General features: G+C 48.2%; 2 protein-coding genes across 4 annotated transcripts in view; both read left to right on the top strand.

Annotated features, from left to right (window-relative positions):
• Cdh5 (cadherin 5) overlaps positions 1 to 1,828 on the top strand; it is a 35,720-nt gene extending 33,892 nt beyond the window's left edge. For all 3 annotated transcript variants that reach the window (XM_015488651.2, XM_015488650.2, XM_015488652.2), the window contains exon 12: positions 1 to 1,828. This exon is cut by the window's left edge and continues 288 nt beyond it. In XM_015488651.2, the coding sequence (XP_015344137.1) occupies positions 1 to 230 (230 nt within the window). In that variant the 3' untranslated portion in view covers positions 231 to 1,828.
• A 16,235-nt stretch (positions 1,829 to 18,063) lies between these two features.
• On the top strand, positions 18,064 to 67,267 carry Bean1 (brain expressed associated with NEDD4 1). Its single transcript, XM_015488649.2, has 5 exons — positions 18,064 to 18,192; positions 28,148 to 28,254; positions 57,349 to 57,612; positions 63,146 to 63,296; positions 65,087 to 67,267. The coding sequence occupies exons 2-5, from the start codon at positions 28,230 to 28,232 to the stop codon at positions 65,412 to 65,414; spliced, it is 768 nt and encodes a 255-aa protein (XP_015344135.1). The 5' UTR covers positions 18,064 to 18,192; positions 28,148 to 28,229; the 3' UTR covers positions 65,415 to 67,267.
• Positions 67,268 to 71,426: the final 4,159 nt, after the last annotated feature.

Raw genomic sequence — 71,426 nt, 5'->3', positions numbered from 1 at the left:
TCGAGGTGAAGAAGGACGAGGCAGACCAGGATGGAGGCGGGCCCCCCTACGACACACTGCACATCTATGGCTATGAGGGCTCCGAGTCCATCGCGGAGTCGCTCAGCTCCCTGGGCACTGATTCCTCTGACTCAGATATTGATTACGACTTCCTCAATGATTGGGGTCCCAGGTTCAAGATGCTGGCGGAGCTATACGGCTCCGACCCCCGGGAGGAGCTGGTGTATTAGAGGTCATAGCCCTCTGGTCCTGGGGACCCAAACCCACTGCAGCCCGGGCCGTTCAGACACCAGGCACCAAGCCTTCCAAGTGTGGCACTGACTTTCCAGTCCAGCACCCTCTCTGGTGGGCACCAAAGACCTCACCATCCCCAGGGTAGCAATCTCCAGGTCTCTGAAATATCTAGGAGCATATTTCAGTGATGGCTACCCCCAAATGCTGGGAAAGTCAGTTCTGGGCTTGGCACCCAGACCACACATCTAATCCAAAGACTTACTCTGGCTCTGCAAAGCTGCCAAGCAAAGCATATCGTGCTCAATAGCTGGGAGGTCTTCCCCAGAGGTCCCGGGGGAAGTGGGCTGGTGAGATCCTGGTGACTGTCTGCCTGGTGACAGGGATGGATGGCATGACCTGTGGGATAAGACTCTCTGCAGCCCTGTTCCAAAGGAGACTAAGCCTGTCCATCATGCCTGCCCTCACAGCCTGCCTGCTGTGACTCCCTCATGCCTTCTCAGTGCCCCACCATTCCCCAGCCCCTCCCCAAGCCTGACAAGAGGAAAGAAGGGGCCACCTGGCAGCTCCTGACCTTGGGTTGAGGTGACCTCACTGGCCTGCCACTCCAGTAACTGTGCTGTACAGAGCATTGACCCGGTCAGCCAAATTCAGGGAAGTGGCTTGTTGAACCTGAAGCAACTGTGAATTCATCCCGGAGAGACAGTGAAGACTAAGATTGACAGATCATAGGGTGAGGGCCACCTCCATTTACCCACCATCTCTGGAGGGCCTCTGGTGTAGGTGATACCCCAACTTGACACTCATCCACACCTACCCAGGCTTGCCTGTGAGAGGGCAGATGTTTCTGGAGCATATGAGCCCTCCCTGTCACTGCCTCAACAGGTCACTCGAGTTCCCCCTTTATTTTCTCCATCTACTTATCTCTTGATTTAGAGGCAACCAAGATGTGGCCCTCAACAAGTCTGGCCAATGTCCAAACCCAAATGTGAGTGTATGACAGAGCCATGCCATTTGCCTTTACGCTTCGTGGTTGCCACATCTCAGGGAACTGACCCCCAGGCACACCCTGCGGAAGGCGAGGCCCCTGCCCTGCCCAAGCTTGGCAGCACCTGTGCATGCCCACTTTAAGCTGCGTGTGGAACTTTTCACTTTCACTTCACTTGTGGAAGTGGCGTTCAGATGAGGAGAGGGACAAGGGAGGACACAAGCTCTCCTGCCCACCCTTCATCACAGATCAAGCCGCCTTCCCCTGCAAGGCCCCTCACACTGCCAGGCACTGTAGGTAACACTGATGTCTTTTTAAACCAATGATTAATTTTTCATAATTATTTTACTAATAATACTTACAAGTTCGTAGCCCTCACAAACATATAGAATAGGGTTGTTGCATAATAAGCAGGTCGCTATTTAGGTTAACAATTTTAATTCAGGATTTTTAGTTAAGTAAACAATTCTTGTAACCTTGTATTTTCTGTAATTGTAGTAATTGCTCTACAGATAATGACTATATATTGGCCACACTGGTGAATGAGACGTACTGTATTTTTTTTTATACCTAAATAAAGAAAAATCTTGAATTTCTTCTATTTCTAAAGCTGGGAGAGCTCATGTGAAACAAATACACGTGTGTATACACACACGTATATGAACACATGGACACATACATATACACGGGTACACATACAACTGCCACCGCCATTATCAAATGAACCCAGTGGGAAATGGAACATTCAAATCACCAAGAAAATGGATTGCAACAGAAAATAACAAGGGACACTGAGTCCAGCCTTCTCTCTGCCCAGCATCCTCCCATACTCCCTATGCACACCCCAGCCCTCCTGCTCACAGTCTACGCTGAAGGCAGGGCCTCAGGTACCTGGGGCTGCAACACCACTTGCAATTGGCAAATAGGGCAGGGCCTTTCCTTAGCACACACACAGTCCTACACATATATGGACTTCTAGAGTCCTGAGAATATGCCAAAGTTTTCAAAACCCTCCATGGACAGCTCATTCCTCAACTTTTCCTTTTAAATTTTTTGGTCAGCTCCTTGTTCGCCCAGCTGCTATCCCTGACTAGACATAGCCGCTTTGTTAGGCAGTTAGTACTGATTGTTTTCAACAAATGCCCAAAGAGAAGAGGCTGTTTGCATCAAGTGAGCTTCAAATCAGAAGCGCCCCGGCCCTAAGTCACCTCCGAATGAGACAGTGCCTGTCATTTCCAACCCTCCAGTGGGGCCTGCCTCTGAGTTCTTGGCCACTCCATCCATCTCCTCTGTTTGGCTCCTGTTTAACCAGAGGCAGGAGGAGAGATCCTCATGGAGGCTGAGGGCCCACCCTGAGTCTGGAGGCTTTAGCCAGCACCATGGCAGAGCCCAAACCCAGTGCTCTCTAGGATCTTCCGCACATGCATGCTCAAACCATTCCGGGGTTCCCAGGCTGATCAAAATGGGCAAAGAGGAATGGCAGCTAGAATCCTTCCCCACCCCAGGCCAAATCTATAAGGCAGACAGGACTTTTTCTATTTCACAGATGACCAAAATGAGATCCAGAGATGGGTGTGATGTGGCCAGAACCACCCAGTAAGTTAGAGTAGCGTTCGGGCTGGATCTGGCCTCCTGGCTTCCCCAGACCTGGGAGCTGGAGGCTGGACCAGTATTCACCCTCCGAACACGGCGCATTTATCATGGGGAAATGACCACTAGGGGGCGAGCTGTGTCCACAAATGCTCAACCCTGAACCACATCGCCAACCCTCCCCTTCCGCTCCAGAGTCACCTCCTACTCATCCCGCAGCAGCGTGCCGGGACATATTGACAGACTGCAGGCTCTAGGGGTCCTGGACATTGACAGACAACCCGGATCAGAGAGGTGGCCGCGGAGTCCAACAGCCCAACCCGCCTAGGCTCCGGTTCTTCTCCTCCTTGGTGCCAGGTTCTAACTGGGGAGAGACAGGCAGGACCTAGTCACCTATCCCTCTCCAGAGGATGGGGCACTGAGATCTCCTGCAGCTAACACGGAGAATTTCAAGTCACAGGAGTAACGGGCCCAGGACGCTGGGACCTTGGGCTTGTGATAGTCCCAGCCCACCCCCATCATCCCTCCCCGCCCCAGGGGCCCTTGCCTTGGTGTCCACATCCAACTCTACTGTTCTGTCCCTCTGGGATGTCCCAAGCCGGTCCTGGAGGATCGACTCTGGGCTAGAAACAGCTGAAGTCCCTACCTGTCTCAGTTCTAGGAACCTCCCAGGTCAAGAATCCTTATGTTAAATCCCACTGTCCTAGAGGTGACCCACTGAATTTCTGATCCTCACAACCCAATTCCAGGCTGCCTAGCAATCCCCCTTCTAAGGATTAGCCTCAGAGGCTAGCACAGGCTGTATCTGCCTCTATGCTAAGTTCAGTATTACTCACAAAGCAAAAAACTGGAAACAATGTCAATGTCCCACGATAAAAGATTAGTTAGGTAAATTATGGCAAATTCATAAAACAGTGCTGGGCAGCCATTAAACATCATGTTGTGACATGATCACCTTGAACTGAATTCAAGGTAAAGCAAAAAAAAAAAAAAAAGTGAAGCAAAACCTAATACATTATTTACAGTCAGATCCCAACAATTTTCTTTTTCTAGTAGATATGTACCTCTAGGATATGAAATTGTGAATAATTTTTCTTTTCCTTCTTATTTGCATTTCCAAGTTTTCTATGATCTGCATGTAATTTTATGATCAGAGAAGTTATTTTAACATCATGTTACAATTTGTATGTGAGGTGTCCCCCAAGAGCTCATGTGTGAAACAATGTAAGAAGGAGAAATGATTGGGTCATGGGAGCATTAACCTAATCAGTGAATCAATCACCTGAAGGGATTAACTGGATGGTGGGGTGTGCTTACTGAAGGCAGGTAGGGTGTGGCTGAAGGAGGAGAGTCATTATGGGCGTGCCTTTTAAGTATGTATTTTGTATCTGATATGTGGAGTCAGTATCTCTCTCTCTCTCTCTCTCTCTCTCTCTCTCTCTCTCTCTCTCTCTCTCCTGATCTCATGTGAGCTGCTTCCCTCCACCCCACTCTTCTACCAGGAAGTTTTGCCTCACCTTGAGCCCCAAGAAATGGAGCTGGATGGCTACGGACTGAGACTTCTGAAACCATGAGCCCCCAAATAAATTTTTGCTCCTTAAAGTTTTCAGGTTTTAGTCACAGTAGTGAAAAAGCTGACTAAAACACATTCATTTTAAGTATGCTTGCAATTGAAAAACAGTGAATTGATAAGCAAAGTTTGTCCCTAGTTTACATTTTTAATATTGAAAGTTTTGTCTTAAAATGTTTTGAGTTCACTGATAATGTAACAAAGCCTTTATTAAGTTAACTAAATTGTTTATGAAGTTGTTACTTTGGAACCAGAAAAACTGTTGATGGAGAGAACTTAGAACTTAAGAGAACTTAGTCTGTAGGATCAAAATCTCTTAGCCTTTGTATTTTAGGGGGTTGGTTGGTTGGTTTTTGAGACAGGATCTAGTTGAGTTGCTGAGTATGCCCTCGAACTCACAATCCTCCTGCCTCAGCTTCCCAAGTCACTAGGATTTCAGGCAAGCGCCACAGTGCCCAATCCCTTTAGAGTTCTTTAACCTCAAAATTTCCACTCATTTTCTGGATCTATGGGATCAGGGAAAGCTGGTTTTCCAGGCAGATGATCCCCCACAGATTCTGCAATGCATAGAAATGCCTAATGTTCCTCTGTCTCAAGGCCATAAGAGAAACAGCTAAGACCAATTTCTTTCAGCTCATCAGAGGTCATTTGGGATGTCTGGAAAATTTGGGAATCCACCAACACTCAGAGACTTGCAGGACTTTGCAGTGTGCTTTTATAGCTTTGAGTATAGGATGTGCAGTTTATTTATGATGTTCCTGAGTGATGGTTGCTGGGGGATGTTCAATGATGTTACACGGGAGCTGTGCTGAGCAAGGGGGCAGGAAGTGAATCTACCAAGCAAACCAAACTCTACTTCTGAACTCAAAGAACCAGAGAACACTCTTCCCGGCTGAGGAGAGAAAGAGCTATAGGCATGGGGCAGTGAGCAGGAACTAGTAGAGCCCTGCCTGGAGTACCACGTGATGCAGCCAACATTTTGCAGAGCATAGGGAAGCCGGCAAAGTGATCTGGGGCACTTGCTGACCAACACCATAACTTGGTGACAAGAGTGCTGAAGGGAAACATCAGCATACATTGGGCAGGACTTGAGCAAGGACAAGCCATCTGTAGCAGAACACTGCAGACACCATTATCTGGGCCTTACTGGGATAGCTCTGTAGGGTGGCAAACCCAGCCTGGCTTGCACAGGACTTTCCTGGGCTTAGCTAAAATCCTGAGTGCTGGAAAATCTCTCAGTCCCAGGCCAGGTTATGAGGCAGTTGTGAGCCAGAGCTCTAGAAGCTGGTAACCTACAGGAGTCAGAACCTGCCACTTACAGAGTCACATTTCTTAACCTCTCTGAGCCCCAGTTTCCTTCCCTTAAATAAAACAGGGTAATACAATGCCCACTCTCAGAGTTTTTGTGAAATTTAAAGGAAATAAATCTTGAAAAAGAGAAGAGTATCAAATATGGAACATAGTAATCATTCAGTGTTAACAGGAAGGAAAGGGAGGGATAGAAGGATGAAATGAAAATAAAAATTATGGAAAATTTTATCATATTTAAGAGAATTTTAGGCTTTAACTACAACCATTTTCTAACTCAAGTGTTGATATTTTCCCAGCAAAAAAAATACAGAGGAAAATGTATATATGTAGCTTCCTTATATTATATCTTTGATTTACACAGAGCAATTCTGTACAAATATTTCAGGCTCATTAGTTTTCCCAAAGATATCTCATAATCCTTTGATGATCAAAGTTTTCTCCCTTAAAGTCACTTTTTGTCATCTTCTTTGTCGAGTTTCTCTTTGTTGTTAATTCGCCCAACTCATCTGGACTTTCCTTTATCACTGGCTGTGTGGATTACAGTAATTCTCCAAAAACACTCTCATCAACCCCATGAAATCAGTTGTCCTTTGCAAGAGTTATAATTTCCCTTTGCAGTGAGCATTCTACAGTAAGAAAAGACTCACCAAGGAAGACATACTGGTGGCAAGTCAGGAGATGAAGTGTTAAGACTAGAGAGGTGCAAGTTCATGAGGTGATATTTCTGAGTTTTATAAACTAAGAAAATATGTGCAGGATCTGTATGTTGAAAAGCACAAAATACCGATGAAAATGTTGGAGAAGACATACATCAATAGAAGTATACCATGTTCATGATTGAAGACTCAAAATTATTAAAATGTAAATTCTGTCCAAGTTGATCTATAGATTCAACATGAACATTGATTGTGATTGTGTTGAGTCTAACAGGCCTTTTATAGAAAGAAAGATAGGTAGATAGACAGACAGACAAGCTGATTCTAACATCCATCCATATGGGAATCCAAAGAACCTAAAAGAGCCAAACAACCTTAAAAGAAGAAGAGGAGGAAGAGGAGGAGGAGGAGGAGGAGAAGGGAAGGACTCAAATCATCTGGTTCCAAGATTTTATAAAAAACTATGGCCATTAAGCCAGCATAGTATTGGCAGAGTGTGTGTGTGTGTGTGTGTGTGTAGATGATTCTCATGTATACCTATCTATGTATCTATATGGAACATAACAGAGAGTTCAGAAATAGATCCACACGTATGTGATCAACTGGATTTTGACAAAGGTGTAAAAGCAACACAATAGAAAAAGGATAGTATTTTCAGTAAATGGTGCTGAAACAATTGGACATCCATATGCAGGGACAAATTACCTGTGTGTTACATTGTATTTAGAAATTAATTGTAAAAGAGTCATAGACCTAAATGTAAAGCATATAAACCTTAAAATGGCTAGAAGGAAACATGGCAAGGTCTTCATGACCTGAGGTGAGGCAGAAATGGTAAATGGGATTTCATTAAAACTAAAAATATTTACTCTATGAAAGACACTATTAAGAGAATCAAAAGATAAGCTACCATGGGTCACATACTGACAAAGTACATCCAGAATATACAAAGGATTCTCCAAGAATTCTCCAAATAAGAAAATGAGCAACCCAATGTTAAAATGGGCAAAAGATGTAAAGAGACACTTCACCCAAAAATATACATGGATGGTAAATGAGCACAAGAGAAGATGCTCAGCATCATTAGTCATTGAGGAATGTACATTAAATCCACAATGAAGGCTAAGGTTGTGGCTCCGTGGTAGAACACTTGCCTAGCAGGTGGGAGGCACTGGGTTCAATTCTCAACACTGCATAAAAATAAATAAAATAAAATCCATTGACAACTTAAAAAATATTTTTCAAAAAACACAATAAGCTACTAGTACATACCTGTTAGAATGGGTAAAAAATACTGGTAAGTGTTGCTGAGGATACAGAGCAACTAAAACTCTCATGTGTTGTTGAGGAATGCAAAATGGTACAGTTTAGAAGTTTAGAAACAGTTTAGAAAACAGTTTCGAAGTTTCTTATGATGTTAGACACTTAACCACATGACCCAGCAATCCCAGTGAATACTCAAGCGAAATGACCTCTTTAGCACATAAACCTGAGTCAGGCACAGAGGTGCACACCTGTTATCCCAGCAACTCAGGAGGCTGAGGCAGGATGATCACAAGTTAAAGTAAGACCAGCCTCAGCAACTTAGTGAGATCCTGTCTCAAAATAAAAAATAAAAGGACTGCAGATGTAGCTCAGTGGTAAAGTACCCCTGAGTTTAATTCCCCCCCCCAAAAAAAATTACATAAACCTGAATTCATATGTTTATATCAGTTTAATTTATAGCACAAAAACTAGAAATAACTCAAATATTTCTCAGCTGATGAAAGATGCTATAGTCTGAATGTCCCTGTCCCCTGAAATTTGCATGCTGAAACCTGAAACCTAATATGAGGGTGTTTGGAGGTGGGGATTTGGGGAGGTAATTAAGTCATAAGGGCAGAGTCCTCATGAGTGGGATTGGTGCCTTCTAAAAGAGACCAGAGGATCCTCTTCCACAACATGAGGACACAGCTAGAAGGTGCCATCTATAAACCAGAAAGTGAGCCCTCATCAGACACCAAATCTGCCAGCACCTTGACCTTGGATTACCTGCCCCTATGTCCATGAGAAATAAATTCCTATTGTTTATACGCCTCCTACTCCATGGCATTTTATTATAGAGTCCAAATGGAAAATACAAATGCACAGACCAACTCTGGTAAAACCACATAATGAAATACTATTGAACAATAAAAAAGAAGAAAACATTGATACAAGAATTTAGGTGAATCTCAAATGCATTTTGCTATGCAAAGGACAGTAGACTCAAACGACTACATACGGTGTGAATGCATTCATACAACATTCTAAAAATGCAAAACTAGCAACAGAGAACAGATCAGGATTTCCAGGTATTGGGGGAAGACAGAGAATTTGACGAAAAAAAATGCATAAGACAATTTTGGGGTGATGGAACTATTTCATATCTTAATTATGGTTGTGGTTATACAAGTTTATACATTTGTCAACATCAGAGAATCATACTCCAAAACTGAATGTTCCTGTATGATTTTAATTTTTAAAATTGTCAACAAAAACTTTTTAAGAATGGAGAGAGATTTGATCAGGTCTAGCTTACTTTATAAATGATCAATTTATTGGTGACTTCATTGGTACACCAGGCTCAGGCACACTTTCTCACTTATTCTCATTCTAAAATATCTGTTGAGAGGCTGAGGTTGTGGCTCAGAGGTAGAGCACTTGCCTAGCATGTGCAAGGCCCTGGGTTCAATCCTCAGCACCACATAAAAATTTTAAAAAGTAAAATAAAATATCTGTTGAACAACGTGCCAACCAAACTCCCTTAATTCTATTCCTGACACCCCTTGAATCCTTCTTCTTCTCTCCTTCTCGACTTTTCTACCCTTAGTTTGGGCCCACTTCATTCTCTCTACTGTGATATATAGTCTATTTTCTGCTGCTATAACAAAATGCCCAAAGCTGAATAATGTATAAAGAAAAGAGTTTTACTTTTAGTTCGCAATTTGGGATGCTGCACTGATTGACGTTTTGTGCTCAGTCCACTGCTCCTGTCTCTAACCCCATGGAGCCCATGACCCCATCAGCAAATACATTGGGGCAACAGAAGTCAGCCCCACTTTCCAAATCCACTGCTCACTTCCTTCTGCAGGCCTGGCAGAGTGCCATGACTCCTAGGAAGTGGATGTACCCACTTACTAGACCTGGAGACCTACCCCTGCCAATCAGTTAGCAAAGAAAACCAACCCACAGGATGGGGAATTGGATGAAGATATGCAGAAAAAGACGTGGAACAGGGAGTCAGCATTAATCCCAAGGTCAATGTGCATAGTGAATCACAAAATCAACTGCACGTGGCATCAGGAACTCTAGCTACAAAAGGGAGAGGAACGTCCAAGGTCAAGAAACACGAATCACCTCCTTCTAATGTGTTTCTGTCTAACTGATTCTTGTTCCTGAAAAATCCCAAGGGAAGCAAGGAGGATGAGGGGAGGAAAGAAAAAGCAGCACTTATTCAGAGCTCAGCCTTAGGGCAAACTTCCAGAAACTTCAATTGTCTGGAAACCAACCAGGAATCGGAAATAAATAAAAAAGCTTCTATGGAACTGATCAATACTCACCAGAGGAGTCAAGGCCACAACAGCAAGAGAAGAAAAAGGAACCAGGAGACACAACTGCAAAGAGCAATGCACAATCCTGAGTCAAATTCTGAACAGAAAAATAGCATTAGAGAAAAACTAGTGCAACTTGCAAACGGCACAATATTTTGACCACTGTACTATGGTTAGCTAAATTGCTAGCATTGGGGGAAGCTGGATGAAGGGCATGTATGAATTCTCCATATTATTTTTGTAATTTTTCTATAAGTGTAAAATTTTAAAAATAAAATTAAAAGGGTGTTTTGTTTGTCTTTTAAAGAACTATGCAGCCAGCAACATCCTGGCAAGAATAAATTCCTTCCCACCAAACCTGTTTTTGCTTCACTGGACTCTTCATGAACATAGTATCTTTATTTCTCAATCATGCATATTGTTCTCTCAAGAAACCTAGGAGCTTAGAAGTCCCAAACAGACAGAGGAAGAGAGCTGGAAGGGACATAATTGCCCGGGGCAGGGATAGAGAAAGTAGTAGGAGGCAGTTCTGAGTTGACCTGTGCCCGGGCAGACTGGCCTGTCCACCTGGGGAGCCTTCAGGGCACCTTCTGTCTCATGCCCCACACCCTGTTCCAGCACAATCGCTGGTGTCTTTATGACCCAGCTCCAAATGTGCAACTGAGGATTATGGAGGCCTGGGCCACATAAAACTGGACTGAGGACACTGTGTTGAACCAGACTCAAATATTCACAAACTAAAAAAAAAAAAAAAAAAAAAAAAGCTTTCACAATTTCTATAATTTTGTCTAATTATAGAAAATTAACCTAAAGGGTGTTGTGGGTCCCCAGATGAAATAGCTGTTTGTTCAACCTGGGGAAAGGCCAGGCCAGAGAAGTCTCCAAAGGAGGGAGTGTTGGGATATCACAGGTGCAACTTGCATAAGGCACAGGGGTGCAGACTGGAAGACAGTGGCTGGGAGGGAACTAGAAATGGGCAAAGCCCAAGTCAGAAAGACACTCTCCTGCCCCAGGGCTGAGGGACTCCATCCTGCAGCAATGGGAAGCTCCTGAAGGGCTCCATCAAGGTCAGGGCTGGGCAGAAGGAAGCTCCCCAGGCTGCAAAGCAGGGAGGTGTCTTCCCTTCAAGTGTCTGAGTCTCAGAGAGGTGATATTGAGTATAGGGCAGCACATGTGTGACACTGCAAAGGACCAAGGAAATAATCCACACAGAAAAGCTGTCCTTAGCCATGAGGCCAAATTCAAGTCTTTGCTAACCACCAGGCTGCCCTGCCTCATCCCACCTGCAGCTCAGCTGCTTGGTCCAGGATGTAAATTGGTCACCCACTATACTGCAATCAGGTGACACCATTAAGGTTCTTCTAGGGAAAAACTTCCCTCGGTAACATTTCAAGTTTATTATGGTCAGTTCAAAATGAATGGTAATCACAACATCACAGGGTACCCTATACATATGCACAATTATCATGTGTCCATTAAAAATGAAAACGAGGGTTGGGGCTGTGGCTCAGTGTAGAGCACTTGCCTAGTGTGTGTGAGGGGCTGGGTTCCATCCTTAGCACCACATAAAAATAAATCAATATAGTAAAGGTATTGTGTTCATCTACAACTAAAAAAAAATAAGAAAAAAATGAATGGCAGACAGACTCAGGCAGTTCTCCTAGGAGTCTGTTGAAGAGGAAGCACGCCCCACCCCCCACCGCCGTCTCCTGTGTCACATTGGGTTCTGGGATTCCCTGTTCTGAATCATGGATGTGTGCAGGTGACAGTGTGACTCTCAGGCATTCCTCCAAAACTACCAGGAGCTCTGGGAGATAGGGCCAGGACACAAAGAAGAGGCAAGGCCAAAAGTCCCCTTCCCAGCAGCCACTCTAGCAGAGGGGGCCACAGTCTGAAGATGCTAGGAGGGGGGGTGGCGGGGACACTAGGTCCCAGCGGGTGCCTGAGTGAGACCTTTCGGCTGGATGGAAATTAGGAAAGGACAAGTGATGTGTCCCAGGACACAAACAAGTATGTGGCAGAGAGGAGATTTGAACTTAGGTATCCTGGCTCCAAACCCTGAGCTCCTGAGCCAGCCCTGAGAGCATATCTCTGTGCTTTCTGAATTTATCTCTCTGCTGGCCAATGCCTCACGAGGGTGGACACCATCTGTGTACCAGGCCAGCCTCTTCCCTTCCTGAATGTGACCCTATTCCATTTATGCTCTCAAATGAACCGTGGAGATGACTCTCTCACACCCACCCACACATAAGCTCTCTATGGATGTTTTCTGCACTGTTTTGTTTATTTATACACCATCTCCTTCCAAAAGAATCAAAGCCGCTTAAAAACACATGCACAGTACCATGTTTTCTCTAACCAGTGAGTAAATCTGGTCAAAGAAAATATACACATATCTCAATTAAAAAAAAAAAATCAGGAGTGAATCAGGACAAAGGAAACACACCCACTACAACTTTTTGAAAAATATAAGTGAGTGAATTGGGACAAAGGAAAAATAAGGATAGGAAATAAAAGAAAAAGCCCTAGATGACCCTGAAAGGCACAAGTCCCACACTTGCCAAAGGGTGGCCCCACAAATCCAACTTTAAGTAGCAGGGATTGCAGAAGGAGGTCCTTTGTTTTAAGAGTCACCATATTTGAGGAGTATTTTAAACAAAAAAGCAAACTGTTTTTCAGAAGAAATGAAACTATTTTTGTTAGTGAGCCTGGAAAGCAAGTTCTCCCACAGACTGAATAAATATCAATTCCTTTCCCTCTGGCCCTGTTTGAAATCCCAAATTCCTCTTCCACTTTCAAGCTGGGTGTCTAGCTCTCTTGCCTCAGGGGGCACATGCACAATGACTGAACATCCTTTTCTTCTTATTATCAAAGTAGAATCCACATACATTTAAATGTACATAGGGTGTTATTCAAAGAATTTGCACAAACAAAACACTCCTGTGTACCCGGCACCCAGATCAAAAAACAGCATCCCAGGGCGTCTGAAGCCCCCACTCTGCCACTCCATCACCCCCAGTGTAAACACTGCCCAGACTCCCAACATCATGCTTTGAGACTTGATATAAATGGAAGTAAACGGTGTCTGTCTACTGTCACTCCACCCTGTTTGTGAGTGGCCCGTGTCGTTGCCTGTAGCTGTAATAGGTTTGTTCTCATTGTATTGAGTATCCCATCATCCAACTCGTCCACACTTACTCTGCTGCAGTTGGGCAGGTCCATCCATTCTTGGATGGGAAAATAAATAGTATCATAGATTGCACGTGGTATTTTTATCTGAGTTAACTCTGAAAAAAAAATTTGTTTAAGTGCTTGAGTTCAGGAGATGCCAGTATTATTTCCTAAACTTTTAAATTAGATTCAAATGTAGCCTCTGGCAGCTGACAGTATTTTGAACACTGGAATCTATTTTTGTGACTAAAGAGCTCTCAGCCGTGTGGCGAGAAGAGCAAAAAAACAAATAGAAAAGCCATAAGAAAAAAAAATGTTTCTCTTTGCTCCTTCACAAGTAGACATTCAACATTTGTAGGCAATGTTCATTGAGACTTTACTAGGTGTCAAGAACTGTTGTTCTAAACCCTGGTGTGTGGTATTTCACTCCTCCCTCACAGCGATCCTGGGGGACACTTTGATTTTTATTACTCTCATTTTCCAACAGTTGTCTGTGCTGCCCAGTTCCTCATCAGGTTTCACTCTGAAAATGTTCTGTACTCTCTGCCTCCCCTATTCCAGAAAGGCATTTAGTTATAATTGACCCATCCCACTCATTTCCCTCCCTCTCTCCTGAGGTCCCAAAGCCCTCAGACCTCCAACAAAGGACCAATCTGTGATGGAAGATAGGCCCAAGATGAAATTTCAAGCTTACTACTGTCAAGGGATAAACTTTTTACAGGATACAATCATGAATGTCATACAATACATTCATGTCCAGGATTTGATTTAACTTACTAATGAGGGAACCAGTAAGATGTACACAATTCAAAGAGGACTCCGAAGAGCATGCACACGTGGACAATGGAAGCCCCACCTCTCCCCACAAGCTATCTATTGGCATATACCTGAAAAACTGCATTTGCATTTCAATGGACTATTTTGATAGTGTTATGACCAGTTTTCTAGAATGTACAGAATCATAACATAGCTCAGAGATCATGACTGGCACAAACCCCCACAGGAAAAAAAAAAAAAAAGATACCTAATATGCAGTTAAAAGGACACCTGGTAATCTCTTTGGCCTATTTTTAAAAGAATCCTAATCTTATACCTGGCACTACTTAGCCACTACATCTCTAGAGAGTCGCTTAAATCCTGAGGGATTTCTCATCATCTGTAACAGGGAAGCGAAAGCACAAATCCCTCCAAGCTCTCAGCCGACAGGAGGGCTTTAGGACTACTCATCTTTCTCTGTCCCAAGTATTTCCTCATTCTGCTTCAGCTCCTCCACTTTAGCTTGTGCCTGTTCCCCATCCTCGCCACCTCCCTCCAAGCAAGGTCTCTTCCACTTAGCACCACCAGGACATGCTCCAGGGCACCTTTGGTAAAAATCAGGTGGAAAGAGGAAAAATCGTCACAAAGCTGGTGGGGTAGACTTTCCTGCCTTCCTGTTCCCCACCCCCGAGGTCAAGGCAACCAAGAAGACCAGGTCTTTGGTAATGTAAATCAAGACTAGGAAGACAGTCACCATCCTCCTGTAAAAGGGACACACCTGCAAGGGGGATACATCTTCCCAAAAGGCCTTATGGATTCTTTAGACAGATATACCACCCAGAGGCCAGGCCACCCTGAAGTCCTTCCTCCTTCCCCTCACCCACCCCTACTGTGGAACAATCCCTAGCTCCAACGAAAATATTGTTAAGTCGGCCATCACTGGGACAAGGGGCAAGGCAGTCAAAGATGTCTGAAGGGAGGAAGGATGGTGGGAGATAAGCTGGACAGGCCCAGGAGGCTCAACAACTCCATCCCATGGATTCTGTTTGGGATGAATGACATCATGGACCCCTCATTTATTTACCAACAGAAAAGACATTCTTGGGGATTCCCTGTGAGTAACTGGAATAATACAAAGCACACTCTAGGCTGAGTCCCCACAGCCTAGCACTTGGGGCCTCTCAGGGCATCTCACCCCCGATTTGTCACCCATCTTAGTTTATTTTAAGCTACCATAAGAGAATGCAACAGATTTAGTGATTTATAATAAACAGAAAACGTATGTGGCTTATAGTTTTGGAGGCTGGGAAACCAAGATCAAGGGCAGTGCCTGGCGAGGGCCTTCCTGTTATATCATAACATGGTAGAAGAAGACACCCATGGGTGACAGAGTGAAATACCGAACTCATCCTGTTACAAGGAACCCACTCTGGCAACAAGCACTCCCTTGATAATGGCACTGATGGATCTCTGAGAGAGAGCCCTTATGGGCTACTCATCTCTTAAAGGTCTTACCTTTCAACATGTTTACAGTTGGAATTAAGTTTCCAACACATGAACTTTGGGGTACATATTCAAACCACAGCACTGCCATATGATTTCCTAAAGGGTCCCCTCTCTAGCCTCCCTAATTGACCCTTGAACAAGAAGATACTGGAAATCACTGAGCTTGTCTGGTACCCAGAGGATGCCCTTCCTTCAAATGGAAACCCATACAGAAGAACATCTCAATAATATATAAACATTGACATAAAGGATAATCAGGGACATGCAGAAACTTACCCATGAGGATGTCCACTGCAGTGTGTCTAGAAGCATGGAAAACAGAAACAAAATAGATGCCCAGCAATAGGGGATTAGTTAAATAAAACATAATAGAACCATCTGGTACAGTGCTAGATAGCCTCAAAATGTAATGTAAGGTAAGAGAGGGAATGTCGTAGTTAGCAAGACCGCTCCATTTAAGGATACTTATAGAATTGGAAAGAAAGGAAGAAAGGAAGGGGCTCAATGATAGCTGGATTCTATTTTCTTCTTTCTCCTTTGGAGTTTTCCAAGTGGCCTATACAATATATATTTGTGATGGATGGATAGTAGATAAAAGAAAGAAAAAGATTAATCTAGGTAGGTAGGCAGGCAAACAACCATAATCCAACTTCCAAGGCTAGACCCAGGGAAAACAGTTCTAGGTCTGAGGAACAGGCTGGCCCTGGCAGATCAGTGATACTAAAGCGCCCAGTGGAGGAGAATGAACTTTTTAGGGCTGATGTCTTCCCTAAGGACTCACTCTAAGTGAACCACTCCATACCACCCCCACTACAAACACACACACACACACACACACACACACAAAGGAATAATTAGAGTACCCATCCTGTGAGGATTAGTCTCTGCTCAAGGAGATCAAGGTCACCTTTGCAAATCGAGCAGAGACTTGGCCTAGGAGACTTATAGCCTCTAACCCTACCTCTGTGGCCTTGGCCTGTGCTCTTTTTTCTCTGATTTTTTTATTTGTAAATATACAAAATAAATGCATAGGTTGGACAAAAAGCCTCTCCACGCCCCTTTTCTGGGGACTCTGAGAGAAGCTTCCCTCCATTCTGGCCCCATCCCCTACACCTGGAGATGCCCCCCATGGCAGCCCCAGATGAGCTGGGATGCTCCAGACTGGGTCCTGGGAGGGGTGAGGGAAGCAGTGCTAGAGGCAGGGGCCAGAATGAAGAGCTTGCCAAAAGAGGCCCAGAGGGTCCTCACCACTGAGGCCCCAGACCACCCCGTTGCTCCTGCCTCCCCTGGGAAGCCCAAGCCGGGATGCCTGGCAGAGCTGGGGCAGAATGAGGTTTGTTTCTTCTGGAAGCCTGCTCTGCCCCCACCCTCCCTGCAGAGCCTGTGCATGGCTCACTTCCTTCCACAGCATCCCCAGGGCTCCTCTGCCTCCCCAGGGTTTAGCATCGACAGGCTCAGCTCTTTGGCCTGTTTTATTTTTGAGAAACACTTCCCAGCAGTGGCAGACCTCTGGGTTGTGAAACAAACCTGGCTTCCAATCCCCGGGCCTCTTTAAACTCCAGTTCCTTTATCAATAAAATGCGGGGTTAGGACAGGGCTGGCAACAATGTATCTCATCAATTCATTCATCAAATTTAGGAGGGCACCCTGTGTTCAGACCCCTGCAGCTCCACCCAGATGCTGCCCTTACGAGGCTCCCAGGCAAGTCGAGATTTAAAAGGATTCCATAAGTAACTATGAAGCACCCCAACATAGCAAGGATGCAATAAATGGGGTTAATGAAGAAAAGGAGTCCTGGGAGATGGGCTGGGATTTGTCCAAGGCTCCAAAGTAGGGCACCGGCAGAACAGTTGCTGGAGGCTCGGGGGACAGGCTTGCATCTGCCAGGGCTGACCTTCCAGGGCAGAGGGCATAGAGTGGATGGGCTGCGCAGGAAATAGGCCAGCCCATCACTCAGAGTGGAGGACTCGGCCTGGCCTAGGTGACGCCCTGACATCCCAGAACTCCCCTGCAGGCATCTGGGAACAGGATTCCTTCCTAGGGCCCCTCCCAATGGACAGGCCATGCTGTGTCCCTCCTGCCCCCTCACCCCTCCATTCTGCCCTTTGCTCTTCGCCTGTGACAGGGTTTCCCTGCCCAAGAGCCCAGCCTGTGCCTGGCTACGTTCTTCACTGGGGTATGGTTGGTCCACACTTTCCTGCACGTGTCTGTATATCTGTCCTCTGTCCCCGTCTCTAGGTCTGTCTAGGTCTGTTCTTCCCTTCTCACGTCTGGCTGGCGCGCCGGCCTCCCTGTATCTCCAGGCCTCCCAGGCGCCCTGCCCCGCCTGCCGCTGTGTGGGTGTCGGGCTGGCTGTGCGCAGAGGGGCGCGGCTCGGCCCTCCCCCCTCCCCCGCGTCCCCCATCTCAGGAATGACCCGGGCCGCGGCGCAGCGGTGCTGAGGCCCGCGAGCCGCGCCACCGCCGAGGGGGACTGGAGCGGGTGACGGTGGCGTGGGCGGCGGCGCGGGGACGACGGGCGGCCGGGCGGGGCTGCGGCAGGGCAGGGCCGGGACCGGGTCCTGGGCGGCCGCCGCCGCTTCCTGGGCCGGGATCGCGGGCGGCGGGTCAGCTCTGCTCGGCCCGACCCCGCGTCGCCTGGCCCGCCCCGCCCCTGCGCACCGAGCAGGCCGAGGAGGAGCGGCGCGCCCCCCGCGACGCCGGAGCCGGAGCCGGAGCCCGAGAGCGGCGGCATCCGAGTGGGAGCCGGAGCGGGAGCCGGAGCCAGAGCGGGAACCCGAGCTGGAGCCGAAGCTGGAGTCAGCACTGCGGCGCACCGAGCGCAGCGCGGCAGCCAAGCCGAGTAAGGGGCGTGGGGCCGGGGGCGGCGCTGGGGGGCGGGGAGGGGTCCCGGCCCGCTTCCCCCGCGCTCCGCCGCGGCACCGGCGAACGCACACACCCGGGGGCGCACCGCGCGGAGCCTCTGCTCGCCAGGCGGAGGGATGCGCGGTCCGGAGCGGAACCGCAGCGCGCTCGGAACGGAGCGGGATCCCGGGACTTCTGCGGACCCCCGCCCCGGCTCCCGCGCCCTCAGACAGGCCGACCCGAGACTGGCGCGGAGGCTGCCCCGAGCACGCCCTCGGGCGGCGGGGAAGGCGAGGTCTCCCTACCTGACCGAAACCCGGGACCATCATCCACCCGGGGGAGATAGTGTGGGGGGACCTAAGGCGTTCTCCCCGACCCCAAGTCCTAGGTTTGGGGGATCCATAAGCAACCCACCTAAGAAGGAAAACTAGGGCACACTCTTGGCGGGAGTAGGAAAGGAAGTTGGGTTTTGTGGAGTTTGAGCTTGAACCTTTCTCCCACTCCCTTGAGCCGGGAAGTTTGACCCTCCGACGGGCGAGTCACCCGGGCCATGCCCCTGCTTCGGTGCCAGCTGCTCTGGCCTATCTCAGCACCCATGGTGGGAGAGGGAGCTTCCTCGGCCGCACCTTCTCCCCTTTTAGGACAGACTTTACTGTGCGCCGCAAGAGGGACCGATTCTGAGACCCAGGAGGCAGATCCGCTGGCCGCGTGGTGCTGAGCGGCACAGCCACCTCTCCTGTCGCCTTCCAAAACCTTGTAGTGCCCACCCCACCCCCGGCTGAGTCGCGCGGCCTTCTTTCTCTCCTTGGGGCTCTGTGGTCTGGTGGCTGGCTGCGCAGTGAGGACCCAGGCTGCCCCCCGGTCTTCTAAGATGCCAACATAGGTGGCCAGGTCCAGAATGGGAAGAGGAGGTCCCAAGTGACAGGTGCGAGAAGCAATGGCTCCAAGGGCTTGGCCTGAATAGCAGAGTCTGGGTCTTGATCCATGTAGTCCCAGGGCACCTGCCAAGAGAATACCCCTCTGGACTCTCTCCTCAAACATCCCAACTGGAACCAGTGAATTCACCACCCTGTGCCTCAATTTCTCCTCTGAAAAGTAGACAGGATTCTATTATGAGCGAGGTATTTAAAGGCTTTGGAACCAGAGGGAGGTCTAGGTGACTTATTAGCTGTATGACCTTAAGCAAGACACTTAACCTCTCTGAGCCTCAGTTTCCCCTCCTGAAATTGGGGGACAGTGAATTGGGAGGATTAAATAAGATAATTCCCAGGGGTGCATGCCACACAGCTAATACCCAATTGCATTTGGCTACAGGTGTCATTTTATGAGATGACCAGCACCAGTAGATGCTGAGACAAAGTAAATATCCCTGAAATGATGAGCACTTTAACCCCCACCTCTCCGATTTTGAATCCCCTAAGGTCTGTTAGCATGTTATTGCAAAGCAAGACTTTCTACTTAGACTCACACTTTCTCAGGCACTCCCTTAGGGCTCTCTGCCCAGACCAGCTCTCCCCTTCCTGCCTACCATCCCCCTCCAGGTTGGAAAAGGCTCGCCTGACCATTAGAGGTACTTTTCCCTCTTTGTCTTAGGCTGATGTCTGCTGTTCCAGGCAGAGGGGCCCCACATATTGCTCATATTCTGTATAAGGGAATTTACACACCTCCCTCCACTCCAGAATTAGGGGCACAGGGGAGATTGCTTTCCCTGGATAGCAGTCTGGCTGTCAGATGGCTTTTGGATTTGCCATTGATGATGATTCAGACAGGCAGCAGGAAGTAACAGGGGGAGCCACCCAGGTAGGGAGACCCACCCAGGAGGGCTAAGGGGTGCCGGCCTGTACTCTTTTTGACTCTGATGTCTTCCTCCAGTTGGCTAGGTCCTGAGGCTCCCAGAAATGATGAGGAAAGAAATGGACCCAGGGACTGAAGGAGAGGTTAAGATTCAGAGTAGGATGGTCCCCAGGAAGGGATCTGCCCCAGTCTTGCAACTGGTACCTCTGACCCAAAGTAGAGTAGACAGATGTCCGGGGCTTAAGGAAGATTCTAGGGTCCTTGGGGTGACATGGATGGTGTAGGTTATCAGGAGCATTGATGTAAAGAAAGTAGAAGTCCAGTGTGTGGACACTCATATTGGTCCCTGGCCACCTATGGCCTGGCTGCCCAGAACAGGGGTGGAGAGTGATTTCAGATTAGGAAACATGCTCACTTGCTGCCAGGAAGGGACCTGGTGAGACCCACAGAATGGCTGCCTTCTCAGCACTCCTTCTGCACAGACTCCCCTCTCCTGTTCTTCCTCTGTGGCCCACCCCCTTCCCCATTAGGGTGTCACATCTCTGCATCTTCCATAATCCTCACTCCCCATCTTCCCAAAGGAGTTAATTAGAAGCTAATTAGGTTTGTGTCTCCTGGTTCACACCCGTACTTGGAACACAGCTGATAGGGAACATGATAAGGGCTAGGGTGTGATCGTCTGTCTGGAATAGTCAGCAGGACATCCTGAGAGGACTGTTACCTGAAGCTCTTGCCGTGGAAGTACCCAGAGCACAGAGTGAGGGGCGGACAGCAAAAAATCCGCTCAGCCTCCTAAAGGAGAAATTGAGGCCAAGAGGGCTTCAGGAGCCCCTCGGCCAGTGATCACAAGGCAGAGTTGTGGCCCAGAGCCCAGCTATTTGGAGCTGGACTTTCCGGGTTTACAGCATGTGATTCTGGATGGTGACTTAACTTTTCAGAGCCTCAGTGCCATCTTGAAACGGAGACTAAGTCTTACACAGTCTCCCAGGATAACTGTGAGGACTGAAGAAATAATGCATTGGAAGCTTGTCAAAATGTCCAGTGGCCCTCTGCCAGTGGCCCTGCCCTGTCTCCACTGTGAACACACATCGGGCACACACTGTTTCCTAAACATAAACATTTACTCATTGAATTCTGACAACAGTTCTTTGATGCGGTGGGGGTAGGGAAGGGAGTCCACAGGAATCCCGGGGTCCTCTAGCTGTCCCCATTCTGTCAGAGAGAACCCCGAGGTTGGAAAGGTTAAGGGCCATCTAGCTCTAGCTAAATGCAGAATACTCACACTTCACTGTGACTCATCATAATTTTATACGAGTTCTTAAAATTGAAAATTAACACACGTAACTTCGAGGACATGTAATTAGTTACTGAGATGATGCCTTAGTGGAGATCGTCAGCAGTTTTATGTCTGGGAACTGAAGAAGAATATATTCCTTGTCCACGGGGCTATAGAATTTTTAGAGACATCATTATTTTTTTATTCAAACAATAATCAAATTGATTTGATCAAATTAAAGAACAGTCTCCATTCATTCTACCCCTTCTCTGCATAGCCCTCAACATCCCTAATATGTATAGATCTATTCATATATTTGTTGTCTTGTTTTGCTAATATCACATGAGCAGGGACCTATGATCATCTTGTTCACTATGATGTCCCCAGAGCCTAGAATGAATGATAGTTAGCATTTGGTGTGCTTTGCAAATTATAAAGTGTCTTATAAACACAAAGTCTGTTATTGTTATTATTTTTGCCAAGCATATAGATCTATTGGAAACAAAACATTACAGTTTATGGGAGAAACCATTCTCTCAAATCTTTGGCAAATATGACTTGTTCAAGGACTGGGGGTAGCTTAAGTTTAAAAATGATGCAGACTATTTTTTTCTAATATTTTAACAAAACTGCTTATCATTAAATTTGAAGTCAAGTTCACTTTAAAAATCTCTTTAGTAACACATGATAAGTTCCAAGGCATTTAAATTTTTCAGTGAGTTAACTAACACTGACTTAATCACTTCATTACCTTTTACTTTGTTAGCACAAAAGATTTTATCCCAAATCTTCATTTTAATGATCTTTTAGACTATAAAAGTAATATGTGTTCACTATAGAAAACTGGGAATATTATAAAAATATGAAGAACATAAAAATCCTCCTTAATCTCACCACCACACAGAGAGCACAGTAACTGTGAATAGTATATTCTATTTCCTTTCTAATCTTTTGCAATGTATGAATATATTCTCTAGGGATTTTTCTTTCACAAAGTAAGGATCATGCTGTGTGCACAGTTCTATAATCTGTTTTTTAAGTATCCTGGGCTTTTTTTTTTCCTTTTAGAATTATTTTGAAAGTCTTTATGTTATTAAAAATCTTGAAAAACATGATTTCATGGCTATATAATAGTCCGTTATAAATGGGTGCCATCATTTGCTCAGTCTGCCATCTCTTATTGGTGGGCACATATTGGGGTTCCCTTTCATATTTCAATGTCATAAACTCTTATGTGTGTCTCTTTGGGTGTGTCTGAGCCCTGAATCAGGTTTCTCTAAACCCTTGATGACAGGAGCTACTTCCAGCTTGCAGTTGGGCAGGTTGATGGGTATAGATAGGAAACCAAGCCTTCTGTTTGGGCCACAGTGATGATAGGAAATTGGGTGGCATGGATGCAGTGGTGGTGTGGGCCATCTAGACCTGCAGTCTCCATCTCTACCATCTCCACCATCCACCAGTCACAGAATCGCTCTCACCTCTTCCTCTTCTCCCCCTCTCCCTGGAATCCATCTGCTCCGCAAGCCAACCCCGCACTCTCCTGGCTACTGGAGCTAAATGAAAGCAGCGTGGAGACCCAGTAACTTCTCAGCCATCCAGTGGGGCACATGTGTGGCCAGATGGTGCATGGAAACAGAGGGTCTCCTTGCTGCAGAGAGTCTCACACACCTGGATCCCTTTTCTAACATCAGGACCAAGTTACCTATTGACAAACTTCAGGGTGTCCCGCCCACCTCTCGCTCGCTGTTCTCACCCTCTTTTTGTACCCTCCTCCTGAATTCACTCACTCCCGCGTTCATTCAAGGACGCACATTGCATGATTTACCCACACTTGCCAGGGAATGCTCTTCTAATATTAGAAAAGAACGTAAAGAGCTTCCTATGACAGGAGAAAGGATCCCACTGCTCGGGAACCTGGCCTGTAGCCCCAGGAGTTAGCCCCTGCCCGGGTGCAGTGAATGCAGTTCTTTCAAAATTAGTGTGTCTGATCAAAGTCCCTGGAATTTCTGACTTCCTACTGGCCCTGGACAATCACATGCCCACCCACAGACCCATGGAACGCCTGCGAGATCACATCAGTCATTCCCTCAGCAAAGAGTCACTGAGCACTTCCTGTGTGCCAAGCGAGGTGCCAGGGATGCAGTGGTGGTGTGGGCCATCTAGACCTGCGGTCTCCATCTCTACCATCTCCACCATCCACAGTCACAGAATCACCCTCACCTCCTCCCCCTCTCCCCCTCTCCCTGGAATCCATCTGTCTCTCCAGCCCACCCAGCACTCGCCTGCACAGGGCCTTGGCACTCCACCTGGAATCTCTGTCCCCAGGTATCTGCCCAGATGGCTGACTTCCTCTGATTTCTGCTGACCTGTCGCCCTCCCTCCAGCCTCTAGGGCTACTATATCTAAGTGCATTTCCCACGGCACTTCCTTCCCCTGCTGCCATCTAACAAGCTCCACCTGTCATGGTGTCTCCCCTTGTAGCAGGAAGACTCTGTGAGGACAGGGACCACCAAAGTTTAGCCCACTACTCTATCCCCAGCACCCCAAACCTGGTACCCAGGGACCTTTAAGGACATTGGATCCAGCGACCTCGGCCCTCCCCCTCCTGTTGTCACTGCCCAGCTGCCTGCTGCCCACACCTGGTGCCACCCCCCAGGCACACAGGGAGGCTTTCCTGGAAGGGTGAAAGCAGACCCTGATGCTGCCTGCGTAAAATCCCCCAGGAGCCCTTGCGGGGCAGAGTTCACCACCCCACCTGGCCCCTTTATTCTTCTGCATCTCAGTGTTGTCTTCTATAAAATGGGGATTTGTTTTGAAGCTCCAGTGAGCTGACGGCATGTGACAGCAATCGGAGATGCTGTGTCCACAAGGGGACATCACTCGGCCTTGTTCACCAGGCCAGCCACTCCCTCAGCCCTTCTTGGTCCTCCATTGCCCCTGGCATGAGGCCCTCTGCAGGTCCTCACAGGTCCTCTGCAGACCCAGGGTCTGTTCCCTTAACCACAAATTCTCCTGCCCAAGTCAGAGTGTCCCCACAGGGCCTAGAGTAGAAGTATTCCAGGAGTGGGGACGTGAAGGAGAGCTCAAATGACGTGGACTTGCCACACACCATTCAGCCACTTCAAAGCCTGGAGTGCCTCCCGCCCACCCCCATGTTCCCAGCCAGACAATCCAGTCTGAGATGAGTCACCACCGGCAGGAACGAGCCTGATCCTGTGCTCAGAGAGAGGCTGACGGCTGACGGAGAAGTGACCTCGTGTGGGGGCCCATGCTCTGTCCCGGCAGCTGGGGGGGGGGGCCCACTCCTCCACACCCCCAGCAACTTCAGCCTCAGCCTGTCTGTGCCAGACCTGTCCTCTGGGCTCATCAGTGTGTCCTCGAGGCAGCCCTGGTCACGTGCCAGGGTCCAGGGTGGGCACTTGCTCTCGTGGACACTCCACATTCAGCTCCTTTGTCTGGAGGACTCCAGCTAAACTCCCCCTGAGCACAGGGTCTGTGGCCACGGGGAAATGGCTTTCTTTTGGGTCAAGCTGAAATCCTCCAGCGGGGCAGGGGCGGGGGAGTATGGAGGTTGAAGATCCAGCCTCTGCTTGAGGATCCACAAGCCCCTCTGTTTCCCAGGGTCCGTGGCCGCAGTTCAGTCACTTGGTAAATAATCGGTGACACGAGCCAGAGGGGTGCCGGGCAACTGCAAGCAGCGGCAGTGTGTGAGGTGTGGACTGCGCCACGCGATGGTTCAGGGAATGGTGGCCCAGACTGTTGGGGGCATTGCTGTCACCAGGGGTGGCAAGGTGTCTGGGGAGAATCTCAGCTCTTTACAGGGGCTGAGCACTGTTGGAAGGCAGTCGCAACACACCGCCACGCCTTAGGGTCGGGTCAGGGTTGTCTTATTCCAGCAAAGTCCCCTCAGTGCCCAGCCCCAAGCTAGTTTGCAGAGGTGACCCTGACCCCTCCGTGTCCCTGAGGAGCTGCTTGTCTACAATAATTTAGGACTCGAGTTGGCCTGGAAAGATGTCCAGGTGCTGCGGAAGCACAGCCAGTTCTGTATGGCAGTTCTGTCTCCAGCAGACAAGGAGGACCTCAGGGAGAAAGCCCTCGATCTGGGTGTTGACCGCTCTGTAGGAGTTTGCCAGGTGGAGGGAAGGGATGGTGTGCTGGGGACAGGGAAGGGCCTGAAAATAGGAGAAGCCTATTGTGTCCAGGAAGCGGGCCAGCCAGAGCGCCAGGGGCAACAGATCTCTGTGGGGTGTCCCTGGTATTAAGTAAGTGGCACTGGGGGTGACAGAGTTTCTCCCCACCCAGCTCTTCCTCCAACTCTTTACTGTGACCTTGTGCAGGTTACCATTCTAAGCCTCAGTTTTCTCATCTGTGAAATGGACATGATATTCCCCCTCCCCGCAAAAGGTCGGTTGCATTGACATTGATGACATTACCTGGCACGTGTAAGTGTTTGGTTCATGTGAGCCACACTTGAAGGCCCAGCTGCCCAGGAAGCCTCCTCAAAAGGGGATGTCTACTTAAATAGTGGCAAACCAGCTTATGCCCCTCACCAGTCTCTTGAGCCTCTTAAGGATACAGATATTGTTGTCTTCCAAATACCCAAACTGACCAAGGAAAATTATACGTAAGCTAGAGTCCTGCCCCTGAGAGGCCCATGTCTCACCTCCCCATCCCCCAGTAAGTGTCAGCCTTCATCTGAGTCACAGGGCACGGGGAGAAGAAAGGGTCCAAGGGGATTCTCTGGGAGAGGCAGAACCCTAAGGACAACCCCTTTAGGAGAGGATAGTCCCTCCCTAGCACCAGGTGCCACCATGAGCAGCTCTAGAGGAAATACATTCAGCCTGCATTTATTAAGCACCTATACTATACCAGTTCACTAGAGAGGTAGGGAGCACCCAGGGTTCTGATAAAAAGTTCAGGATATTTTCCTGAAGGCTCTGGCAAATGATGGAGGGGTTTTCAGCAAGGGAGTGACCCACTCTGCCTTTAAGAGAGAAAACTCTGCAAGCAGCAGAGGAGATGAACTGTCAGCCCACTTACGTCTCCCTCCCTAGACACACACGTGTGTACATGCACACGCAGCCACAGTTCACACGGGCACACCACAATCGTGAATGCAGACACAAGAGTCGGCGTGTATTTTTAGAAAGTGAGGCTCACAGGCCCCAAGATCCTTCTTGAACCTTCTGGTGTGAAATCACAGTCCCCCGATCAGTCATCCCTAGCAGGCCTAAGGAGATCACCTCCTACCCTCCCTTCCCCAGGTCAGACGCCCCTGGGTTTCTACGGAGACTGAGGGCAGGGGGTGGGGGGTGTCAGGCCAGCCCATGGTTCACACTAGGGAACCTGATTAGTGTCAGGAGAGGCTGCAAGGAGCCACCTGGAGCGTGGGGTTCCCAGGTCAGCTGCCTCCCAGCCCCCAAGCCCCCCAAGAGCAGTAGGAACATCAGGGATTTCCACACTGACCTCCAGAAGCGAGTCACCAGCAGTTGTTCCTGCTCCACCTATGAGGATGCGAAGGTCAGAGAGGTGAAGCATTTTGCCCAAAGCCACGCTGCCAAGTAGTGGCTGAGTTAGATCTGACTTCTGAGAAAGAGTCCCCAAAGAGAACTCCCCAGTTCATTTATTAAAGAGAAAAACCCATTCAGCAATGCTTGGTTAATGGGCTCCACCAAAACATGGGACCCCTTGGAGGGAAAAATGTATATAATAAAGGGGTCCCTAAGGGAGACAGGGTGGGAAATTCTGGACCTGCTTCTTGCAGAAAAGCACTGTATGCAATGATGTCATCCCCAAGTTCAGGGAAGGTGGTGGCCTCGGGAGACCTGGAGGGGACAGCTGTCTCCCCTGCAGGAACCCGCTGGGCTCAGCATCCCAAAGGTGCAGTTTGGTTTCTGCAAGCCAAGTGAGAGCCCCAGGAAATGAGGAAAGCCCAAGAAACGAGAACCCTGACTCCTCCTGGTCCCTCGTGTCTCTTGGGCACCCACCAAGAGAGTGAACCCGCTGGGATTTTTAGCAGCCTGGGAGGATGGGTTATTTTGGGAATGGAGTGCAATAAGCACTCAATATTGGAAAATGTTTCCTCTATTGCAAATAGGGGTTACAGGGACGTGGCACTGCCTGGCTGTCCCAAGCATCTGGGCATCACACTGAGTCCATATGGGGGAGGGGCAGGGAAAAGGCCTTTACCTTCCAGAGGCCTTTCTTTCCAGATCAGTAGTTTAATATATTAAGCACCCTCTAAAGGATTTTGCCAACTGACTCTGAGCTTTGGAGTCAAAGTGACCTGGACTGTGGTCTTGGCATGTGGTTGGAGGCTGTGTGATCTTGGGCAAATTACATGGTCTCTCTGAGCCTCTACTTCCTTTTTTATAAAATGAAGAGGAATAAAAGCATCCTCCTCTTAAAGTTGTGAGGGCAGTAATAATAACATGGTTTGACAGGAGTATCAGGGAACACCCTTCCAAAACCATCTGTGACCTTGCAGTCACCCCTTACCCTCTACAGGTCTCTTTCCCACTATGAAATGAGGACATTAGGCTGGTCTTTGTGGGTTCTTCTGCCTCAACAGTTATAAGCCACTTGTGCTACCATGGCACACTGAAGGTGTCCAGAGCAGTGGGACCCCCCCCATGTCTGTGAGACAGGAACCCCACAGCATCTCCAATTCCCAGGATCCATCCAAGAGAAATATCCCCTCCCCCCCACCTGCCCCCTGCACCCCTAGACTTTGTAGCTCAGGGGTCCCAGACTGAGCACCTGTTCCCAAGGTCACCCTCCTCTCCCCCAGAGGCGGGCAGCTCAGGGGACTTGAGCGCCTGGCCTGCAGGGGCGGTGTGCGCCGTGTGGGCGTCCCTATCACCTGCCGTTTGTGTCTCCGCAGGTGAGTGGAGGGGCCTTCCCTGCCAGAAGTCAGAGCTGTGCCCGTGGGCAGGCTGGCTCCGCTGTTCTGCTCCAAGGATTACATGTCCTTCAAACGCCCCTGCCCCTGTAAGTCTCCTCCCTGGCATCCTCCACCACCCCACTGGGGGCCCAGAGACGGCAGAGCTCGGAGCTGGGGTTACAGAGAATGGCTCTAGGACATTTGGCCAAAGAACTGCAGGGATCTGACCAGGGGCTAGTGTGGCAGACAGGTGGGGGGAGGGGAACAGAAGACCCCTGATTTCTGCTGGATCCTCCTTCAAAACTGAAAATCCCATTCTTCTGGGTCAGCCCATCCCAAAATGTGGATTGGAGGCATGTTCATGGGATCACACAAACACACACACACACACACACACGCACGCACACAGATACCAAATATGTGCAGGAAGTCTTACGTGAGACACGTTAAGGTTGTTTTGTTGCTGCAGGACTTTTCAGAGCCTTTAATGTGTTATGAGTCACCCACGGGAAACAGCCCCCTGCACTCCCCAAACTTAAGTGCCACAAGACTGTTCTATAGGATTGGGGTTCCACAGATCACACTCCCCGGGACAGACTGTCCTAAAGAACTCTATCCCAGGCCCCACCAGGGAGCCTCTCCATACTGAAGTCATTAGATACGTTTGCCCCAGAATCATCTTCTCATGGCTTCCTGCTGCCCACAAGTCCAAGTGACAAACTCAGCCAGGTGACTCCATAGGGTCTGAGAAAGCAGCACAGCCCTGCCCTAGTCCCCACCAACTCTGCTTTAAAGACTCATGCCACCTGCTCCTCCCATGGCAGTCACCTGCTTTCTCCCATTATGTCCCCTGTGCCTCCTTATAATTTGGGGGGACATTCATAATGGCCCCATATTTTCTCCTGGATAAGTCAGGACTTTGAATCTGGGTGAAATCAGGGAACCCCACCCCCAGCCTCAGCTGTCATGTCCCCACTCCTGGTCCAGGGTGTCTGGTGGACACCTTGCCCCCTTGCTAACGTCTGTTTAGATTTCTAACACTTGTCACCTGTCCTGAGTCGTGGGGTGGCGGCATCTCTCCCAGTCTAAGTCCAGTTGTTAAATCTTGGAACATCAGGGGTCTGCTGCACCGGGAGGCAGGGGAAGCTGCAGATCCCATCTCAGTGGGACCCTCACCTCGTGGACGGGAGGAGTCAGCCATCTGTCCATGGTCCAAAGAGTGTGTCCTGCTGGTGGGGGAGCTCAGCCTGGCCGCTGGCCACTGTGGGTACCCAAGGAGGTTACGGGTCAAGAGCTGCTGAGATTATTTCTGGGGGGCAGTACAGGCTCAGTCTGTTGTTATCACTGCAGCTGTGGCACAATCAGGAAATGAAAGCCCAAGTCCCAGGCCAGGTGACAAAGCTGCTGTTCAGCAGCACCGTGGAGACCAGAGACACCTGCCTTGCAGCGTCTCGCCTCTTCCTGCTGGTGAGACAGTGGCCAGGCATAGAGAAGGCTGAGGACGCCGAGTGTGGAGGGCTTTCCAGAACCTTCTGGGGTTGATCCCAGGCCCTTGGGAGACTGGTCCATCTATATAATAGAAGCCACCCATGCAGGACACCTCTGCCCATCCACCTCCTGAGGACTCCAGGGTGTGGTCACCACTACTCTGGGCCATTCAGAAGTGGTACCTGCACATCTCTGAATCTCTCCTCTCTCAGCCCCCACTCTGGCAGGCCTAAGGGCCTGGCATGCAGTAGGCACTCAATATATGTGTGTTGGATGAATAAATGTATAACCAAACATCTGGATGAGTTGCTGCAGGTGGGGAGCTGTAACTCCAGAATCTACCCCCAGGCTCTTCAGGCTACACAGTCCTCATCTCTGAGGTGGAGGGGTCCCCCAAACCCTCTGGGTTCCAGGAGCTGGGACTGCCGTGGGGCTCCGGGGAGCCTCCTCATCTCGCAATGTCCAATCCTATTCCTTCCCTTTTCTCCAAACTCATCTAAGAAGCCCCTCCTCCGCCATCCTTCTCAGCACTCCCAATCTGCTTCCGTCTGGAATCCACACCCGGGGCAATCCCCCACCTACCTCGGCTTTGCCAAGTCTGTCCCGTAGTTTCTGGTCTCAGTTGCACCTGACCCTGTTGGCTGCTCGGCTTTTCCTGGTGATTTCTTCCCTGGGTTCCCTGTCTCGGGGGCCTTCTGGTTTCTTCCAGCTGTTCTGATCATCTGGCCACCGTCTGTGGTCTCCTTTGGCAGTGGAGGAGGGGGATTCTGCCTGCCGCTACCCCAGGGTGCTGGGCCCCCCGGCTCCCACCCAGCCCCTGCCCTCCTCCTTCTGCTTCAAGACCTCACTCTGCTTCCAGCCGCAGTCAGTGGACTGGTCACTTTCCAAGTTCTGTCCCACCTTAATGTCTTCCTCTGCCTTCTCCTGCCTATCTCCCCTGGTCAGTCCCCACTGACCCCTCAGATCCAGCCTGTCCCCGGTGGAACCCCTGGTCTTCCCCTTGAAGCCAGCTTTGCTTGATTTTGCTGTTTGGATCTGGGCATCACCACCCACCCAGGCCCTCAAAGGCCAGAAATCTGGGTGACGCTCAGTCTCCCTCCTGTGCATACACCCACTGGTGCCAGCTCCTCAAGGGGACCCTCTAATCTCTCGTCTTGGCCCCCTCTTCAGATCCATCTAGAAATTCTCACTTATTAACCAGCCTGGGTGCTTGCTCGCTTGTCCATGATGCCAGTAGAAGAGAAGCTTCCAGAAAGCAGAGATCGTGCCTGCTGTGTTCCCTGGCTCAACCATAGCGCTGGGCTCAGTGCCTGGAAGGGAGTGGGTACTCAGCAAATGTCGATCGAGCAAGGTCTTCACATGGGTCCTGGAAGGGACACAGGACCACAAGTGTCTCCCACCTCTAAAAACACCAGGCTCAGAAACGCTCAGGAAGAAACCCAGAGGTCCCAGGAGGGACCCTGAAAGGGCCACACATTCCTTCTTCTTTTTTTATTTTTAATATTTTTTAGTTGTTGATGGACCTTTATTTTATTTATTTGTATGTGGTGCTGAGAATCGAACCCAGTGCCTCATGCTTGTTAGGCAAGCGTGTAACTACTGAGCCACAACCCCAGTCCCCATTCCTTCTTTTTAACACCTCCAGGGCTGCTCTGTGCATTTGAAAACAGAGAACTGCGTAACCCTCCTAGCTCACTAACTGATCTTGCCAGGTCTGGAAAACTTAGGGTAGGAGCTGGTTTGTTCCTGTTTGGTTCCTCCACCCCTAAATCCTGCAGAGTTTAGAAGGGCAACCAAACAAGTCCCCAGAAGAAAAAATAAGACCAAAAGTTCCCTGCCAGGTGCATGGGGGAGGGTGGCAGAATGAGCAGTGCCGTCCCACCTACGGGCACAGATCTGCCGCTCCTGCAGGCGCTGGGGAGGTGGGATCACCATTGGCCTGGGGAGTTGGGCAGGCAGCAGGCAATCCAGGCTGGGCCTGCACACCAGCCCCTTTCCACCTCTCCTCCAGTCTTTCAGTTCCCCTCGGCCCTCTGAGAGGGGGGAACAACAGCCCTCCTTGTCCCAACACTGGGAAGATGAGAAGACTGAGGCAGAGAAAGGAGACAAGGACAAGACGGGGGGAGGCAGGGAGCCCTGGGCAGGGAAGCCCCCAGGCTTTGGGGCCGTGGCTGTGAGAGGGCAGTCGGGTCCCCTGCCTTCAAGTTCCAGCTTTCTGAGCCACTTTCCAAGCTTCAGAGACCTGTCTTGAGCCCTGCGTGAAGAGAAGCATCAGCCTCGCTCCTCAGGAGACTGGAGGTCGGGGAACCTTCTCCATCTGGCCCCACTGGGTAGGGCAGCCCAGGACCCCTGGGGACCCAGGCTCCAAGAACAAGTGCTTCACAGCCTCTTCATCACCCAGCAGATGGCAGCTCTGTGGGACTCCCCGTGAGGTGGGGCAGCATGCCTCCTGCTGGTCTCCCGGGACAGATCTGGGGAAGGAGGGACTTTGGGGCTCCAGGGGAGACTGGGCCTGGAGCCCAGCAAATTGAAGAAGGGGAAGGTGGCATCCCGTGGCCCGTGGAGCAGTCAAGCAGGCTTGTCTCTGCCGAGCTCATGGTGGCCTCCCACAGGCTGGTAGGAGTTGCCTGGCCAGGCCCCTGGGCACCTTGGGTCTCCCTCAGTTATTGCTGATGGAGTGGACAATGCCTGGATCCGGCGCAGCCTGGCACTAACCCTTACATACTGTGCAACCTGGGGCAATCTATTTCATTTCTAGAAACCTCAATTTGCTTATCTGTAAAATGGATACAGTAATGTGGTTTTATGTTCACATTTGGCTTGTCCAAGGAAAGTCTAGACTGGTGTCAGGCTCTGAAAAGATGCCCAAGAAACTTGAAAGTCTTGTCCTTTTGGCCATCTTCTCTCTACATGCCTTAGTATTACATAGGTCTTTAGTGACTGAGAGGGGAAAATAGAGAGGAGTGGGAACGCTGGAGATGAACTTGGGGCTTGGACTATGTGTTCGCTTTCTGTCACTGTGACAAAATACCTGAGGTAATCAGCTTACCAGGAGGAAAGGTTTATTTTGTTTCATGGTTTCAGAGGTTTCCGTCCACAGTCACTTGACCCCATTGCTTTGGGTGTATGGTGAGGCAGAACATTATGGCAGAGAATATGTGGCAAGGGAGGCCTGTCCTCATGGAAACCAGGAAGTGATAGAGGAGGCAACTTGAATCGCAGTATCCTTTTCAAGGGCACATCCTCAGTAACCTAACTTCCTCCCACTAGGCCCTGTCTCTTAAAGGTTCCACCATCTCCCAAGAGTGTCCTGGGTTGAAGACCAAGCCTTCCATAGAAGGGCCTTCGGGGGACATTCAGGATCCAAACTATAGTAGACCAGATGCTACTGTTTTCTGCTCTGCTCATGGTAACAGTTACCTCTACAGAGACTCAGCTGTCAATAGAAGAAGGATTTGAGGGCCAGGAGGAAAAGTGATGGGACTCCAAAATTCACCACTGCTGCACCCAGGACAGACATCACTAATCAATTGCTGTATTCTTTCCTACTGAGCCTGGGGGCAACTTCAGATTCTCTCTAAACACATGCAGGTACTACCCAAAGTCAGCAGCCCGTGCAATGAAACCCTCGTGCCTCCCTTGCTGAGGTCCAACTTTGAAGTCAGCAAGGGAACAGAGAGTCTCAATTTTCTCATCTGTAAAATGGAAGTTGATAAGAGTACCTACCTCAGGGGGGGTGGCTGTGAGCTCTTGCGGGCGAAGGGCTTACAGGTCTTGTGATCTGTACTTTATGTGACCTCTTTGCTTCCTCGAAGAAGCTGTACAAGTGAAGGGTCAATGAGCCCATTCCTCTCATGAGGAAACTGAGGCTTGGGAAGACAAAGAAATTTGACTGAATGACAAAGCTAGTAAGTGGCAGGACCAGGGCTACACTCTGAGCAAGTTTGTCTAGGGCTTGAATTTAGCTAAGCCAAAAAGCACAAGAGTAGAGTCCAGCCTGCGCCTCCACCCACATGCCCTGATGGACAGTCCCCCTTAGTGTTCTCTGGTCTAGCACAAAGTCTGACTATAACGAGGGTTCAACGTCTGATGGGTATTTAGTTTTAATTGCACAATCATGTCATATTAGCGTTCCTGGCCAGAGCCATTCCGCGCCCCCCCCAAGTGCCTAATAAAGTATGACAATGGTTGTGGTCGCCCCCAGCTCTGGCAGACGACTCCCAGCAGGCAAAGTCTGGCATTTCACTGTCCCCTGGAAGCAGCCCTGGTCCCTGCTGGCCGCTTTCCCCCTCTGTCCACCATTCCTGAGGAAGGGCTTCCTGAACTCTCTGGGTTTAGATTGCCCTCCAGCCAGTCCCTCCCTTCCCTTTGAGTCCTAGGACCTTCCGCCTCTCCTTCCAGGACAAAAGTGAGTCCTGCCTGCAGGTCGGCGAATATCAGTCTCCATGGCTTGTGGAGGGACTTTGAGGATGCAGGTGGGGCAGCCTGTCACAGAAGACCTTGTGACTGGAGGCAGAGCCCCTCGGCAGTCCCTGCTGGTCACAATGCAGGGGGAGATTGGAGCAGAGAAGGTCAAGGGCAGTGGAAGGCAAGCTGGCCATTGGTGGAGTTGTGGTCTTGGCAGGTCTGTCTGGAATGGGAGCCTGAGGACACTGATTATCTGTGCATTGTTTTTTTGTTTGTTTGTTTTTTGTTTTTTTTTTTTTTTACAAACAGCCCAGCAGACTGTGACAGCATGGGCTCTGGAGCACGCAGACTTGAGTTTGAACCCCGTCCATCTTTACCCACTGCCTGACCTGCCTGCACTTGGTTTCCCCAGATGTGAACTAGGGGTAGCCTGATTTTTTTGAGGTTTTTCTGTATAAAGTGTCTTGCAGCAGGAAGTGGGGGCTCAGAGACTGTGGGCCTAATGCACGGCACCTGGTGGGAGCATTGCAGCCCCCAGGGAAGAGCAGCCATGGGTACCACAAAGCCTGAGCCAGGGTCTCTCGCTTGGTTCTCTGTGCGACTTCATCATGACTGTGGTCATAAATGGCGGATGGTCACTCCTGGTATCAGGCTCCTTCCACCATTCATTTATTCATCAAAAGCAAATAGTTTTTAAGCATTTACCAGAGGCTGGGGTGACAGCCATGAGCAAAGAGCATCGCAGCTCTCACAGAACTGACGTAGACAGAGACAAATGAGTATGTGTGTGTCAAAGGTGAGCAGAGATGTGAAGACAAAGTGGTGCAGTGACAGGAAGGGGCATGGGCCCTACGAAGGGGACCTTGGAACAGTAGTGATTGGAGGGAAGCCATGCAGGGGTCTAGTGGGAGGGGATTCCAGGCAAAGGTAACGCTTTGGCAGTCCTGGCTTGTTCTAGCAATAACAGGAGGGTCAGGTACCTGGAGAGGAAGGCAGGGAAAGTTCCAGAGACCAACGAGGGTCAGATGACAGAGGCCCTGGAGGCCATGGTAGGGCTTTGACTTTTCCTTCTAGGTAATCCCGGGCAGGTTTTGAGCTGAGAAGTGTCTATCACCGTGGTCGTGGCAGAAGAGGCTGGAGGGGAGCCAAGGGGAAGGCCGAGGAGGCCGGAGAGGAGGCGGGAAGCAGTCTAGCTGGTGATGGTGGTGCCTGGGGCCGGGGGACTGATGATGGAGGTGGGAAGGTGGGGAGATTTGAAGGTGAAGCTGTTTGGCTTTGCAAATTAATTGGATTTGAAGTGGAATCCAAGAAGGAGAGGGGTCCACAATGGCAGTGTCTGCCACCTGAGCACACGGAAGGAATGAGTCTCCATTTGTGAGCTGGGGAAGGTTATGGGCAGGTGTGGCGGGCGACTGAGTCGGGATTGAAGGTGTTGACACACTGCCTCTGAGATGCTTTGTGGATACTGGAGTGGAGCCACAGGCAGACAAGTAGACACATGGGCCCAGAGTTCAAGGACAAGTCTGGAACTGGAGATGTCAATGGGGGGCTGTGGGTACATGGATGCTTTTCCATGCTGTGAAGCTCCATGAGGTCACCCAGGAGAAAGTGTGGGAATAAGGCTGCAGAGGGCCTGGAGTTGTGGAGGGCACAATGGTTTCAGTATCTAGAAGTCTTGCCAAGGAAACAAGTGGCCCCCAGAGTTTTCATCCACCGCGTCCCAAAGCCCCATGTGCTGTGCACCACAGGGGATCTTTCTCCAAACAGGAATGAATAAGGACACTGCAGTTCCTTTTCCTCTCCCCAGCTCCGCCTGCACCTGGAACTGTGCCCGGGTGGTTGGGGGAGGCTAGTTGTCCTCTGTGATGTCACCACAGAAGTGTGCAGCCTGCCTGCCTCAGAGACAGGAGAAGGGGACCAGGAGAGAGAAGTCACATGCCCAGGGACCCACCACCAGGATCAGACAGGATCTAAAAGCAGGACTACTGGGTGCAAGCCCTGGGCACACCCCATGCTGGACCCTCAGGAGTTTTGAGCACATTTGTGCCTCCCAGACTTCTCTCTGTTGGCTTGTCTTTGCATCTGAAATAAAACGTCCCCCGGGAATCCCCAAACCAAGAGCTTCTTAGGGGCTACTCCCTCTGCCCACCTGCCTCACGTATGAGGCCAGGACTGTCAGACCAGCATCCCTCCCCCCGCCCCACCGCCCTGCAGGACCTGCCTCCAGGCTTTGCCCCCAATCAACCTCCCAACACCCAGAAGGAAAACCTCTCTAGGGAGATTCTCCAGGGGATTTGTTGGTTGGTTGGTTGGTTTTAAGTCAGATACCAGCTCACGAAAGCCAGCTGTTACATGTATAAGAGCTTCATGAGTCAGCGGTTAAACCTTTGTTACCTTGAAACCTTCCGCAGTGGGGATATTTACACCATGGAAATTGGCAAACGGCACAAATCAGGGACCCCGACTTCCTGCCTCCTTTTTTTCCTTCCATCCTTCCTTCTACTCTTCCTTTCTTCCTCTTTCCTCCCCACTTCCTTCCTTTCTTCCTTCCTTTCCCTCTCTCTCCTTTTTTGAAGGCTGCTTTGCCAGTACACCGCTAACTATAACACACACACACACACACACACACACAGAGGTGTACAAACCAGCAGTGTGCTGCTCAATGAATCCTCACACACTGAACACACTCGCCTCAAGAAACACATGGTTCCCTGCCCCCCAGAACTCCCCAGGGACTTTCCCAGCTACGACCCATGCCAAGGGCGACTGTTATCTTGATTTCTGTCATCATAAATTAGTTGGCCTACTATGTTAACTTTATGTGGAATCGTCAATGTTTTGTGTCTGGCTTCTTTAGCTCAACAGTAGGTTGTGAGCTTCCCTATGTTGTTGGGTGTAATTACCTGTGTTCTTGCCACTATCTTGTGTTCCTTCGTGTGAATACACTCCAAAGAGCTCATCCATTCTACTTTAATGGGCATTTGAGTGGTCTTCAGTTTGGGGCAATGAATGAATAACAGCACCGTGAACATTCTTGGTCTAGCACTGTCCAACAGAACTTTCTGTGATAATGAAAATATTCTCTGTTTTCATTGTTCAATATAATAGTCACTAGCCACATGTAGCTATTGAGAGCTTAAAATGTGGCTAGTGCCAATGAAGAAGTTAATTTTCAATCAAGTTAAATTAATTTGAATTTAAGTATGTAGGTATGTATGGCTCACAGTTATCATATTAGATAGTACAGGTCTAGTACATGGTAAACACATGAATATATTTCAGTTGGAAAATGCCTTACAACAGGAAGTGGGATTTCTGGGTTAGAGAGTGTAGATATATTTGGCTTTGATAGAGCTAAACAGTGTTCCAAAGTAGCTATACCAGTTCACCTTCTCACCAGCACTGTGTGAAAGTTCTAGTTGCTCTATACCCTCACTAATATTTGGTATTATATGAGTTTTGTTTTGGTTTTGGTGTTTGTTTCATTATAACCATTCTAGTAGGAAGTCAAGCTATCAAACTGTGGTTTTAATTTGAACTTGTCTGATGACTTAATATAGCAGCTGGGACATCCTCTTTTGTTAAGGAATTGCTCAAATATTTAGTCCATTTTTCTAATGAGCCTTTTGTTATTGATTCCTAGGGACTCTTTGTATATTATCTATATGAATCGTCTGTTGGGTATGTTACTGTGAAAATCTTCTCCCTCTCTGTGGATTGCCTTTTGATTCTCATCATGGAATCTTTGGATTCATGGACATTCTTAATTTTTCATATATAAAGAATTTATTGATTTTTGGTGCATAACTTCAAGATTTATAAAAATAAAATTATACAGAACATAATATTATAGAATACCCTCTTGTACTCTTCAGTAGCAGAGGATCTTATTGCTGCAATTCAAAGAATAAAATTTACACAATGGAAGCCATGTTGGGCACACGTGGAGTCGGACAACAACCTTGTTAAAGAGTTTTTATATACTGTTACTGAAACTTCAGGGTTTATGTCAAATACAATTTAAAGGACTACATGAAATCATTGAACCTTTAAAAAAAAACTCACATTTTTCTTAAAGATAAAAAGTTAGCACCAATACTTGAAAATACCAACAGCCATCTGAATAGTTTAAGGACTTAATAATACGTGTGGTCATACATATTATACACACACAGGAAGTCCCCAGCGCTGTGCACAGTGACAGTAGTGGCATAGTGGCATCGATCCCATATTATTCTCTTGAGGGAATGGGATGATCAATTACACCTGCAGTACGGATGTGCCATCTTGTCTACCAAGCATAAAATTCAATTATCTAAAACAACATGACTATCAAATTCCCAGATGCTATGAAATTTATAACTGAATTTGTATATTAGAAACCTGTGGCATGTTCTTTAAATTCTTTTAAAATATAAATTATACTGAGCATTAAGTAAAAACCCTAGACTAAGCACTGTAAGCACAAGGCGGGTTGAAATTCAGTTGAATGTTTGACTCTCATTTCAATATCAGCTTTTGCTCAATCTCCTGCTGTGGGATTTACTTTTCAGCATACAAGAATGAAACGCCCAGAGCCAGGGATGTGGCTCAATGTATAGAGTGCTTGCCTAGCATGCAAGAGGCTGTGGGTTTGATTAGAGGGAGAGAAGGAGAAGGAGAAGGCCCAACTCTACACAATTGCCTTATTCCAAGAACCAGGGGATGCTGCCAGGAGCAATAGCACATACCTGTAACCCCAGTGATGCTGGATGCTAAAGAAGGAGGCTCGAAAGTTCAAAGCCAGCCTCAGCAACTTAGCAAGGGCCCTAAGCAACTTAGTGAGACCCTATCTCAAAATAAAAAATAAAAAGCGTTGGGGATGTGGCTCAGTGGTTAAGTAGTCCTGGATTCAATCCCCAGTACACACACACACACACACACACACACACGACCAGGGGACAGCAAGCTAATGAAACACATGCAGGAGAACAGAGATGCACTCAGCATTTTCCCCGCCGCGACATTAACCTTGACTGCCTTTGACAGAGTCCAGAAGGCAAAAACATCATAAGAACTGAATGAAGGTCTGTTTCAAAGTTTAATTCAGTAACCAAGAGCTATATACTTGAACTGTAAAAAATCTTTGTGGGAGAGAACATACTCAAGTGACAGTGATACGGAAACACAGGTAATCAGAGGTACCAAAGGCACTGATCATGAGTCATCTTTAAAGACAGTCTGGGTAAACAGCACACCTTTCCAGTGAGCTGCTGCTGACATTTGCATATTTCAAACTGAAAAGGAATCCTGAGGGGCTTTTTACTAATCATTTATTTGAAGAAAGTCTGTTTTCGGTCCTCTCATTGAACATAAGGCCTAGGTTTCAAACTTGGTTTCCCTGTATCATCACGGACGTGTTTATACTCTGCTAATACTGTTTGACATTGAGCTGCTATAATTGATGGCGCAACTACTCTCTTGTGTACCCAGCAAAGAATAAACCTATTAGAGTGAAAAGCTAATGGTAAAAAATGGCACGATTCCATGAAGATGCAAAGAAGGACCTTTTTGTGTCTCGGGATCTATTAACTCGTTCCAGGCACCTAGACAGAGAAATGCCTCCATGAGAAGCATTCTCCAGGATCCTGGAGCAGGAGGCAAATGCTGAATGGATTTACAAAGTCTTCTTTCAACACCCATCCCCCTTCCCTGGCCATCATGCAACCCAAACTCTCACCAAAGTTCTTTATTTCCGTATGGCCCAATTTATTCGTCCCCTCAACACATGGTTACTACTTGTTATACCCTGCTTAAGGAATTTAAGATCATGACAATGTTCTTTGATCCTTTCTTCTTTAAACTTTGTTTTTGCCTTTCACATTTGAATCTATATTTAGGGAATATCTTTAAGACTGTAAAGTATTTATTTATTTATTTGAGATTGGACCCAGAGGGGCTTTGCCACTGAGCCACATCCCCAGCCCTTTTTATTTTTCATTTTGAGACAGGAGCTCAATAAATTTCTTAGGGACTCACTAAGTTCCTGAGGCAGGCTTTGAACTTGCAATCCTCCTGCCTCAGCCTCCCAAGCTGCTGGGTTTGTGCCACCGGGCCCAGCAAAATTCCATCAACTCTAACGTGATCCAGAATCAGAACCCACAGGACCCTGCCTCTTCTTGTAGGCCTCAATCTCCAGGTTAGGGAGACTCGGTCGACAGGGGTAAAAGATGTAATTCCTCCCCCTGCCATAAAGGTATGAAGGAACTGGCAGTAGTGGGCAGACAGTGTGGCACCTTTCTATTGTAACTCTCCAGTCTAATCCCAATTGTGATCAGAGGACATATAATCTACGATTTCAGTCTTTAAATTTATTGCTACTTGCTTTATGGCCCACACATCCTGGAGAGTGTCCTAGGCGCTCTTGAAAAGAATGTGGAATCTTCATTTCGTGGAGTGTTCTGGAAGCACCAATTAGGTTGATTGGTGGTGGAGTTCAAGTCTCCTGAATCCTTGTTGAATTTCCATCTAGTTGTCCTGTCTCCTCCTGATACTGGGACACTGAAATCAAGAGTATGGTTGAATTGTCTTTTTCTTTTTTGAACTCTGGCAATTTTCGCTTCATGGGTTTAGGGCTCATATATATATATATATATATATATATATATATATATATATATATATATGTATACACACACACACACACACACACACACACACACATATAGAGTTGTTATATCTTCCCGCTATATTGAGCCTTTTGTCAATATGAAATGTCTTTGTCACCAGTAATATTTCTGGTCCGAGGTTATGTTTCATCTGATGTCAGCAGAATCACGCCAGCTGTTTGCACAGTATAACTCCTTCCATCTTTTTATTTCAACCCATTTGTGTCTCTGAACCTAGAGTGTGTGTCTTGTAGCTAGCTCATAGTTGGGTTCTTGCTTTTTTAATTCACTCTGACTATCCCTGCTATTTTCACGGGGTTATTAAGCCAGTCACATCTTTTTTTCAAAACATGAATTTGTGTAATTAAAATATAAATGATGGATACAGTTAGAGACACATCACCATTTTTCGCTGTTTGTTTACTTTTTGTTTCATGTCCTCTGTTTTTCTGTTTCTCTTGTTCCTCCTTTGCTTATTTTGTGTTACATAAGCACATTTAACCTACTGTTTTGATTCTTCTAGTCTTTTTTTTTTTCCTATTGTTTTAAAGAAATGTATTAGTGGTTGCTCTAGGGATGAGGTTTATATCTTACCTTATCATAATCCAGTTCAGAATAATACTAAGTCAAATCTAATAAAATATAGAAACTTTGCTCCAGATACATCTCCTTTTCCTCCTTATCCATTTTGGTAATTTTATTATCACATTTATGATTTCTGAATATGACATGAACCCAACCAAGTGGCATTCTAATTACTGCTCATCTGATCCTATGTCTTTTAAAGAAGTTAAGACATGAGAAGGAACATATTGGTAGAATCTTTTCTGTTACCTACATAATTGTCACATCCAGAACTTGGCTCCTCTTCCTGTGGATTCAAGTTAACATGGGGTGACCCATTTTTTTTTTTGGCCCCAGCCTTTTTAAAATTTTTTTTTTTAATCTGGAAATGTCTTCACCTTCAACTTTAGAAGGCTCATTTTACTCATGCATTCTAGATTGAGGTTCCCAGGGTCCCCACCTGCTGCCTCCTGCTCTCCTCATTAGAAGTTAGCCATTAACTTCTGACAAGTTAATTAAGGAGTACTCTTCTTCCCCTCTCGGCAACAGGTTGTTTTTCTCTTTTTCTTTGTTTTTGTCTTTCCCTCATTTGATTGACATGTCACGATCTGTATTTATTTGACTTGGGTTTGGTTGAGTTCCTTGGTTGCTGAGGCAGGGGTTTTTGTCACATTTAGGAAATTTGTCCATTATTTTTTCCAAATATTTTTTCCTAAGCACTTCTTTCTCTCATTCTGGGACATCTACTACCCTTATTTTGCTATACTCAGTGTTATTCCAAAAGTTTCTGAGACTCTGTTTATTTTTTTTCCTCTTGGATCTTTTCTTGTCTCTGTTTTGCCACATTAGATTGCTTTCTATTGATTTATTTTTTAAAGTTCAACTCTGCAGATAAGTTCCTCTGATGATTTTTTTATTCCAGTCATTATTTTTCAACTCAGTATTTCTGTTTCGTTCCTTGTTATTGTTCTATTTCTTGATCAAGCATCTCTATCCTGTAGGACATTGCTATGGTTTCCTCCAGTTCTTCAAACATGACTTTCTTTCGTTACTTGGACGTATTTTATAACAGCTGCTTTAAAGTCGTTGTCTATTCTATCTAACATCTGGGAACATTCAGGGACAGCTTCTACTGAGTCGCTTTTTGGTTTTTGTTTGATTTTTTTTCTGAATATGAATATGAATCACACTTCCTTATTTCTCTGACTTATAATTTTTTTTGAGTATTGGACATTTTAGATAATGTATTGTAGATATGTAATATATATAGAGAGATTTATACTTAACCTCTCCGGGTATTTGTCATTTTTCTATTTGTTTAATCAGTGGTCTAAACTAAATCTGTTAAAGTAGATTTGCCCTACAACATGCAGCTGCTAATGCCTCTGCCCACTTCTTTTTTTTTTCTTATTTTTAAAGATTTTTCTCCCTAATCATTGACATATGTCTGTGTAGCTCAATGTTCAGCCAAAGAGCAGTGGTAAGAGCTTATACTGCAACATCTCAGGATAGCAAGGCTCCCTCTCTCTGCTGGTGGAGTCTGGCTGCAGGCTGGGAAGAACATGGAAACTTCTGTTTTCACATCTGCCCAAATTTAGCTTCCCGCTAAGCTCTGTCATGTCTCCTGTGCACATAACTGAAGCTCCATCAGCCAGAGAAGCAATAGTTCTTCGGCACACGCACACCAACTCGTCCACCAGGGTACATGGACAACTTCCCTGGCCCCCTGCCATCGGCTCACCTCTGAGCTCGCTGTTGGATCTCTAGTTAGCCTCTGAGTTCTCCCGCCACACACAGGGCCACAACTTCAGGCTTCTGCAGCAGCTGGCCCTCCTTATTTACTTACCCCTGAAATTGCCACTTTAACTAATAGCGCTCTAAGTCAACGGTGCTCTCTGCCAGTGGCAGGGAAGCTGTTGGCTTTCACAGCCGATTCTGTGCCAGCTGCCAGGGTTGCTAGGAAGCAGTACGGGGCAGTAGCAGGCAAAACACACAGAATCTCCCTCTTCTTCTCTGAAGTAGAACTGAAATGATACTTCGACAGTTTTGTCCAGCTTTATAGTTGCAGTTTTGGAGTGTTTATGTAACTTATACAAATTATCTTCCTTTATCCACAGAAACACCTTGAGAGACTAATTACCCAAACTAAGATACATAGATGCTAAAATACACTGGCCCATGTCACTGAGCCAGGCTCTTACAACACTGTATCTGCCAGGGGCGTCCTCTTCTTTCTGGAACAACACAAGAGACACCCCCAAATCAGAATGATTTGTTACAGCTACAACAGCAAATACTGTAATGGTGATCCACACAGATCCTAAGTCAGATTTATTCCTCCAATCTGGCTCACAGAGGTCATCTGTGGATGTTCTTGGTTGAATGAAGCCAAATAGCACCAGAAAGCCAAGAAAAGATTGGTTTCTTTTCTTGTTGAGTTTGAGCCTCAGAAGAATCTCTGAGCATCCTGGGGGCCAAAGCAAAAAGGCAAAGATAATCAGTTGCATGATGCTTGTGGTCCTTAGGGCACAAGTAGCTCTTTGGAAAAAGCAAAGGTTTTCATGGTCTTCTTATCTTGACAAAATTTCCTACATGGCGCCCCAATTATGGGATACTGACAGTTTAGTGGACAATATCTGCAACAAGGCACTTTTTAAAAAATAATTTATTTTTTAGTTGTAGTTGCACATAATATCTTTATTTTATTTATTTTTAGGTGGTGCTGAGGATTGAACCCAGGGTCTTGCACGTGCTAGATGAGGGGGTCTACCGCTGAGCCACATCCCCAGCCCCCAGCAAGGCACTTTTGATAAAGTTGTTTCTTAAACTAGTCCCCTCAGAGTGGGCTCTGAGGCATAAGACCAAAGCAAAACACCAGAAAGACAGTTCTCAGCCACAGTGGCCCAGGAATACAACTCTAAGCTGGTCCAGCATGTTCCAGGGGGACTTAAAACTTTGCCAATACAGAACACGGTGCAGATGATTCGGCCTCTGCACAATCCTGCATACATGCTCTTCCTCCTGTGGGTGGGCAGCTGAGGGTCCTTTGCAGTGTGCATGAATTTAACATTTTCTCTATCAGTTACTCATGAGCTTCTTGGAAGGTCCACGTTAGAGTCAATGGTCACTTTTCTAAGCCATGATTTTGAGCCTTAGGTTGTAAGCTGGGGTGTGGGAACCAATGCCCCTGACTGATGGGTGGTCTCAGCCAGCCCCCAGCAGCTGCCTCTCAACCAGTCCACTCCCTCCTTCTTGGTGGGCATGCTCAGCGACTATCGGTGTTATAAAATCCTGGGTTCTATGTGGAAAAGGCCCAAGAGCCAACTCTAGATGGTGATGAGAGAAAAAAGAAAAAAAACAAGGAGGCTGAGACCCCTCATGACTCTAGCCTTTAGCAGGAAACTGAGGAGTGTCCACTCTGCAATGGCTCTGTCCTGTAATGTCAGCCAGTTCACCATTTTCTCTGCAGAAATAAAGGAAAATGTTTTTCTGAAAATGATTCAGTGAGTTTTCCAACCAATAAATCAGTTGTTCTTCATGGCAGAGATTTAAAAAAAAAAAAAAAAAACCCTTAGTGAATGTCTTAGACATTTGTCACAGGTCCACTCCTCTGGCAAATCTGGCCATGACAGGGCACTTCTTCCCCACAGCTAAAGTCTTCACAGTGGGGCCATGCAGTCAGTGGGGTGGGGGATGGAGAGGAACATCTCATGGGCGCCATCTTCCCTCTGCTCACCATTGGTGGGCTCCAGTCTCCATGGGCTTGCAGAGGGGCTGAGTCAGGGGACATGCCAGGGCAGGGTTGGTTGGCTTGAACACTTCTGAGTCTTTTCAGACAGTAAAGTTATGAAATTTGAATATGCAGAGGAAGGCAGGGGGGTCATTTGGTAAATTTATTTCAGTGGTAGGATATATCTTAATAGTGGAATAAGTCACTTTCATCTTATATTTATAGATAACTAGCAAGTAGTAATAGCCAGTAACTAGCAAGGAGTAAGCATTTGGTGAATATTGCTAGTGGATAGATGGATGGATGGATGGATGGGTGGAAGAATGGGTGGATGGATGGATGGGTGGATGGATGGATAAAGCATTGTGGGTGGATGAATGGATGAGAGGGTGATTAAGTAGATGTTGAGTGATTCCTAGGTAGATAAATGCAAGTGGGGGTGGATAATTTGTTAGCTGAATAAATTGATAGAGGATCGGTGAATAAGTGGAGGACTTTGTGTTCTTCCTTTCCACTGTAACCCACCCACCCCTAGTGCCACAAATGAACCTTAACATGACATCAGTTGACTCCTTGTAAAGATGCATCCCCATTGTAGGAAGAATCCCAAACATCAAGTACCCTCTTCCTCACCCAAATGATGAAGCATTCAACTGCCTTCAAGGTGACATCACAGTCTCACCCTGGGAGCATGCCCCCTCTTCCAGCTCTGCAGGGACCTCACCCCTCTCTCTGTTTCTTCCCACGTTCCTCCCTCCTTCCCCTGATCTTGTTCTGCCTGTCCATCCTTCAAGACCCAGCCCTTCTGTATCCCCCTTTCTGAGAAGTCCCTGACCCACCCCCAGCCTTCTCCTTCCTTCTGCCTTTTGGTGACAGAGAGATCACCCAACAGAGAAAGGGAGAAGACTCAGAAGTGTTCAAGCCAACCAAACTTGCCCTGGCATGTCCCCTGTCTCAGCCCCTCTGCAAGCCCATGGAGCCTGGAGCCCACCAACGGTGAGCAGAAGGAAGATGGCGCCCACGAGATGTTCCTCTCCATTCCCCCCCTGACCGCATGGCCCCCCTGTGAAGACTTTAGCTGTGGGAAGCAGTGCCCTATCAAGGCCAGATTTGCCAGAGGAGTGGACCTGTGACAAATGTCCTCAGAATCATTGTGACAGGAGCCATCAGTCAGATCTGAGTCCTTGGCTGCCCTTCTCCTCTCACCAGCCTCTCTTTAAACTGGCAGTTTAAAGATGTTGACTCAGCACCATGGTGTCTCCTTTGTCACTGCCACTCAGGTAACTTGGGGCTGCTAAAAGCACTTCTCTGTACCAAGAGTGACTGTAGAGCCGCCCACATGCTCTTCTCGGCGAGGACTTGGCAGTGAGAGTCTGCCTCGGTTTCCCTCCCCTGCGCGTTCCCTGCTTTCCCTGGACGGCGGCCCCCAACACAGGCTTCTCTCTCAACGCTTCCCTTCATGGTTCCCAATCTCCCTCCCCGTCCTCCTCAGACCCCCCACCCACTGTGAAAGGAGAACTGACCCAGACCAAGTGCCCCTTCAGATGAGGTCAGCGGGTCCAGAGAGGGCAAGGAACATGACCAACGTCACACAGTGAGTGGGTGATAAGACCAGGAATAGAATATTGGCTTTTCCGCGCCTGCCTCCCCACGCCCGGCCCCCACATCCTGCCATGATGATAATAGGTACCTCTCCCTGGTCAAGTGTTCATGAGCACAGAGCTGGGGGTACAGGAGACCGGGCCCAGCACCCACACCATGCAGGGCACAGGACAGAGGAAGACTCAGATGAGTGTACTCCATGCCATATAATGACATTACCAAGAGATCATTAGCTCCAGGTTGTGGTCCCCTGAGCATGCTTCAGAGACAGCCTTAGCAGTATTCTTATTCTGTAGATGGGGATCCAAGGCTCCCCCACAGAGTTCGTAGGTCTCAGGCAGAAGTCAGCTCTGGTGGCACTGAACTTCTGGTCCAGGGCTGGGACAAGGAACTACATTGATTCAGAAGGTCTTAAATGACCCCGCTTGGGCTGTGGAGAGCCAGTCTAGCTAGCTTCCCCTCTGTGTGGATGACATTGTCACTGCCACTTACAGGTGAGGATGACTTTAAGGAGGCTACTTAGCCTCTCTGAGGCTGTTTCCTTACCTACTAAGTGGGGGCCCCTCAAAGACCATCACAAGGATTAAATGAGATAATATAGTGCATGAAAAGGACCAAATACGGTGCAGGACATACAGTAGGTACTCAGGAGATGGTAACTGCTGCAGGAATGTGGGGGAGGCAGCATCTCAGAGAGGAGACACTCTTGAGATAGGGTTTCCAGCTGGTCATGGCACCTCTCTATAGGCTGCTTTAGGAAGAAAGTCCAGGATGGAGACAAGGCTTCGTCCTCTGTCCTTGCCACAGCTGGTGCAGGGGTTCAGGGAGGGAGGGGTGGGAAGGGAGGTGGTCTTCACGTTATTTCTCTATAGTCATATTTATCTTGTTGATAAAATGGGCCCCCTGTTGGAAATTGGAGGAGTTTCCCTCATAATGTAAAGTAGCTCCTTCCTCTGCAGGTCGCAATGACTGGGAGATTAATGTCCCAGCCCGCCACGCAAGAGGTGCCTGCACCAACTGGCTTCTTCCACAGGCAGGGATGAAGCCATCTCCGCCTGACTAACTGGTCATGAGCCCAGAGCTGCCAGATGAGGGTGATGCTCTCATCTGTTGCAGAGGGACGTGAGGGAGGGGCATCTTCAAGGTGACCCCATGGGGCTGGCACCTGGTAGGGACAGGTTCTTCATGCTGGTGGGACACACACACCCACACACACCCCTAGGTTTGCAATCTGGGCACCCACAGTCCTGCTGTACCTGCTGCTCCCTACTAGCTTGTCTACTTTGGATCACGGTGTGACCCGTGTGTTCCAGACTGCCACAGCACCTGGGGTCAAAACAGAACAGGCAGGAGTCCCACTGTGAGCAAGATTCCTGTCCTTGGTTCTGAAGATAAGGGGCTACATGATAGAGAGCAAAGTGTAGCCATTGGGTCAGGAGTGCTGGCATGGTGGACTGTGTCACACTGGATGAGTGGTGGACAAAAGCTTCACTTCATGACCAGCTTTAGGCAGTTGAAGTCACAGCATGGAGTGTTGTGATGAAGAGGATGCGGAGGCTGTCTTCTGGGACGAGCCAGAAAGAGAGCCACGGTTGATTAGTAATGTCTGCCATTGGCATCGGTAGGAAATGGTGGCCAGCATGCTATAGATTAACTAGCCAAGGACTAGACTGCTCCTAAGTTGAGGTCAGAAAAGGCGATTTTGTCTGGGTGAAAGAGATGGAGGGAAGCCTCACCTTTCATTTGTGAATCTTGAAAAATGGAAAACCTTAGCTTACAGTAACTGACAACCAACGGAGTAAAAAAGGAAAGTTGGCACTTTATCCAAAACTCAAGCTGTCACAATCAGTCAAAAAATAGAGGAGAAACTGAATTCTAGCTTAATGGTAAAACAGAACCAGAGCCAACGAAGCTCTGACATGCAACAAATACTTAAAGAGCACCTACTGTGTGTCTGGCACTTGACTAGGCGCTGCTGATTCAGTGAGTAAGTCAGGACAGTTGGAACATCTGCCTTCAAGGAGCTAACAGTCTAGTAAGGGGGCCTGGGAGCCCAAGGACATAATAAACAAGTGAAAAATAAATAAACGGGATGTTCAGAGATTGTAATGAGTGCTGTTTGGTGAAAGCACATGGGGTGACATGACATACAGTGGTCCAGGTGTCCGTCAGGACAAACATGTTACTACATGTTACTATAATAAAATACCTGAGGCTTTATGAGAAGGAAAGGTTTATTTAGCTCACAGTTTTGGAGGTTCAAAGTCCAAATGGCATGGGTCAGGTTGGCAAGTTCTGCCCCTTGAGAGCATCACCTCATGGTATAGATGGCAATGATGAAGAATGAGTGTTGGAACAAAACTTGTAGATCTCCAGTCACCGCAGGAAGAGAGAGATGTGGCCAGGATCCCAAGACCCTTTGCAGAGCATACCGCCAAGGACTCAGGGAACTACCATAGGGTCCCACCTCCCCAAGGGTCTATTGCCCCCCACACACACACACACAAACAGTGGTACCATCATCTAGGAACCAAGCTCTCAACAAGCAAACTTTGGGGGAACATTTAAGATCCAAAACCTAACAGTAATTATAAGTCTATTCAGAGTTTCTATCTCTTCTTGAGTCCATTTGCTTTGTTTGTGTATTTCTAGGAAATTTTTTTTGTTTCATGCAAAATTACCCAATTTGTTGGCATTTAATTGCTCACAGTGTTCCTTGATAACTCTAATTTCTGTAAGGTCTGTAGTAATGTTTCTTCCTCTTTCGTTTCTGATTTTAGTAATTGAGTCTTCTCTCCTCTCCATCCACTTCATCATCCCAGCTGAAGCCTAGTCTATTTTGATAATCTTTTCAAAGCAACAACTTCTGGCCTCATTGGTTTTCTCTGGTTTTTTTTTTTTTTTTCATTCTCTGTTCACTAATTTCCATTCAAATCTTTATTTTCTTCCTTCTTCTTGCTTAGGATTTATTTTGTTCTTCTTTTTTCCCAGTATCCTCAGATTATATATCTTTATTTTAACTCATCTGAAAGTATTTTAAATTTCTCTTATGATTTTACTCTTTGACTCATTTGTTATTTATTATTGTTTAATTGCTACATATTTGTGAATTTCACAAATTTCTTTCTGTTACTAATTTCTAATTTCACTTCATTGTAATTAGAGAACATACTTTGTGTAATTTCAATCATTTTGAATCTATTGGGGCTCATTTTATGGCCTAGCATACGGTTAATTCTAGAAAGCACTCCACGTGTGCTTGAGAAGAATGTATATTCTGCTGGAGGTGGAGGAGTGTTCCACAGATGTCTGCTAGGGATAATTGCATATAGAGCCATTCAAGTCTTATATTTTCTTTTTGATCTCCTGCCTATTTTTTCCTGATAATATATTTGTATACTATACGTATTTTCTACTTAATTTATTTTCAACTTTTGTTCCCAAGTGAGACTCCTATAGACTGTACATATATAGTTGGATCTTGTTTTCTGCTCAGCCTGGCAATCTCTGCCTTTTGATTGGATTGTATAATTGCTTCACATTTAACATTATTATTGATACAGTTGGATTTACATCTGCCATTTTACCAATTGTCTATGTCTTCTTTTTTCCTCTATTTCTCCTTTTTGCTTCAAATGATTGTTTTTCTCAAGTAATATTTTAATTCTTTTAATGATTTTTTTTCACCATATTTGTTTGGTGGAATTTTTTTGGATCTTCTAGATATAGAATCAAATCATCAGCAAATAGTGATATTTTGAGTTCCTCTTTATCTATTTGTATCCCTTTAATTTCTTTCTTTTGTCTAATTGCTCTGTCTAGAGTTTCAAGGATGATGTTGAATAGAAGTGGTAAAAGAGGACATCCTTGTCTTGTTCCAGTTTTTACCAGGAATGCTTTCAATTTACCTCCATTTAGAATGATGCTGGCCTTGGGTTTAGCATATATTGCTTTTACAATGTTGAGATATGTTCCTACTATCCCTAGTTTTTCTAGTGTTTTGTACATGAAGGTGTGCTATATTCTGTCAAATGCTTTTTCTGCATCTGTTGAGATGATTATATGATTCTTGTTTTTAAGTCTATTAATATGATGAATTAAGTTTATTGATTTCCATATGTTAACCAATCCTGCATCCCTGGGATGAACCTCACTTGATCGTGATGCACTATCTTTTTAATATGTGTTTGTATGCGATTTGCCAGAATTTTGTTGAGAATTTTTATATCTATATTCCTCATGGATATTGGTCTGAAGTTTTCTTTTCTTGGTGTGTCTTTGGTTTTGGTATCAGGGTGATATTAGCCTCATAGAATGAGTTTGGAGGGGTTTTCTCCTTTTCTATTTCACAGAATACTTTGAGGAGTATTGGTTTTCTCTGTTTTTTTTTTTTTTTTTTTCATTCTCTGTTCACTAATTTCCATTCATTAATTCTTCTTTGAAAGTCTTGTAGAACTCGGCTGAGAATCCATCTGGTCCTGGGCTTTTCTTGGTTGCTAGGCTTTTGATGGCATTTTCTATTACATTACTTGAAATTGATCTGTTTAAATCATGTCTGACCTCCTCATTCAGTTTTGGTAGGTCATATGTCTCTAGAAATTTGTCAATGTCTTTAACATTTTCTATTTTTTTTAGTATAAATTTTCAAAATAGTTTCTAATTATCTTCTGTATTTTCGATGTGTCCATTGTGATATATCCTTCTCCATCTTGTATTTTAGTAATTTGAGTGTTCTTTTTCTCTGCATTTACATGGCCAGGGGTTTATCTATTCTATTTATTTTTTTCAAAGAACCAACTTTTTGTTTTGTCTATTTTTTTCAATTGTTTCTTTTGTTTCAATTTCATTAATTTTGGCTCTGATTTTAATTATTTCCTATCTTCTGCTGTTTTTGGTGTTGATTTGTTCTTTTTCTAGGGCTTTGAGATGTAGTATTAGGTCATTTATTTGTTGACTTTTTATTCTTTTAATGAATGCACTCAATGCAATAAACTTTACTCTTAGTACTGCCTTCATAGTGTCCCAGAGAATTTGATATGTTGTATCAGTGTTCTCATTTACCTCTAAGAATTTTTTTTATTTCATCTTTGATTTCTTCTACTATCCATTCATCATTCAATTGTATATTATTTAGTCTCCATTTGTTACAGTAGCTTCTATTTTTATTTTATCATTGAGTTCTAATTTCATTCCATTGTAGTCTGATAGAATGCAGGGTATTATCTCTCTGTTTTTTGTATTTACTAAAAGTTGTTTTGTGGAATAAGATATGGTCTATTTTACAGAAGAAGCCATGTGCTGCTGATAAGAAAGTATATTTGCTCATTGATGGATGAAATATTCTATATGTCTGTTAAGTCTAAATTGCCGGGTTTCTGTTCATGACTAAAAGGCTCAAGGGTCACTCCAGGGGAACTGGGCTAACTGGGCTGCACGAAATAACCACACAAGAGACACAAAGACCTTTTTCTTTGGGGTTGCTGTGATGGCTCCTCTGACCTTAAGGGTCCACAGGAAGAGAGAGAGAGAGAGAGAGAGAGAGAGAGAGAATGTGCTGAGACCCCTTTTATTGAGGAGAAGCTATTAAAATGAGGCAAGGGGTCAGGTTTCTGGGGGCTGAGTCTATCTTTATGATGTCCACTGTCAGCAGGTTGACTGACACCTGGGTAGGCCACACCCAAGGACACAGTAAGAGAAGGGGACACACACGAGGCACTTCCTTGGAGCATTCTATCCTAAACAGGGCAAGGGGTTATATTACAAAGGAACAGGTGAGCCTAGATCCACCCATGGGGCTGTAGAAAGACATGCCCAGGCAGGAAGACACAAGTCACTGGATCCCGAGAAGAGCAGGGCAGTCTAGCAGCATAGGTTCCTGATGCCACATCGCCCAGCAGGGGAGTTAACTCAGTCAAGTGAGAGGTTGGTCTCCCTCACTAAATTATTGATTGTATTATTTAGTTCTATAGTTTCCTTATTTAGTTTTTGTTTGGAAGATCTGTCCAGTAGTAAGAGACATGTGATAAAGTCACCCAGTATTATTGTATTGTGGCCTGTTTGACTCTTGAAATTGAGAAGGGTTTGTTTGATGTACATAGATGCTCCATTGTTTGGGACATAAATATTTATAATTGTTACGTCCTGCTTATATATACTTCCCTTAAGAAGTAAGTATGAAATGTCCTTATTTGTCTCTTCTGATTAATTTTGGTTTGAAATCTACTTTATCTAAAATGAGAATGGAAACCCCTGCTTATTTACACAATCCATATGTGTGATAAGTTTCTTCCCATCCTTTCACCTTCAACCTGTGGATGTCTTTGCCCATGAGGTGAATCTCTTGAAGACAGCATATTGTTGGGTCTTGCTTTTTAATCCAATACCTGCCAGTCTGTGTCTTTTGATTGATGAATTTAGGCTGTTAACATTTAAGATTATTATTGAGATATGATTTGTATGCCCTGTCATTTTGATTTACTTCTGATTTTTGATTTGTCTTAATTTCTCATTTGGTTGAATGTCCCTTTAGTGTAAATCCTCCCTTTGCTGGTTTTTACTTTTTTTTTTTCACTTCATCCTCATGGATCATTTTGTGAGGCTTTCTAGTTGCGAATTCTTTTAATTTTTATTTATCATGGAATGTTTTAATTTCATCTTCAAATCTGAAACTTAATTTTGCTGGATATAAAATTCCTGGTTGATTGGGCTGGAGCTGTAGCTCAGTGGTAGAGCACTTGCCTCACAGGTGTGAGGCCCTGGGTTTGATCCTCAGCACCACATAAAGGCAAATTAATTAATTAATTAATTAAAATAAAATTCCTGGTTGGCATTCATTTTCTTTCTGAGCTTGAACTATATTATCCCAGGACCTCCTAGCTTTGAGGATCTGGGTTAAGAAATCAGTTGATATCTGAATTGGTTCCCCCCTATACTTAATTTGATTTTTTTTTCTCTCATAGCCTTTAAGATTTTATCTTTATTGTCTGTGTTAGTCATTCTCATTATAATGTGTCTTGGTATGGGTCTGCTGTAATTTTGTACATTTGGGGTCCTGTAAGCCTCTTGTATTTGATTTTCCATTCCATTCTTTAGGTTTGGGGAATTTTCTGCTATTATATCATTGAAAAGATTGTGCATTCCTTTGGTTTGTAACTCTGCTCCTTCACCTATTCTGATAACTCTTAAATTTGTTTTTTTCATGTTATCCCATAATTCTTGGATGTTCTGTTCATGGTTTCTTACCATATTCTCCACATGCTCAACTCTACTTTCAAGATTATATATTTTCTCTTCATTGTCTGAGGTTCTGTCTTCCAAGTGGTCTAGTCTGTTGGTGATGCTTTCTATCGAATTTATAATTTGATTTACTGATTCCCTTCATTTTGAGGATTTCTGTTTGTTTGTTTGTTTCATGACCTCTAACTCTTTATTGAAGTGTTCTTTCACTTCCTGTATTTTTTCTTTGATTTCACTTCTTATAGTATCCTTTACTTCACATATCAATTTAACTATATACAATCCGAACTCCTTCTTGGACATTTCATCTACTGTGATATCAGTGGCTTCTGATGTTGAAGCATTTTGGTTTTTTTGGTGCACTTTAATTCCCTGATTTTTTTAATATTTATTTTTTTAGTTGTAGTTGGACACAATACCTTTTATTTTATTTATTTATTTTTATGTGGTGCTGAGGATCGAACCCAGGGCTTCGTGTGTGCTAGGCAAGCACTCTACCGATGAGCCACAATCCCAGCCCTATTCCTTGTTTTTTCATGTTGTTAGTGTGTTTTCCCATCTAAAATTATGGATCGAAGGTAGGATAAATTCTACCCTATATACCTATAGTGTCCCTGAAGGTTTCCAGCGCTTCGCCTTTACTGGTAAGACCAATATCAATAGCACCCAGTATACACAATATATAGACTTAAACCTAATAGCTCCCACTAAGGTGTCTACTGCTTTCTCACATTAAACCAGAATGATGAGTTCAATAACTGTCTATAGTATAAACAGAATATTTATTAAAATAACTTACAATTTTAAATGGTGGATGAGAGAACAGAGGTAGTGTAGTATACAATATTTGCAAGGGAGGAAGAGAGAAGCTAGAAGTAAAAATTCACAGGAAGAGTGGAAGAGGAGCCGACAGAGATTGGCTGTTGGTTGGAGAAAAGATGGAAAGAAAATAGACAAGAGGAAGAATATGAACAAAGAGAAAAAATTAAAGACATAAGAATACAACAAAAATGCAAAACACCATTCATAGATCATTGTCCTCCACAGACTGATGCATAAAAAGCATCCTGTTCCAAATATGGTAGAGAGATTAGTGAATCAAAAAATAAAATAAAATAAATCTTGCTGGAAAGTCGAACTGTCTCTGCCAGTGTTCAACAGTTTCTCAGCTCTGTCTCTGATCCCACGGATCTGGGCTTCAGATACCTCAGGCTCAGCAATGCTGCAGTCCAAGATCTCAATGCTGCTCCTACTTGCAGAGAGACCACCAGGGATACACTCATGCAAAGGAGTAACCCCGAGATGTAGCAGCAAGACAAGGGCCACCAGCACTCTCAGCAGGAAGACCCCAGGCTCCTCCAAACCTGCAGAAACCCCGACACTGGACCTGCAGGTCCCAGCTGGAGTCCCCAGACAGAGGCTCTTGTGGTGGTAAACCTGCTGGCACCCAGGCCCCAGGCCTGAGTTGTGTTCTCACTGGTTACCATGTACTTCTTAATTTATGAGAATCTACTTCGTGTTTAAACAAACAATTCCATGAGAATGAAGTTACTCTATTCTTTCTTCCCCATCTTGTGCTATTATTATGCACTAAAGAGCTTCCTACCTACCTCCTTACAGTTAGTGGGGAGACCCGAGAGGCCTGGCTCAGTCAGGCTGAGGTGACTGAGGGTGGCTGGCTCAGTGACTGAGGGTGAGTAAGTCATTCAACATCTTTGAGCCTCAGTGTCCTCACCTGTAAGTGGGAAGAATTGGATAAATAGCTCCAAAGATGGATTGAGGTCTTAGCACTGAGCCTGTGCATGGTAAGGCTCTGAAAGCTGGCCTCTGCTTGGCCCTCAAAGAACCCCAGGAATCAACTTAACCGGCATTCTCCTGTCAGAACATGATGCAACCGGCATCCAGCCAAATCCTGGGGCACGTGCCCCAAACTTGGGTCTCACACAGGGATAACCTGCTGGCTCAGCCCCTCCCAATTCAGGTCAGTAGGCTGCAGAAGCCACCAGAATGGCCCATAACTGCCCCCAAGGCACGTTCCTAGCCCCAGCAAAGATGCTGTACCTGCTGCAGGCAAGGCTTTGAGGAAAGTGCTGGGAAGGGATGGGAAGGGAGCAGCAATCACAGCTGAATGTCCAACCTCTGCTCGGCAGATGCACAAACCCTCAGCTGAGATAAAAAGCCCTTCTACAGCTACCAAGGCAAGTCACCACCGAACTCTACTTATTAGCATCCAAGACAGAGGCCTGCCATCACCCCACCCAGGCTCATCTAGAGTCACTCATGCATGCAGTGGGCACTTCTGCTGTGCCCAGCCATGTGCTGAGCTTGAGGACACAGAGGGATCCAATGTGATGTCTGGAAACCACACATGATTCTGTGTAGCACATGCCCATGATCCTAGGCAACAGGGGCTCTGACTTGGGCTCTGGGAGGACAGGCAAGGGGACCTCTGAGAACAGGGCCCAGGAATAGTCTGTCCTCCCCCAAGCTTGCTCCTGCCCCTGAGGTCAATCAGTATCCAAAGCCAGAGACTTGGCTGGCAGCCTTAGTTAGGGTTCCACGCAGGGCAGGGGATGGTGGAGAGGAGTAAGCGCTGGACCCTGAAGTCCATTGGCTGTGCCATGGAGTAACTGGGTAGCTGTGAGCTGGTCTGTTCACCCACAACGAGCCTCAGTCCACCCATCTGCGAAACAGGAGAAGCGAGTTGGAGAGAATTCCATGATACTCACTAACAAGATGTAGCTGTCTCTGAGCAATGCAGCTGGTGCTGTGGCTACTCCTGCTGATTCTGACCCCTTCCAGCACTCCAGCCCTTAAGATCCCATGATCTAATCTCTGTGGAAGGACAGTCACTGCCATTCTCAGGAGCTTCCTTTTGCAATGCTCTCAGGGACCCAGGGTTTGGCTGGATGCCAGTTGCACCACCCCCTGTCTTCCCTGAACTCACCTGCTCTCACTCCAAGATCACCTCCTCTGAGAAGCCTTCCTGGTCTAAGCCACCCCTGACATACCTGGGTCATTGCAGCCCACAGTCCCAGGCCTCCTGAGGCCAGCCAAGTCCATCCTGATAATACGGCCACCTTGTGTATCTACTGCCCCTTCCCAAGACCTGGATAAAGTTTTGTTGAACCTTCCATCTCATATCTTGGTGAAGTACAGACCTTTCCCATTGCTGAGAGTCATGGGTTCGAGCCTTAGCTCTGACACTAAGTTCCTGTGTGCCCTCGGACAAGTCCCCTTGCCCTCTCTGTGTTTCCCTTTTCCTGTCTGAAAAGTTGAACGCTGGGGACAGAGGCTTCAGAGGAGAGGAAGAGCAATCAGCCCCCCACTTACTACCAGAAGCCCCTGCAGACAGTGGGGTGAGGCACTGTTTCCCTGCTCCCTAGCAGAAGCCGCCAGGATAGAACCCATGGGATGGACCCCAGACTATCTTCCATTGATTTAGGAATCCATAGCTCCCAGGGCTGCAGGGTGAAGGAGGAAGGTGTGGCGGGCCTGTGCTCAGTGTCCTTTCTCTCTGTCCACAGTAGCACGATACAACCGCACCAGCTACTTCTACCCCACGTTCTCGGAGAGCTCGGAGCACAGCCACCTGCTCGTGTCTCCTGTGCTGGTGGCGAGCGCTGTCATCGGGGTGGTCATCATCCTCTCCTGCATCACCATCATCGTGGGCAGCATCCGTAGGGACCGACAGAACCGGCTCCAGCGTCACCGCCACCGTCACCACCGCCACCATCACCACCATCGCCGCCGACACCGCCACCGTCACCGAGAGTACGAGCCTGGCTACGGTGAGCTACTGCCCACCCTGGGCCCTGCAGCCACCAGCATATTTGTGATTGAACCCAGGAGGCGTCCAGGAGGCCATGGCTCCGCCAGGCGTGGTGTGGAGTGGTCAGGGAAGGCCTCCTAGAGGTCTTGGTCCATCAGGAAGAGCTCGCAGGTGCCACCATCGTGTTCCCTTTAGCATGGGAAACCCAGAGGGAGGCCGAATGGATCCCTCTAATGGAGAGAGAGATGGGGGCTGCTTGGGGGAACAGATTGGCAGGAGCATGAATGGGTGATGGATTGAGTGAATGGTTCAGCCTTAGGGTAAGGGGATGGATGGACAAGTGGGTGGATGAATGGGTCGATGAACGGGATGCTTCAGTGGGTTAGATGGGATGGGCAGGTGGAGGATGGAAAGCTGGGGGTGGTGGAGGGGAGAGGGGAGTAGGTATGGGAATGAGTGGATGGGTCAATAGATAAATTCTCAGACAATTTCCATTGGCAGGAAAAAGCCAGACCTCCCTGCCCAGGAGCTGCACGGGGGTCTATCTGCTATCCGAGGCCACCCACCAGGTGGGGAAAAGCAAAGCAGGCCCAGACCCTGAAATGCAGAACTGACGTGAGCCTCCTGGGAGCCCAGAGCCATAACAGGACCTAAGGGGCTTTCCCCTTCCAGGGGCTGGCGAAAGAACAAAGGGAAATGTTTTTTGGTTTTTTTTTTTTTTTTTTGCAGTCCTGGGGATTGAACCCAGAGCCTTACACATGCTAGGCAAGCACTCTACCACAGAGCTACATATCCAGCCCTTTATATTTTTATAGGGTCTTTCTAAGTTGCCCAGGCTGACCTTGAACTTGTGATCCTCTTGCCTCAGCCTCCTGGGTAGCTGGGGTTAGAGGCCTGCTCTACCACACCTTGCTAGAAAAGTTTTTTAAACAGATTGAATCTGATGAACCTGGGCCTTTGCAGCCCTCCCCAGCACGCCCTGCTGATCTGGTAGGAATGAGATATTTCTGTTTTCTTTCCACTGAGTTAATTGGCTGTAGAAGGAGCCTCCTTTAGCAATAAGAGATGCCGGAAGCCAGCAAGCAGAGGGAGGCCTGGGAGCACTGGCCGATGGGCCAGGAGCCCTCCCTGTGTCCTGGCACTTCTTATGCATAATCTCATTGTGCAAATTTCTCACAGTGGTCCTGGGGTGGCTTTTAATTGTCACCCCAATTTACAGATTAGGAGCAGTTAAGTAATGGGCCTGGAATCACCCAGTCTGCAAGTGATGGATCCAGAACTTGAGCCCAGGCACTCTGACCTGAAAGTCCTTGGGCCGACCACTGCGCAGAGAGCCTGGGAGGCCGGGCAGTCTCAGCCCTGAGGGGAGTTGGCACTGGGGGAGATGCCAGTGGAGCCACCCTGGGAACACATGCGGGTCCAGCAGACACTCCCGCAGCCAGGAAACCTGCAGACCTGGCTGTTGCTCTTCTGGGAGGACAAAAGCAAGGGACCAGACCTCAGGCAAGACCCACAGGGCTATCATGTGTCAGGGGCAAAAGTGGCCACAAGGGAAGAAAGACAGCTGATTAGCGGGCTGCCCTCCGTAACCAGGAATGAGGACGGAAGAGGCCAGCGTGCATGCATGTGTGAGACTCGGCCAGCCCAGCACCCCTAAGTCCCTAGGAGCCAAGGATGCCCAAGAAGACAAGTCAGAGCATTGCCTAGATGAGGATGGGCCTGTCCCACTCTGGCATCAACAGCCTGGCACTAACCCTGGGGAGGAGGCAGGGCTCCTCCCTCAAACCCAGGTACCACCTTCAACCACTCCACACCCCAGGATGGAGCCTGGCAGACGCAGGGCAGCCCACCTGCCTCTCCCCTTCAGTACCCCGCTGCTCCTCTCCAAGCACAGACCCACTCCTTCCAGACTCTGCCCTCTGCTGACTGCTGTTCCCCATCCTCTCCAATGGCCAAAGCCTTTTAGGCCCAGCTCAAATGCCACCTCCCTGTGGAAGCATCTCCAGCCCCCCTGGCCCCTACCAGAATCAAATGGAAATCCCTCTTCTCTGTGCTTCCTTGGCATTGTACCCACACCTCCATCAGTGCCTTGGTCATGGGGTGACTATGTGGCATTCATGACAGCAGGGCCTGCATGTGGCTCCCCCCCCACCCAGGTCTGGGACCTGGCACTGGGCCCAACCCAGAAGTTCACCATGGGCAAGGGAAGAAGCCACCTTGCTTCATCCTCACAGCAAGACCTTGGAGCGCAGGCCAGGGGTCTCCCTGAGATTCCAACAGAGAAGGCTGAACGGTCAGCCTGGCCCTTGAGGACCTGAAGGCAGGCCAGACCCTCCTGAGCAAGGTCCCGGCTCTGAGCCCCAGAGCAGGCAGAGTGAATGGAGGCCACAGGCACACCAGTTCCAGGGCCAGGCCTTGCTAGCCCTCGCTGACCTACAGCAGCCCCCTGTGGAGCTCCTGCCTCCCTGCCCCACTTCTGTTATCTGGCTCTGGCACCTCCCTGGGGCCTGGGCAGGGAGTCCAGGGGCACTGCTGTCCCACACCTTCCTCCAGCCTTCTGGAGAATACGCAGAGGCTGCTGAGAGCCTCCGGAGGACACCAGGGATGAGGGAATACGCTCTGTGACATTAGACAGCCCCCACCTTCCACAGTGGAGGTCTCCCATCTTTCAGACACTTCCCCCCTGCTCCGGGGACCAAAACCCTCCAGGTCAGTCCCCTGCCCCTTTGGCCGCTATTTCTGGGACTTCTTTGTGGATTTCTTTCTCCTGCCCCTTACATGTCAGAGCTCAACACTTTCCCCTGTCCTCTCCCTACACCCACTAGCTGCTTCATCTCATCTACCTACCCATCTTCTTCCGTGCAGCTGCCTCCACCCCTCCCCCAATGTCCCTAGACACCCCTCCATGGGGACTCACAAGCACCAGATTCAGTATCCAAATCACCTTCCACTTTTTTTGCATTTACTGTGCACCCGGGTAAAAGTTGTCTCACCTCTCTGTGTCTATAAAATGCTTACACAGGGACCCAGCCCAAAAAGTGATTGTAAAGACTATATAAGAAGAGCACCGGCTAATAATTCCATGCTCCATACAGTTAACTATTTTCATTATTTCTCCTTCCAAGAAAACCTGCTCACAGACCACCTGCCCTCACCCGCCCACCCACCAGCCTGACCTCCCAGGCACCCAAAGGGATTGGACATGATCACAACCATCCTCTGCTCAGCACCACTCAGTGGCTCCCCATGGTCCTCAGGACAGTGTCTGCCTTCTGCTGCCCACAGGGCCTTTCTGTCGTCTGGCCAGACAGAGAGGAGCCAACCAATGAGGGGGAGGGAGAAGAAGAGATTGTGTTTCATAAGATGGAAAGATCTAGAGCATTAGTGGTGGCTGCCTCTGTCTCCTCTGGCTTCACCTCTCAGTCTTTGCCTCTGATAGAAAGTGTGGGAGTTTGTGGGTGCAAGTTCTCCTTCCCCCTCCTGGAGCCTGTCGAGGGAGGGTAACCCTGGATTGGGTTAAATAATGAACTGAGGTATTTCTTAATTTTGGTAAAGAGGAGGCATAGAAAGATTTCACCTTCCGTGAGGCAGAAAGCGGGGCTCCCGAGGCCTGACCCATCTGTACCCTAACCTGGAATCAGGAGAGGCAGAGGATAAGGAAGGCCTGAGGCCATTCCTTTATGGTGGGGAAACAGTGGACTGGTTTCTCCCCAGCTCTTCCTCGGGAGCTCTACCCAGCCGAATGTCTGGGATTGAACTTGGTCGCCTCTGGACTGAGGTCTGAGCTGGGAGAGGAGCTCAGGGCAGCCTCAGTTTCCCCAAGATGCTCAGCTTCTGAGAGGACCAAGAGAAAGCAGGCCAGGAAGAGGGGATCAGCAGCAGTTTTCTTGGGCCCTACTGGCTGTCAGGGCTGCCCACCTTGTCTAGGAAACAGCCCCGGCTCTCTAGGGTAGGCTGCAGCCTCGTCCCCTGTGGGTGGAACCTCCCCTGAACCCAAGACCTTTCCCAGCAACGTGGCGCTGGTGGACGCAGGGCCTCTGGAGGCCAGCCGTCCTGGTTCAGGGTCTGTCCTCGCCCAGTTGTCTTGTGCTTTGATCTTTCCTGGATTTCTTCCTGAACTCCTTCCAAAACTTCCATCTTTCAGCTGCTCCCCTGAAGGGAAACTCATCTCATTTTAGCTCCCTTTTTTTTTTTTAACAGCATATGATATTGGGCTCATTTTTCCTAGCACAAAAGTCATATGTGTTCATAATAGAAAGCCTTAAAAATACAGACGATATAAAGAAGAAACTAAGGGTCATGATCCTACCATCGGGACAGAGCCACAGATAATGAACACGTACAGAATGTTGGCCTCGGAGAGCTTTCTCCACACCCATAAATAATCCTGGAATTAGACCTGCAGATATGGTTTCACATCAAGGTCTTTCCACTCCTGTTAAATCGGGAGTGGGGAAAGGAGATGAGGGGAGTGGGAAGAAGTCTCTGGGTGACACAGGCCGTATGGATTCCAACTCCCTACTTTATTGGAATGTGACCCTGAGCCTCAGCTTCCTGGTCTGTACGGTAGGCACAATGCCAAGCCCCACCCCTTGAGGGAGTCTCCAGGAGCCCTTGGGGGTGGGTAGACTGCATGTCTCAGCCATCTTGGCAGCTCCCGTGACTAGATCTGCCAGAAACTTCTATGATGAGAAGCTAAGACATCCAGCTGCCCTCTGACCCTACCATTCTCTGTGTGACCTCAAGCAAGTTACCTGGCCTCTCTGAATCTCAGCTGCAGAATGAGAGACTGATGCTCCAGCTGTGTTCATTAAGCAATATGATAGGTCCAAGAAAATGACATTCTGTGGTCAAATGCTGGACTAGCGCAGTTAGCTGTGCGTCTTAGCTGCAGGACTTTTCAGGGCTAATGTGTGGTTTCGAAAAAACAAAAGAAAACAAAGTATGTGAAGTCACCTGATCCATTACACTCCCTTCCCCGGGCACCTAAGGGAGTGACGCATGGTTGGGGCAGGAAAGGCTAAGGAGATCCCAGAGGCCTCTGCAGCCCTCATTCCTGGACCCTCTCCCCCACATTTTTCATGCCCCAGCCTGTCCCCACTACCCACAACCCCTGGTCACACCACTCCCTTTCTCATCCACCTCTTGCCTCAGCTGTTCAGGCTTCCGGCTTCCGGCCTGCCCTCTTCCCCTGGCTAATCCTCCAGGCAGCCCTTCCTCCAGGAAGCCCACCCCAGCCTCCCAGTTGGTCAGGTCTGTCTCTTTTCCCACAGCCCCTGGACTGCCAAAGCTCATGACACACTGCCCAGTTCTCAGCTGTCTCCAGGACAGGGCCAGGACAGGGTGGGCTCTGCTTCCTCCTCCCTGTGACCCCATGTCCAGCACAGAGATGGCACTCACATGCCTGTGCTGTTGCTGAGTGGTTGGAGGTAGCTGCACTGGTGAGAGTATGGTCAGATGGAGACAGCAGAGCCTCATTGGCCTCAGGTAGACTCAGGAGGCCAGTCCTTGGCACTGGCCCAAGGCTCAGGCTGCTGGTCTGTTCCCTGCAGCATCCGACGGACACACGTACAGCCGTTCAAGCCGCAGGATGCGGTCCACCTGCAGCCCTGCAGAGGACTGGCCCCCGCCCTTGGACATCAGCTCTGATGGAGACGTGGATGCCACGGTGCTCAGGGAGCTGTACCCAGATTCTCCGCCAGGGTAAGGAGGCCACATGGGGGAGGGGCCCGTGAAAGGGTAGGGCTCTGGACACCAAGGGAAACAGCAACCCCTCTGCATGTTTCACAAACGCAGCAAACATCTCAGTGAGCATGGCCATCTCCCTACCCCTCCTGACCAAGTAGTCCCCTTGAGGCAGGGTGTGACTCAGCAGATGTCACCAGGACGCACCAAAAAAAAGACAAGCGGAGCTTCTTCCAGACTGATGAGCAGGGATAAGGAAGGGGTGCCCTTGGTTTAGGGAATAACAGCTACCCTGAGCCCATTGGGGGTCTGCTCCTCCAAGTGTCTCCCTGAGGAGTTAGATCAGTAGAGTATTAAGTTATTCCAGGGGCTGCGGGATCAATTTCCTGTTAGGGAGAAAAATCTATTCAGCTTCAATATCTAACACCAAGAACTCATCCCATCCCAAGGCCAGCCTACCTCAGGGGCTGCAGGCTCAGCCAGCCCCTGGCCTGGCAGGTCTTGGTATGTGTGTGTGGTCAATCCTGTCTTCCCAGTCATGTCCCTCCTCTTTCCCACCCTACCCCCACTCCTGCCCAGCTCTGTCCAGGCACTAACCCAACCAGCCTGGCAGGCAGAGGCACTCAGCCTGGTGCCCCTTTTGCCTGAGATAAACCCAATGCGCAGGGAGCACTCCACCTTTCCCGGATCCCAGAGAAGTTCCCTGTGCCGCGCCACATCAATCAGAAGCAGCTGCACTTGGCCTGTCCTTCAGACAAGCCACGCTGGACAGAGGTGGTGTCCTCGGGGCCCAGCTGGCCCTTTCCCACATGGACCAGAGCCACTGAGCTCCCTGGGGGAAGGAGGTATGCACATCCTTGGGCATAGCCTCTGGATCAGTAGGACTCCTAACCCTGGGTCACACCCCCAGGTATCCACCATATCTTCTTCCCACCAGGAAAACCCAGTAAGTAGGGTTTATTCACCCCCTTTCTACAGACAAGGAAATGGGCCCTGGAGCCTGGGGGAGAATGTTATGTCCATTGCGCCTGAGGACCCCAGAGAAAGTAGCAGTGAGAAAAGAGGTGGCTGGACAGGGGTTTGCTGGACATTGGGTCTCTGCTCTTAACATGGGGGCTCCAGGCTCTAGCTCCTTAGTATGATCCACCAAAGCCTGAATCACATCCATCAGGACAAGAGTCATTGTGTCCAGCCTGCACTCAGGGCGATCAGGCCTGTCCAGGGGAGTTCTTCCCTAGGGGCATTTGGGTCCTCTTCTCCCAGCCACCCATAGGCAGACCCCCCAGCAGTTAGCACATGAAGAGGGGAGAGGAGTCACAGCCTTCCTCAGTTCCCTACCTGGGGACCCTCAGGCCCTGGACAGCCTCGTGCTCCCTCCCCCTCCTGCTCCCCCCACTCCTGCTCCCCCGGGCACTGGGAGGGACAATTGGTGCTGTTTTCCTTGCACTCCTAAGCTCAGAGGGGCCCCGGGACTCCTTCCTAAAGCTAGAAGACAGCTGAGGAATGCCTTGAGCTGCTTCTACCCACAGAGATGGCCCAGCCTGGAAAGTCTCCCAGGCAGCTCTTGTTCTAAGGAATCTGAGCCCCAGAGAAGTGAGTTCACAAAGAACAGGAGGAGGCCTGATTCAAGCTCAAAGCCCGGGTCTCAGGGGTGCAGAGGTCCCCTTTCTTAGCAGCGCCTCACTGGAGCCAGCATGGATGAGGCCCAACCTGGTCCACAGCCATCACTTCAGATAAGAAAGACACCCCCACACCCACTCCCCAGAGCCCAGGTTTAGCAGAGCCTGAGGGAGCCTCTTCTTTTGTAGTTACGAGGAATGTGTGGGGCCAGGGGCCACTCAACTGTATGTCCCCACGGACGCCCCGCCGCCCTACTCGCTGACTGACTCCTGTCCCATGCTGAACGGCACCCTCCACTCAGGCAGCAGCCACAGCCCCCATGGACACCAGCAGGAGCAGAGGACCCGGGGCCAGAGTGGCCTCCGCACCATCTCCATGGACATGCTGCCCCCTTATGAGGCCGTGTGTGGACCCGGCTCCCCATCGGGCCTGCTGCCGTTGCCTGGACCAAGGACCTCACAGGGCTCACCCACCCCAACCCGAGCCCCAGCCTCTGGTCCCGAGAGGATTGTTTAAGTGACACAGCCCACCAGCTCCAACAGGTCCCTCCAGGCTGAGTCACATCCTTGTGGCATACATAGGCACTCACACACACACACACACACACACACACACACCCCAGTATGCACACACAACACATAGATATATACGTGGCTATACACATACACACTGACATACCCCATGTGCACATACAGACATGCCCCACACGTGTGTGGACATGTGTGCACACACAGGGGACCCCCACACCCACACAAAACCTACCGGCAGAGGTTTCATTAAAAATGAATGAAGCTCTCTGACCTCCTGTCTCCTCTTCCCCAGCCTGGTGGTTATGCTGCTGTGGATGGTGCTGGGGGAGAGAGTTGAAGTAGGAAACTGGCTTTCTCTTCCCTCTCCCCAGGCTGTGCCCAAATTGGTTCTGCCTCCAGAAAATGCTCAACCACCCCAGGGCAGCTGCTTGCCCCGACCCCTCCCCCAGGGCTTGTTCTCGTGGGAGGTGGGGCAGGCCCCAGTGAGGTTCTGCTGTGTGCTGTGCCTATCTTTCAATTCCAGGGCAGAAGAGCCACATCACCATCCTGCCGCTTACAAGGTGGGGACACAGGTCTGGGGGCTCAGGCACAACCTAGAGGCCCTCACAGCCCACTAGGCACCTCCCTTAACCCAGTACCCTCAGTCTGGTGGTGCTAGGGGAATTCTCTGAGAAGCCCACCCCAAGCTACAGAGGTGGACAGTGCCCTTGGTAAGTGTGCAGTGGTGCAGGTGGGTCACAGTAGTTCCCATGTCAGTCCGACCACTGCCCAGGGCTGAGGGTCTTCAAAGAAGTCCAGGTGGCCTCACCACAATATTGCCTGGGCACCACTATGAGGCAGATAAGGGCCCCTCATTTAGCATGTGCCCAGCCAGCCACTGTGGCCTGAGCCCAGATGGGCTGGAGCTGAACCCCACCCAGGAGCCGGTGCTGTCATCCGGGGTGGCAGCTCACAGCTGGGAGCATTAACATATCCTGGCCTTGCCTCTCCAGGGTGTTTGCACATACAGAATAAAGAGGGTATGAGCCCCTTCAAAACCACCATGCCATCATAAGAGGACCAGTGCCCAGCCTTGCTGCCAGGGTCCTGCCATAGAAGGAGATACATGGGGTCAGCCTCATTGTAGAAAGGCTCAGATCTTGGCCTTTGAACCCCAGCAAGAACATGTCCATAACCTAGGTGATTTCTGAAGACCCAGCCTGCCGAGGTCTTCAAGCATCTTTGAGGAGTATCCCTGCCAACATCGCCAATGGCTGGGAACAAGTTACCCTGCCTCCCTCCTTCCCACCCTTTTTCTGCCCATCCTTAACAGCAAACCCTGCCCCCAGCCCTCCTTCTCCCCACATTTCAATTCCTCCAATGAAGGGCTAAGACAATTCAGTAATCCCTTTCTTCAGGAGAGGGGTGGCAAAGACGGCAATCTTGAATTTTATTTTCTGTAGAAATAGCATTACTTCTGGTGCAGAGCTGAAAGGAGTCCACCCAGAGGTATTGTCGCGTCCTGTGTGTCGCACCCTGGAGCCCCCAGACTCCACCTGGGGGAGGACCTTGTTTACAAGCAGTTCTGTCCAACTTTGTGGTGTACTGTTTTCTAGTCTGTTGTACTGTATAGCCTTCAGAATGCACCCAGGGATGAGACCCTTTTAAGAAATGCATCCTGAATCTGTATCCCTAGAGAGTGCTGGGGGAAGATCAGAATCCCTGCCTGCTCCTCAGTGTTTGAGGATGGAGCTGAACAGCTTTTCTTGTTCCTGTGGACTAGGCGCTGAACAAGCAACAATGTATCTTTTCTGTGTTCAAATAAATACATCATATCAATAAAAATGTAGCAAAAAATGACATTTTCCAAGAATACATGGGTTGGGTGGGGGGGGCTCTTGCTGCTGAAACTGGAAAGGAAAGGAAACCTCAAACAACCACAATCTGAAAATACACCTTCACCTGGATGGCATATCCTGTTCCTTCTCAGGATTAGGAGTCATTGAAGCCTTGTCACTTGCTGTGAGGTAGGTATTTGGGTAGTCAGTGATTTCCAGGAGATCCTTTTATGTGTTTAACCTCCCTGAAACATGGCATTGTCTTGGTGTAAATGTCCCTAGGATTGGCTATCAACCAGGGCCCAGTGGTCAGGAAGGTGACTCTGAGATAAGGAAGCACAAGCTCCTTCCATTTCCCCAGTCCAGTCTCCAGTCCCAGTTGGAGGGGCTGAGGTCAGCTGTCCAGCACCCACTGCCCACACTCTGAGCCCACACTGCCACCTGCTGGCTTGCTGCTGCCACTGTTAAAGTGAACAAGTCTGCCCTTCAAGAATGAGGACACTCCAGTCTCCCACTTTGAAAGCCATTGCCCACAGACACACATAATTGTAGATGAAACTTGTCATTTTGATCCTGGGCTTATCTTCCACTCTTGGGATGTGCCATGAGGTCGAACCCATTCAAGCCTTCCATTTTCAGGATGAAACCCTATCCGCTAGCCTCTCTTTCCCACCCGCCCCTCCATACTTTTTAGTGGTGCATTATAATGGTACATACATAATAGTGGGATTTGTTGTTAATATTCATATATGCACACAATTTAGCTAATACCATTTCTCCAGAGTTTCCTCTTCATGGTAATGGTGTCCAGTCACATGCTGATATCAACTTGAACCCCACACACCAACACTCATTCTGAACATGGGATCCATGGGTTCTTGTGACTGTTGGGCTCTTGGTTCTTCCCATCTCCTCCATCCAGGTATGTCCATAAATGGCAGCATGTTCAAGTTCCTTTGCACATTCTTACAAGGAAGCTGACCTTTTTGCCAGGGGCCTAAGGGATAGGGACCAAGGAGAACACCCTCAGTACCTGGGCTTAGCATGACCCCATCAGGATCCCAAAGAAACAGGAGGTGAAGCTGTATCAACAAAAGGGAGCAAGACCAGACCCTCGTCAACATATGGATCTGAGGGGCTGATTGGAGAGGTGATCCCAGGAGAAGCAGACAGATGGGACAGGGAAACAAGGAGGGGGAGAAGGTCAGTGAGGATGTTGTAAAGCAGGTTCTTTTGCAAACTCCTGAGTTCTGTCCAATATGGCAACTCTGAGAGGCAGAATGAATCACACCTCCCAGTCAGCCTTCCCAAGGGGTGAGGGAGATGAATTATTCATACACCAGGCATTGTTTGGTGGCTGCTCTTTGGGGGATGTTGATTCCTGCCCCTTGTGTAGGCCAAGCGAGTTCCTCTGGTCAAAGAAACTCTTCAGATAGAGGAGTTGAAACTGGTGGCCAAAGAAGCCATCATGCTGGGCGGCATAAGCTGCCACTGAGTCAGCATGCGTGGGCACAGTGAGTTCCTGGGTCTCTGGACTGGGCACCAACTGCATCTGCCACATCTAAGGAACAGACATCAACCAAGAGAGGGAGGAAGGAGTTGATACAAAGTGTGGCTGTCCAAAGCCACAGGGGGACACACCTACTGTCACCAGCCATGCCTGCATGCACATGCAGACCAAGTTCTGAGACATGCTCGGGCATACCCACTTACATGGAACTGTCACAGCTCCGCTACTTGGGGTTTTATACACATCTGCTCAGATAGTTTTGGTGCCCACCCTAGTGCCCTCATGGGGGTTCCAATGCACACTCAGGTATCGCACACTCCAATGCTACCATCCTCACATTTAGGAGTTCCCATTCATGTCCACCTGCATGGTTGACCAGAGTCTGGGCATGAACAGTGCAAGGACAGGCAGTTTCATTAGGGCAGCGAATCTTCTGTTCTGGGCTGGGGTCTGCTCTGCTTGACTTCACATCGGACTCCCCTGAACCCAATTGAGTACTCAGGAGCCTAGAATTACTATCTCTGTGTTTGGGGGTGGGTGTGCCTCTGCCCCCTAAGTTACTGGGCCTGCCCAGCTTGTCTCCCAGGACTGCAGCTCTCCAGGCATATTGTCACAGCCTCAGCTATATTACAGCTGACCATCCTCACCAGTGTGACTCTGGGGTACCCAGGGTTCCTGTGGCACATGGTCCACCTCCAGGGTTGAGTAAAGAATCATCCCTTGACAAGCTGTGAGCCTCATCACCCTCCCCCATTGCTCAGTTTCAATTTGAAACTTCTTAAGCAAGAAAAGATACTTACTTGGTGTAACTTAATGGTCCAAGTGATCATTCTAACTTCAGACATGACTGGATCCAGAAAGTTCTAGAACATGGGCAGATGTGTTGTCTACCTGGGCTCTGCTCTCCACTATGTTGCCTTCATTCTCCCATTAGGACAATAGCTATGGAAGCTTCAAGTCTTTATGTGTTGGTTCCTGATCCAAAATGAAGAAAGACTTTCTCCCAGAAAACAAATATCAACCCTCAAAGAAAACAGATTGGCCTGGACACATGCTCATCCCTGAACCTCTGAATGGCTGGGGCTGGGGCAGAGTCTCTGGTTGGCTGGGCCTAAATCAGATGCCCACTCTGGGGAGGGTATCAGAGGAAGAATGAAATCAGTCTCTCCTGGAATGGGTTTTCCATAGGAAAGATGGAAGGAGGTTGGAAGGACTGGGCAGAACAGCTGGCTTTTCCATGTTCCCTTTGTAAGGGGACAGATAGATGAGAATGGGGGTCAACAGGTCCAAACTCTATCCACCAGCTCCAAGCCTGAGTGACAATTTTCAGCCAGAGGTAGACAATGACCATAGGGTAATGAGAGCAGGTGCTGGGTCAGGGGAAGGCAAGGATCATTGCTGACCACGACCCATAGCAGAGTAAGGGGAGTCAGACTCAGCCTCCAGCAGGGCCTGAGAGTGCCAAAGCCACTGGGCACCATTTTGAACCCATCCTGGCGCTCTCCCCATATTTCCTTATTGTGGAGGTACAGGGCACTGGGACCAGAGGGACCTAGCTCCAATACCCACTTGGACGGGCCTTTAGCCAGCTGGAAGAAAATGGCCAAACTCCACACTAAGAATACTTTGTGACTTATAGACATGCAAGAAATATACCCACCCATAGTTTGGCTGTTACACAGCTTTTTTTTTTTCCTGAAGAACAGCATAAATCTGGGAAAACAAAAACAAAAACAAGGTATGGATCTATGAAATTGAACCTGAAGCTCCAGTCCAAACATTGTATTCTCCCCAGGGCCATCTCACCATTGGCTCCTGCCTCTCCTCCTCCCAGTCTCTCCCTTACTAAACTGTTCCCAACTATTGGAATAATCCTTCCCCGTCTGAGGTCCCAATGTCAGGGCCAAGCTCGTTCCTCTCCAGGTGTGGGACCCACATGGAGCCAGGAGGGGTTATGAAATGGACAACTAGCAGGAATGTACAGTTCCATTCTTAAGGAAATAGGTCCCTGCCTGTGTGTCACACACAGACTTGATGACACAGTGCTGGCTCCCAGACTCCCTCTGCCCAGGCAGCACCCATACACACACACACCTGCTCTCATTCTCCCATTAGGACAATAGCTATGGAAGCTTTAAGTCTTTATGTGTTGGTTCCTGATCCAAAATGAAGACTTCTGCGTTCCTAGCTCTGCAGGCACCTGGAGATGTGGGAGTACAGGCTGTGAGCCCCGGAGTCCTTCAGTCATCAGCTCATCTTGTGACCTTGGGCCAGACCCTTCCCTTCTCTGGGCCACAGAGCCGTCACCCTCCATCCTCCAGGCCAAAGCAGCCCTGCAGATAGATCCCTTGCCCCATCTCCCCACCTCCACCTCCACTGTTCCCCTCAAAACCAGTCACACTGGTAGGCGGAAAAAACAGTTTCTCTCTAAGCCACGGCTTAGAAAGTGTGAATAATGCAATTAACACCAAATCCAGCAGCTGGAGGAGGCTTCCGTGGACCAGCGGGGAAGCTGGCACTGGAGAAGTGGGCTGGCTCAGACACAAGAGGGCAGGGAAGTCTGGATCTAGGCACCGTGCCTGGTGTTCTCACAGTTGGTCTTGGCCGTGCTGTCAGAGATAGGGTGGCAGGTGGCTCACAGCTACTGGCCCCCATAGCTGAGAACTAAGAT

This window comes from Marmota marmota, unplaced genomic scaffold, assembly GCF_001458135.2.
Source record: "Marmota marmota marmota unplaced genomic scaffold, marMar, whole genome shotgun sequence".
Lineage (NCBI taxonomy): Eukaryota > Metazoa > Chordata > Mammalia > Rodentia > Sciuridae > Marmota > Marmota marmota.
The sequence above is the reverse complement of the archived record's forward strand: the minus strand, read 5'-3'. Positions and strand labels throughout refer to the sequence as shown.

What these genes read in the sequence shown, in the direction of transcription:
- Bean1 (XM_015488649.2), top strand. Translation starts at nt 28,230, where the DNA reads ATGTCCTTCAAACGCCCCTGCCCCT. An exon ending in CTTCAAACGCCCCTGCCCCT is followed by an intron (nt 28,255 to 57,348) that starts GTAAGTCTCCTC and finishes CTCTGTCCACAG; the next exon opens with TAGCACGATACAACCGCACC. An exon ending in TACCCAGATTCTCCGCCAGG is followed by an intron (nt 63,297 to 65,086) that starts GTAAGGAGGCCA and finishes CTTCTTTTGTAG; the next exon opens with TTACGAGGAATGTGTGGGGC.